Source organism: Lissotriton vulgaris, chromosome 5, assembly GCF_964263255.1.
Source record: "Lissotriton vulgaris chromosome 5, aLisVul1.2, whole genome shotgun sequence".
Classification (NCBI taxonomy): Eukaryota; Metazoa; Chordata; class Amphibia; order Caudata; family Salamandridae; genus Lissotriton; species Lissotriton vulgaris.
In genome coordinates this window covers 776,791,355-776,863,443 of record NC_141693.1, presented here as the reverse complement: position 1 = coordinate 776,863,443, position 72,089 = coordinate 776,791,355, and positions in this window count along the sequence as shown.

Below are 72,089 nucleotides of genomic sequence, written 5' to 3'. Positions count from 1 at the left end.
CACTGTCTAAAACAGCGCAGACCGTGTTTGTGTACCCAAACCCGTCTTTACCGGATACATAATAATGCACCCGTCTAGATGCGTCCCCAGCAACGGTACTCACCGGGAAGCACGGAACAGAAGGCCTCGGAAAAACTCGACCAGACTGGACCGGACTGGACTCGACTCGACTTGATACGTGAATACTTCGGAACTGGTGGGCCTCTTGACACCTCGGACCTTGCTTCTTTCGGCTAGGCTCTGGTCGGGATCCTCCGCACTCCTCACCGCCTCGTCTGGGTGCTGATCGCAGTCTCCGTCACCTCCGTAGGCCTGAGGGAGATACAGGAAATCCTGCGGGTACGCGTAGTTGTCCGTCTTGACTATGGCAGGGGGCAAAGGTTGCAACGCACCAACCGGCGTGTGGGGTGGGGGAGGGGTCCCTGTTCGGGCGCCACTTTAATGTGGTAAATATTTAATTACCGTCCTAATTTCTATGCAGGTAAGTACTTAAAAATAAAATAACTCAATCGGAAAGAAAGACGCAGAGTCCGTGGTGTTAGAGTTCTTAGGGGTTTTATTCCTTAAAAAGGAATGGTTCTTGAACCGGATATCGGGTTCCTGACACCACTGGGGTTCAGGAAGGGATAGAGCATACTTTATTGACAATACATAACTTTTATACTTAAAGCACATAATGGAAATCAATACAGAAGGCGTAACAGCTGAGAGAAACAAGATAAGAGCACACACGTGTTAGCAATACGTAATCAGAAGGCGTGAACTAGGGCGTACTCAGAGGTGTGTGCTAGAAACGTCACAAAAAAAGGTGTCACAAGTGGGTGGGTACATAGCAGAATCTTGCAATGTCAGCGGAAATCTGAGGTCTGGATGCGCGCGCAGCTGCATGACGTGTGATTGACGTGAAGCTGGAGGGTGCAGGGGACTTGACATTTACACTAGAGGAAAGAGACAGAAGTCTGGCATGTCAGATCAACTCGTTCCTATATCATATCTGATATCTGATGTTTGGGAACCATATTATCTAGAAGGAAAAGGTCTCTTGGGCAGAGGCTATCCTACACTGACTATGAATGCATGCATATGTGCCTACATGTCTGTGTGTAAAGCGAAGGGGCCATGGGCCTACCATGGTAACGGGAGCTATGAATTACTTGCATGGAGACAGAAAGGCCGGGCCCTTTGCTCTGCAGCAGAGGGGTTGTTTATCTATTCTGCTGGACTGGAATGTGTTTTCGGGAAGCTGAGTTTGGCTATGCTGATAACGTGAAGGTAAAATACTGTCTTTGGCAGGCAAGCAGGCCGAGCCAGGCCCCGCTCGCCTCGCAGGGAGTAGGACAGAGTTCACGGGGGGGGCATCCCACGTTGCAGTTTCAGGAGGCAGAGATGACTTTGAAAAGAGGCTCGATGACAAAAACAGGGCCTAGCTCGCACAGAGCCAGGAATACATGAAAGTGCACCATACAAAGACGGTGGCAAGGCATACTTAGGAACGGAATATCCGACCCATTCAGGGTGGATCTGAAAGAGGACATGTTAACGTTGAACGCAAATGTATTTGCGTCTTCATAGCTGGCACAGGAGGGAAGTTACATGCACTTTAAGCTCGTACATGGAGACGGTGGGGTACACGTTAGGGAACATTTCTTGACCATAAAATTTATATTTCCTCAACGCGAGGCCGGAGGTGAGGCCTAGCGGAGACCGCCTTTGCAGCGCCCCCTTCCAGCTTCGACGGCCCGTAAGAGGAACAGAGCAGACTCCACCACTGGTTGGGGGTACGTGTGTCTGGCGTTTGGACACAACGGACTTTGGTGCGGACCGCCGGAGCAGCCCCACACGCGATACTGGGCCTAGTCCGAGGCTCCTCCGACGCGAGTTCTTTCCACCTGGCCGCCGGTTTTATCTACGGGACTTGCTGCAGGCTGAGTTTGAGGCCCCGGTGCCTGGAGCAAGGATACCTACGGAGCTTGGAAGGCGACAGTGCGCTCCCTTGGTGTCCTCACCGGCGGCATGGCCGGCAACAGAGGGAACAAGAAAGAGGCCCAGCGAGGCAAGACAGGGGGCAACAATCACCAGGCCACTCGAGCGGCTCCCAAGGGGCAGCAGGGGGGAACCCCCAGTGACTAGATCCTTCCTCGAATCCCTCTTTAACTCGCTCAGGGAGGATTTCCAAACACTAAAGCAGGAAGTCGCAGGGGAAGTCCGGGAGGTGCGGAAAGAGGTCGATGTTCTTGGCGAAAGGGTTGCCACTATGGAAGAAGCGGGTCACTCCCGGGATGAGGAGATTGCACAACTGCAGCAGGAGGTGCTGCACCTACGGGATCCGCAAATGGACCTCCAATCGCATAACGAAGACCTCAAGAACCGGTCCCGTCGCAACAACATACGGGTCCGGGGAATTCCATCCGGAGACGAGGGCGAGGACGTTGCTGGGTATCTCAGAGAACTCTTCAGAGAGATACTGGGAGAGCCGGATGATTTCATCATCAGAATAGACAGGGCTCACAGGGTGGGCCCGGCTCGCAGGGCCTCTGCGCCCCCCCCCCCTGACATCTTGGCTTTCCTGCCGGACTTTCCCCTGAAAGAGCGGATTATTCGTGAAGCACGCCAGCAGCAGTCCCTGCGCTTCCGGGGGCACCAGGTTGCTCTCTACCAAGATCTTTCGATAATAACTCTCTAGAAGCGTAAGGGATTCAAAATCGCCACGGACTTCCTGAGGGATCACAACACGCAGTACTCATGGGGCCATCCCTTCCGCCTAATTTTCCAATGGAAAAGGACTCTGCATCAGCTTCGCTCCCTCCTGGACACCTGCGGGGTACTTGGGATTACCATGACAGACGACGCGGCCCCCACCCCCCGTCGACGGCGTGCTACCAGAGACGGTTGGCAATCGATCCCAGCACGCAGATCTTCTACTTCTTCTGCCCGTCCAGACTCACCCACTATCCGAGCGGACATGGCCAATGCAGTTCAAGAAGTGGCTAGAGACACGGCGCCTACTGAAGTTGCTCTGACGGCCTGAATATACTCCGGGGGGAGCTCGACATAGCCATTTCAGACAATGCAGGTTTGGAGGTTCGGGAGAGGGGGGTTGCAGGGGGTGGGAAGTGGCTGGACGTCCACTTGAGTAACTTTCCGCAGACTTGTCCACTGAGGACCGAACTGGGACAATGGAATCTTTGGAACAGTTGGGGGAACAGGGGGTGGGGGAAGGGGTTGTTGGGGTTGTTCCAGTTGCGGGTCGGGGCTGGGGACAGTTGGGGAGTTGGGATGGAGGGAAGAGGGGAAGGAGGTATGGGGAAGGAAGGGGGTAGGGTGGGTAGTTTGGGGGATGTTCCTGTGGAGTTGGAGGGGATTGGGATGGGGAAGGGATCCGGGAGTTGGGAAGGGGGGAGGGTTGTCCAGTGCACTGTGCAGCTACTAGATATTCTGGCGATATTCATACACCTTAGTTTGCCCCAACGGGGAAGCTGCGTAATCACCTACACTTTTGGCTTCTGGTACCGTTATGGGCGCTCATACACTCCGCTTTATCCGAGCGGGGCCTTCACGCCTTCTTCCACACCTTTCTCCATGCCTCCTGACACTTTTAAGGTTGTGACCCTGAACGTCAGGGGTTTGAGTAATCCGGTCAATCGGCGGGCTGTGCTTTCTCTCCTGGAGAATACACGTGCGGACATATGTCTCCTTTAGGAGACGCACCTGCTGCCACAGGACACACACAGGCTGCGCTCCCATAAGTTCCCGTCACAATTCTTCTCTTCCTGTACCATTAAGACAGCGGGTGTGGCGATACTGGTGGCCAGACACTTTAAAGGGGAAATCCTCCACAAGTTCGCCGAACAGAAAGGCAGACTGTTAGCATACCGGTTTAGGATTGAGGGCCTTACTTTTACGATCGGGTCCCTGCATAGCCCTAATGAACGGCAGGAATGTTTCCTGCAATCGGCGATTGAGGATATTACCGCGTCGCAAGACAGACATATTATTCTCGGGGGAGATTTTAACATGGTTTTTGATTCTGCTATGGACAGGTCGGCGCAGCGCTCCCCGCAGGTCGGGGAGTTCTCTGCCGGCTGTAGGGCACGGCTGTCGGAGGTAGACCTCCTTGATCTTTGGCGACACATGCATCCCACGGACAGGGATTATTCGTATTATTCCCACGCACACAAGACGTATGCGAGGCTAGACCACCTTCTGGTCACGTCTCCGGTGCAAGGGCTGCTCTCGGGGTCGGATATGGGAGTGTTGTCTCTATCGGATCACGCCCCGGTCGATGCTACATTGTGTCTGCCTCCTGCAGCTCATCCCCCCAGAACATGGCGCCTCCGCAACACCCTGCTGCACAGGAAGGTGGTGGTCAGTTGCTCTTTCACGTATTATGCTTCGGCACTTTAATCACGTGACTTACATCACATGACCATCTCTCGTCGATCAAAAAATTATTTCAGGTAACATAATATTTATTTAATTTTGATTCCCCAATATTATCCTTAGTACTGGTTTAATAGCAGATTTATTCAGATTGAATGTAGTATACTATTCGTAAAAACAGACAACACACTTCCTGTTTATCATGTGATCGCGAACGCGTTCGCTTTAAGCAACACCCACACGCTACACGCCATTCACTGCGAGTTAAGCAACGCGACCAGATACCGGAATTCTTCTCTAATACAAGTAAGTAGACTGAGGTATTGCACCAATATGTTTGTAACTTTGTATATAATCTGGCACTCTAGTTGTCAGCGATCACGATTTTGATCCCGTCATTTAACAATCCCTTTATTTCACATAATCTAATCCCCCTGCACGAAAGCACTTTGAATTCACGAATTATATGGATACTCGAATTCTGAATCCTACATCAAACCATTTTGTGTTCAGCAGTTAAATTGATTTAGAATACCGAGCATGCAATGTACTTACAACGTTTTAGCACAAATTGTGATTTATCTTTTCACTTAATACTGTATCATTTACGCTATTGTGTTCACAAACGAACTTTGTTATTTGTTGATGAATATAAATGCTAAGGTCCTGTCTTTTGCTATTCACAGGCACCTGATGAAGGGTCATCTCTCTATTTTGACCCGAAATGCATTGGGCAATATGATATAAGAGAAGATTGTTTAAGGAATTACTTCTTACGAAGGAAAATTACAAGAAACATGATAAAAATAAAACAGTGATTTACAACTGAACGTCAGTCTAATGGATTTAATTAAGTGATTTAACTTTGTTTACACAAGAAGAAAAACCCTAGTGGTTTACTTAAAAGAAGTGCGCAGGCCTCCCTAGAAGAGGTTGTTCCCCTTTCCATATAGTACTGCATTTATTAAGGCACGCCGGGCACCGTGCAACAGACCTAGCGCCTGCCCTGAAAAGGAATATCTTGAATTAATTAGGACAACTTTCGAGTGCAACTGGACAACATACTCTAGTATTTTGAACCCTGCCTAACCTGTCCGATTGCACCACTAAGAATCATGCAACTAGACGACATAGCTCAAATCACAACCAATAAGGCCGAAACATTGGGATTCACTAATGAAGCAGCTAAAGAAATATATAGCTCAATACAGGAGACCAGAGCATTTACACCACAAGCTTCAACAACAACTCAACTTTTACGACAACTTGAATTCATAAGCAAAAAGGAGATAAACCAAAGGCTTCATGCCACTACACTTATCCATTACCATAAAAATCAAAGGATACCAAGGGGATTGAGAATTGCCTTAAAACCGATGTTATGCAAAATAATAAGAAATTTGTGGAAAAATGGTACCAAATTCTCAATAAATGTTCACTAGACCTTATCCTTCTCATTATAGAAGAGCTCGCAACAGTTCTTAAAGAAATTGAAGAAGAATTGGACATAATCAAAAGCGAACTCAATAAACATGAGAATCTGGAATCTATGCTTGAAGATATCAACAAAAAACTGGACAGATATACAAAAGAAGTCAATGACCTGAAAATAAGAAAGTATTGTTGTGATACTATAGACTATAAACTTGAGGAGGTTTACACATGGGCAGAGATTTAAAATCCAAAGAAATGGCAACAACCGCAACAACCGCAACATCCACAAAAACCTACCCCAAGTTCATCACAAGAGAGTGTAGTATCTGAATCTGAAATATCACAAACAAGACAACCCGTAATTACAACAACAAAACCAGTAGAGAGAGGATCACAAAACACACAACCACAGCAACCTTCTTTTTTAGACACAAGCCCAGCAGCCAATGCACCACCTCAACAAGAAAAACAAGGAGAGGAAAGACTAACAGAAGAAGAACAAGCATTGGGACGCACCAGAAGCCAAACAGGCAAATCGAAGATGATCTAGTTATCAACATTTCTAAAAAAACATTTAACTCAAAAACAGATTTCCGTTCTGAATAAAGGAACCACGTTTGTCCCTACCAACAAATCTAATCTACCGGAGACAGAAATATCACTTTTCAAATTTTTCAGATTATTGAAGCTCAGATATTTTTATAAAGACACTCAAACTATGTCCAACATATCATCAGATGAAACTAGCACAGAATTTAGACAGAAAAGCTCATTTTGTGCACCATGTACACATAAGACAATAGAGGCCTTTGAAAGGATTGTACCCTTAGAAGTCCAACAAATTGCCTTCTCCAAACCAAGGAAAACAAATCTGTCTAAACACGAATGGAACACACTGAAAAATCTAAGTCAAGATAGCGATCTGACTTTCCAAAGAGCAGACAAAGGGGGAGCACTGATCGTAATGGACACTGACTTTTACAACAATAAAGTTAATCAACGTGTACAAGATTTATCAACATATATTCCAATAGAAAATGATCCAACTGAGGAATATCAAAAAACTTTACTCACCATCATTAATCATGCATTGGAAATTAAATGGATTAATCAAAAAACTCATGCATTCCTGGTAACCAAATACCCACGACGACCAAAGCTATACATGCATCCCAAAATTCATAAGGACTATAAAAATCCACCATTCAGACCTATCGTCTCAGCTTGCGGATCCATCTCCGAACCCATAGGCAAATACATTGACAGGTTTCTACAACCTATAGTTCAGAAAGGTAGCACATATCGGAAAGACAGCACAACCTTCCTGAATCTTTTGGAAGAAATAACACTTGACCATGGAGCAGAATATTGGTTATGTACGATTGATGTAACTGCTCTCTATACTTCAATCCCTCACCAAGAAGGTCTAGAAGCGTTAGAATGGGGACTGCTCCGAGAAGATCTAGAAGACTCTCAAAAAATGTTCTTACTGGAACTGATGCAATTTGCTTTATTCCATAGCTATTTTCAGTGGCAAGAAAATTTCTTCAATTAATGCAACGGTACATCTATGGGCTTTGGAGGAGCACCATCATATGCATGTATTTACATGTCCAAATTTGAAACAGATCATATCTTACACAACTCTAACTGGACAGAGAATATTGTCATATTCAAACGATACACCGATGACATCTTTGTCTTATAGAAGGGTCCTAAAGAAAAACTAGAAATGAATATCAATACCATCAATAACATTAACCCAAGGATTAAATTCACACACAATATTGACAATCAAACTATGCCATTCCTTGATGTAAGAGTGAATATAATCGACTGGCAACTGGAAACTGAAGTATTCATTCAAATCACAGATAGAAATTCAAGTCTACTTTTCCAAAGCTTCCATCCAGAGACTCTTAAGAAACATCTACCAACATCACAACTCATCAGACTCAAAAGGATAACATCTGACAGTAATAAACTAGATCAAGCATTCTCAATACAAATTCAGAAATATCAACAAAGAGGGTACCCTCAAAGCGTCCTTGAAGAATCAATTAAAAGAGTCACTAAAATTCCAAGAAACAAACTATTGACCACAAGCCTTACCATTCCTGAGAAAAAAAACAGTATGTGTCCTAAAATACTCTACTGATGCATCGAAAATGAAAAGAATCATCACCAAACATTGGGCGTTGATAAGCACAGAACCTATCTTGAAAGATCTATACAGTGAACATGTAACATTTGCCTATCAAAGATCGAAAAATTTGAAAGAGATTCTAACCACATCAAAAAAATCAAAAACTACGTTCAAGGGAATGTCAAAATGTCTAAATTGCGTACACTGCAATAATGTGATAGAGGGTAATACAATATTGCACCCCACAAAGGGTCACAAAATTAATTTATATCACAATAGCACTTGTGATACCAAAAGTACAATTTACGCCATTAAAAGCCCATGCGGAAAATTATATGTTGGGCAGACAGAACGCAAAATAAAAGTGCGAATTACAGAACATAAGAGTAACATTCGGGCACAAAGCAAAAGATCAACAGTGGCTACACACTGGCAGGAAGCAAGACACCAAATCTCACAACTAAAATTCACGGTCTTGGAAGTGGTGAAACAATGCTGCGACATAGATCCAACCAAACTGAGACTTCAAAAATAATTTTTTTGGATTAAAAAACTTCATAGTCTACAGCCATCAGGACTCAATGACAGGATTGAATTTGCGTGTTTTCTATAATTGCATAATGTCTAATAATAGGGTAAATCTCCACCCCGCTCCTGTAGAATGCGGAAATGAACATACCTATCAATACTTTTAGTAATGATGAGGAATAATCTACCTTCTTTGTTATGAATGATGAACATTGCACAAATGGTTAAATGTCATATTCCTAGACATATGATTTCTCATCACATTATCTTTTGTAAAACGCTTCACTTCATACTGACACATTTCTATTCGTTTGTTATTTAAACCTTTATTGTTCAAACATGCCTGACATTAACACTAGTTGGTTGCTCTTTCACGTATTACGCTTCGGCACATTATTAAGGTGACTTACATCACATGACCATCTCTCGTCGATCGAAAAATTATTTCAGGTAACATAATATTTATTTAATTTCGATTCCCCAATATTATCCTTAATTCTGGTTTAATAGCAGATTTATTCAGATTGTAGTATACTATTCGTTAAAACAGACAACACACTTCCTGTTTATCATGTGATCGCGAACGCGTTCGCTTTAAGCAACACCCACACGCTACATGCCATTCACTGCGAGTTAAGCAACGCGGCCAGATACCGGAATTCTTCTCTAATACGAGTAAGTAGACTGAGGCATTGCACAAATATGTTTGTAACTTTGTATATAATCTGGCACTCTAGTTGTCAGCGATCACGATTTTGAACCCGTCATTTAACAATCCTTTTATTTCACATAATCAAATCCCCCTGCACGAAAGCACTTTGAATTCACGAACTATATGGATACTCGAATTCTGAATCCTACATCAAACTATTTTGTGTTCAGCAGTTAAATTGATTTAGAATACCGAGCATGCTATGTACTTACAACGTTTTAGCATAAATTGTGATTTATTGTTTCTCTTAATATTGTATCATTTACGCTATTGTGTTCACAAACGAACTTTGTTATTTGTTGATGAATATAAATGCTAAGGTCCTGTCTTTTGCTATTCACAGGCCCCTGATGAAGGGTCATCTCTCTATTTTGACCCGAAATGCATTGGGCAATATGATATAAGAGAAGATTGTTTAATGAATTACTTCTTACGAAGGAAAATTACAAGAAACATGATAAAAATAAAACAGTGATTTACAACTGAACGTCAGTCTAATGGATGTAATTAAGTGATTTAACTTTGTTTACACAAGAAGAAAAACCCTAGTGGTTTACTTAAAAGAAGTGCGCAGGCCTCCCGAGAAGAGGTTGTTCCCCTTTCCATATAGTACTGCATTTATTAAGGCACGGCGGGCACCGTGCAACAGACCTTGCGCCTGACCTGAAAATGAATATCTTGAATTAATTAGGACAACTTTCGAGTGCAACGGGACAACATACTGTAGTATAGATGGCACAATTTTTCGCAATTTTTCGCAATTTTTGCAAATATAATTTTGGTGGATATAACACAACTTTTAATTGGGGTGAACCATCAAGGCTCCTCTCCTTACAACGCTTATTAGATAAATGATTTTGTTGGCCAATGCTCTTGGTCAAATGAAGTTTAAAATGTGCCATTTGGATCTGTTTCTCAGACATCTTTTAGGAAAGATATATAAGACTATAAACTGTAATTTATTTATTTAAAAAATTTGCCAATGTTATTAGTTCAGTGCCCTTTGGATTGTATTTGAAAATATTCCAAAACATTGAATAACCGCAATTGCCATTAATAGAAAAGTATATGGGGTTTTATTCCGTTTTTTGAGGGATGCAAAGGGGCTTTCAGCCAAACAACAGAAGTGTTTTGGCCTCCTCCAAAAACGATTTGCAAGTGTCCCAGGTCTTCTCAGAACTTCATGTCAAGGGGAATCTATAATTTAGTAACAATTGAAAAGATAGTTGAGGGGGGACGTCCTTTGATACTCACTTTTGAGTGGAGAACTAATCAACAGAAAGGCTTTCAGTCATTCAAGATTCTGTTCAGTAGGGTACCAAACTTGCACCAAGCAGAAAATGCTAGACATTTTACTTAAAAGCGAATGCGTGCCACGTTGCCATATGAGCGCTATCAACTTAAATATAGAAAGATGCACCCTGTTGTTTATTTTTCAAGAAAGCAGGGTGCTTTTGAGTGGAATTATATCGTTTTGAGCAAAGTGAAAGATGCCTGGAGCCATGAGGGAAAGTATTTTAAAAGATTCTGTAAAATCATATGATTTGATTAGTTAGTGTTGGGTCTGGGTTTATCAGTGGATGTTTATTGGTGTACATGGGTATTATTGTTCTTTATATTTAACCTTATGATTACCTTTCGATCCTGTTGCAGTAATGCAAAGGATTATGCATCATGACAGTGTGAAAAGAGTGTCATTAAGACGGCATTAACCCATTGTTCCTTCAATTTGCATGGTTAAAGATTTTGTTGTGGTGGATTGGTATAAGCAACCAATAATTACCAGGTATCTAGTGAAAATGGACTTGGGGAACTGCAGACCTGAATGAATATAAGTAGGGTGTAAGGTGGTCTGTAGAAAAATCTCTTGTTTCTTGCAGTTAAGTATCAGGATATTGGGATTAAATTGAGGACATGACTGTTTGATTAAAAATCATTCTGGAAGTTAGAAGTTGGTAGATCTTGATACATCCCTGTTTGTGTGCTCTACAGGATTTATATATCGACAATTCACTGAAAAAACCATAGGTTCCACAACAGTTATAGTTAGCTGGAAATTTTACTGACATAAAACCATTGAAATTCCAAGTTATAGTTAGTTGGACTCACTATAACTTGCGAGCCTGCAATGCACTGCTGATGACGTCACATATTACATCACTCATGACATGGTCAGTGACATCACTCATGACATCACTGATGACACCATCCAGTGAAAGTGTGTCTTTCTGAATAATAAATATGTTTTATATATGTATATGAAAAAGGTCGATGAAAGAATAAATGTTTAAGTAAGTGTCTAAATGGATGTTTTTTTTCTAAAAAAAAATGATTTGTTAACTGCCTTATTAGTGAATACATATATTAGTGAGTAACTTTTAAATATTGAAATATATGTATCAGTGTTTCACTTTGTGTATAAGTGGCTGCATGGGTTGGTGACTGACTCACTGTTTGTATGTGTTTTGAAGACAGCATATGCGCAGGACTGTATGGGTGGAGGAGTGTGTATATGTGTGTGTTAGTGAGTGAATGACTGTCTCATTAGTGTCTTTATCAGTAACTACATATGTTTTAATCTAGTATATGTGAATATTGATGTATATAAGTGAGTATATGTCAGAGCGAGAGATTGTAAGAGTTCCTGTTTAAATAAGTATGTGTTTCTATAAGTGATTGTTTAAGAGAGTAATTATGTGTAAATTTCCATAGAAGTAAAGTGGTAGTGTGTGTATAGTTCTATATGCAAATAAATGGATGTTCAATAGTTTATTTGCATGTGTGAGTATGTGTGTGAGTAACTTTTGGATGACTGTCGGTGTGTAACAGGATGTATAGGTGTATCACTACATATAATGAGTGAGTATATGTATGAGTGACTATATAGAACTGTTGGTGAATGAGTGGATGTGTATATAGATGGTGGAATTACTGAATTGTTTGTTGTAACTGGTATGGGTATCTCCATTTTTTTGAAAATGTTAATTTCTATTTTTGAATATGTGTTTCAAGGCTTACATTACACTGAAAGGAGGTATGTCACTCTGTCACAAGGATGGTGTCATCAGTGATGTCATGAGTGATGTCACTGACCATGCCATGAGTGATGTAATATGTGACGTAATCAGCAGTGCATTGCAGGCGCGCAAGTTATAGTGAGTCCAACTAACTATAATGTGGAATTTCAATGGTTTTATGTCAGTAAGATTTCCAGCTAACTATAACTGTTGTGAAACCTATGGTTTTTTCAGAGAATTGAATAGGTTTTTTAAATGCTAATTCCTAACTATAACTGGTGTGAAACCTATGTTTTTTTTAGTGAATTTCATAGGTTTTTTAAATGCTAATTCCTTTCTATATCGAGTTTCTAACCTACAATTTTTTTATAAATTTGCTGTTTTGTGTAAGTATTAATTATTATTATTTTTTTTTATAATTTTTTCCTGGGGCGCTCTGGGTGCGCACTCCGGTAAGCTCTCCGGAAAGCGCACCCAGAGCGCTACTTTTGTTCGTGAAAAAAAATATGAATGAAAAATAAATAATAACGCAAGACATTTAGTACCATACATATAAAAGCAGTTTTTTTAAAATAAGGAAATGAAAATGATTTTGCATTTCCGTAAAACTATCAAAACGTCACTTCGGCGCGCCGCGTAAGCGCCCCCGGAAGCGCCTAGGTTCGCGCCGCGTATGCGCCCCGGAAGCGCCTACGTGCGCGCCGCGTATGCGCCTACGTTTGCGCCGCATGTGCGCCCCCGGAAGCGCCTACGTTCGCGCCGCGTATGCGCACCCGGAAGCACTCCGGTGCGCGCAGCATCAGCGCGTCAAGTCATATGACCTTAAAATAACACTTTTCATTGGTTGCTAACAGTTTTTTTTACAAAGAATGAAATCTCCACCCAGTTCCTTCACTTCTTCTTTCACTTTTGTGACTAAAAGACCTACCTTTTTGCTCTAGCATCTTTCTGCGTTAATCATGGCTGCCAGACCATCCAGCAGTGAAGAAGAGCCTGAATTCATCGCTGAAGAGCCTCCTCAGCCAAAGGTGAAGGAGCATTTCATTTGGAAATTTTTTTCAATACCAGCTGACCAGAAGAAGGTGAATGCTCCAAAAGTGGAGTGCAGGATCTGCAAAAAAGTCCTTTCACGGGGTGACTCCAAAAAAAAATATTATTTTCGGAACTTCACAATGATACGCCATGTGGAGAGAAGGCACCCCCAGAATTTTGCTCGGGAAAGTGTCAGGGCTCTGGCACAAGAGATTCCCAGTGATGGGGCCTCTACATCCACCAGAGATACCTACTTCTGGAAGGGGGCGATCGCAGGAGCTGGTTCCTAATATACAACCAGCATTCAACAAAGATGTCCTGAAATGCAGATACTGCGATCAACTCCTTACCTATGTGGAGCAAAGTGTCCTGCTCATGGTTCGAGCATTGGAGAACCATCACTGCCGTTCCCAGCCCTAATTTTTTTTGGTTTTTTTGCTCCTGTTGAGCAGTTTCCATTCCCTGTTTTTGTTTCTGTTCTTAAAAAAAAAAGAAAAAAAAAAGTTATTTTCAGAACTACCTCCAATTCTCATCAAAGAGCTAAATTCTTAAAAAAATTAAAAAGAGTAAGTGAATTGGAGTGCATTGACAATGGAAAGGAAAATTAGTAAGAAAGAACAGAAAGGTATGAGAGGAGAAAGGAAGTGAAGTAGGGGGACTGAAAGAAGGTGAGTGTTAGGAAGGAAAGTAAGGAGAAGAAGAGTGAATATGGGGAATGTGGATATTCAAAGAAAATGTTGAAAAGGAACGGGGGTGTGGAAGGGTAAGAAAAGATGCATTGCTGGAGTTGAAGACTGAAGGCCTCATTTATGAAGCCATGCGTCACTTTAACGCCACCAGAGCGTCACTTTTTGTGACGCATCAGTACAGTAAAAAAATGTACCTTATTCAGTCATATTTACAAAGTGGCGCATCTAGGTAGATGCGTCACTTTGTAAGCCCCTGCGCCACATTATTCCTACGTCAGGTGTAATGTATGCAAAAGGGACGTATTGACGCAAGAAAGGGTCGTAGTGAAATCTATGAGATATCACTGCGTCACTTTTATGACGTTCTTGCTTCCAAATATTACGCCTGTTTCACAGCAGGCGTGCAGGCCCTTTCACATGGGGCCTGGCCCCATGTGAAAGGATGCATTGCTGGAGTTGCTTCATTTTTGAGACACACTCCAGCAATGCATCACTTTTGTGCTTACAGATACGTCTGAAATACTGACGTATCTGTAAGAACTTCCAACATAATACGTCATAAATTTAATATGACGCATGAGTAGAAGACTGAAGGCCTCATTTATGAGGCCATGCGTCACTTTAACGCCACTGGAGCGTCACTTTTTGTGACACACCAGTGCTGTACAAAATGCACCTTATTCAGTCATATTTACAAAGTGACGCATCTAGGTAGATGCGTCACTTTGTAAGCCCCTGCGCCACATTATTCCTACATCAGGTGTAATGTATGCAAAAGGGACGTATTGACACAAGAAAGGGTCGTAGAGGTGACGCAGTGAAATCTATGAGATATCACTGCGTCACTTTTATGACGCTGTTGCGCCCAAATATTACGCCTGTTTCACAGCAGACGTGCAGGCCCTTTCACATGGGGCCTGGCCCCATGTGAAAGGATGCATTGCTGGAGTTGCATCATTTTTGAGACGCACTCCAGCAATGCATCACTTTTGCGCTTACAGATACATCTGAAATACTGACATATCTGTAAGAACTTCCAACATAATACGTCATAAATTTAATATGACGCATGAGTAGAAGACTAAAGGCCTCATTTATGAGGCCATGCGTCAATTTAACACCACCGGTGCGTCACTTTTTGTGACGCACCAGTGCTGTAAATAATGCACCTTATTCAGTCATATTTGCAAAGTGACGCATCTAGGTAGATGTGTCACTTTGTTAGCCCCTGCGCCACATTATACCTACGTCAGGTGTAATGTATGCAAAAGGGACGTATTGACGCAAGAAAGGGTCGTAGAGGTGACGCAGTGAAATCTATGAGATATCACTGCGTCACTTTTATGACGTTGTTGCTTCCAAATATTACGCCTCTTTCACAGCAGGCGTGTTGAGTGCCTTTTCACATGGGACTTGGCCCCATGTGAAAGGATGCATTGCTGGAGTTGCTTCATTTTTGTGACACACTCCAGCAATGCATCACTTTTGCGCTTACAGATTCGTCTGAAATACTGACGTATCTGTAAGAACTTCCAACATAATACGTCATAAATTTTATATGACGCATGAGTGGAAGACTGAAGGCCTCATTTATGAGGCCATGAGTCACTTTAACGCCACTGGAGCATCACTTTTTGTGACGCACCAGTGCTGTAAAAAATGCACCTTATTCAGTCATTTTTACAAAGTGACGCATCTAGGTAGTTGCGTCACTTTGTAAGCCCCTGCGCCACATTATTCCTACGTCAGGTGTAATGTATGCAAAAGGGACGTATTGACGCAAGAAAGGGTCGTAGAGGTGACACAGTGAATAAACTGGGGGCCTCATTTATGAAAAGTGAAGCATCGCTGTGTGAAAACAGCGATGCATCACTTTTCAGTGCGCACTCCTTACGACATTCCTGATGCATCATATTTAATGTATGACGCATCATGTCGCAAGGAGTTACAGATATGTCAGTATTTCTGACATATCTGTAAGCGCAAAAGTGACGCATTGCTGGAGTGTGTCACAAAAGTGATGCAACTCCAGTAATGCGTCCTTTCACATGGGGAAAGCCCCATGTGAAAGGGCTTGCGTCAGTCTTACGCCTGCTGTGAGGCAGGCTCAAGATTTTGACGCAACAGCGTCCTAAAAGTGACGCAGTGAAATCTCATAGATTTCACTGCGTCACTATTATGAGGCTTTTTGTGGGGGAACGCCCCCTTCTGTATACATTATACCTGACGCAGGTATAATGTGGCGCAGGGGTTTAAAAAGTGACACATCTACCTAGATGCGTCACTTTTTAAATATGGCGCAACGAGGCGCATTTTTTACACCGCTGGTGCGTCACAAAAAGTGACGCACCGGCGGTGCAAAACTGTCGCAAGGCCTTCATAAATAAGGCCCTGGATTTTCCCCATGCTTCGCTCCCCAGTCCGCTCCCCGGTGCGCGTACCGGGCGCTCCCCCCGCGCAAATCGAATTTTTTTCTTTTTGCCCCGCGGGACCCTATTTTATCCCCCACATCAAACCTAGGGGGTCAGGGGGGTCTACCCTACCCCCTTATAGTCATTTCCCCCTTTTTTTATGCCACCTCTTGTGTCTCGATCCTACCGAGACACAAGATGGCGGCCGCTCCGGACTGTTTCAAATGTTTACAGACACCCGTGAGCCAATCAGCTTTCCATGCGCAAGTCGCGTAGCACGCCCGGTGCGCTACCCGGTGCTCGTACCGGGGCGCGCCTATAGATATATATATTTTTTTGAACCTAAATTACTCAAATCCACTGGAGCACATATCTTGAGACATAGCAAAGGCACATTGGGCTACCAGTCCCTACAATTTTGCCAAGTTTGGTGTAAATCCATTCAGCCGTTCGGGCTAAAAGTGAGTTTGACCGCCCTATGGAAATTAACATGGGGAGAAAACGCGTTTTGGGACCCCCCTTTTATCTCGGCCCCCGCTTGACGCATCCCCCCCAGACTTTCAGGGAAGGACCGGAGCTCCACAAGGCCATTTTGAGGAAATTTTCAGGCAGATTCGTCAACCGGCGCCAAAGTTATTCCAAATAGAATTATGAGATTTTGCATTGAAAAAAATCCTAACTATAACTACCTACTGGCGACCGCCAGTTGGTAATATATATATATATATATATATATATATATATATATATATATATATATATATATATATATATATATATATAAACAGAACAATCTTCCAGTAAACCACACTCCTGCTGTGGAAACGAAGACACGGACCCAATGGTTTGCAGTCAAGGAGATCTTTAATAAAAACCTCGCTGGTTACGCGTTTCGAGCAACTAGTGCCCTTGGTCACTATATATATATATATATATAAACAATGGGTGTTCAAAGCATAAGTTGCAAAAGCATATGTGTTTCCAAAAAATGTGGGGTAAAAAATGTGTGGTGAAGGCATGCAGAGTATTTCCCTGCGCTGTTCCGTGATAAAACCGTCATGCTTGTATATGTATTAACTTTTTTAATAACTTTCTTATAACTGGATTCTAACTTCTGGCCACATTTCTACGAATCCATCAAAAAAGTTCTTCAAAAAATCACTTTTAAACGGCTCCAGTCATTTAAGTTAAGTTTTGGGGGATTGATTGCATTTCAGATCTGGTTACATACATCCCTGGTAACAGACGTACAGGCATACCTTTTTGTTACCCTCTTTTCTTCAAGTGTTTCTCAAACCCCTCTAAACAGATTTCCACCATTCAAAAAAGGTCTCCACTCGTAGCACCCCCTGGCTATTGACACAAGATGATTTAAAACTATGCCGCATAGTTTGTACTATTGCTGTGACAAAATCCATGACACGCAAGTCTGTCCCAATTTTTGGCTAATATTCCCCATGCTCAGTATAAATCTTCATAGTTAGTCAATCCTTTGCTATTAACAATTGCAAATTGGGTAAGGGGGGATGAAAGTCAGTTGGTGAAAGTAATGTCTAATAGAAATAAACAGAAACCTGTATCGACTTTCTACTAAACACATGTACTAAAGCAATATGACATAGTGTCATTAAACGAAATGTTAAATGTCTAGTAGTTGCATGGGAGCAGATAACATGTTCTGAAAACTCAGTAACACTAATCTTGATAGAAGCAACTGTTGATCTCCCTAAATAGGAGGAAAGGAGATGGGAAGATCTAGGGGAGGCCATTGGACACCCTGATTCTTGCCAATTTTGGTCACTTGTGGCATAAAACAATTTTTAGCGCACACCTCCCCATGCCAATAATATTCCGGCAATAGAATGGCACAAACATTTTAGTGAGCTATACTCCATTGGCAACATCACCTATAGACTCCAGAAGCCCCACGATTTGGGTGCTCCAGCACGTACCATTGTATTCACTAGGGAAGAGATCATGAGTTCCCTAGATGCCATCATACCTGCGAAAGTCCCTGGCCCGGATGGCATTTTAATTTATTTTTATTTATAGAGTTTTATATAGCGCGGACTTGACCCTTGGGTATCAGAGCGCTTCACAGTTGCATATGGAATATTTGTGATACATTTGGATTGGCTATATAAAACATTTTCTGCACAATATTTTCTTATAATTTTCAGCACAACGTCAGCATTACTATATAAATATTCCTGTTACACGACATTCTTTTCCGATTCAGCAAGTAACATTCCTGTACGAGGTATTCTTATCCGTTTCAACAAACAACAGTATTTTGTATACAAGATTCTGAAGTGCTTTCTGTGGGTTTTACCACAAGACTGGTTCATGATCGATGTTTAGTATTCAATGCTAAAGGGTAGTCTAGTCTTATGGAAGGAACTTGCTCATTAGGAAGCTCTTCGCTTCCTTTTTGAATGTTGCTATGTTTGGAATTTTTCTGATGTTTGGAGGGAGTGAATTCCAGATTCTGAGGGCTGCTCCGGAAAAAGCTCTGTCATAGGTTTTCTTCTTTCGAAAGATGGGTGGTTTCAGCAGCAGATCTCTGGTCTGCATCCCCCTGAAAGCTCTATTTTCTGAGCTAGGTACCTTGGTGTTTTGTAGTGGAGCGCTTTATGAGTAGTACATGCCAGGTTGAATTGAATTCTGGCTTCGTAAGGTAACCAGTTTAATGCTTTCAGGTGGGGGGAGATATGGTCATATTTTCTGGAACCAGTAATGAGTCTTGCTGCCGCATTTAGACATGCTTTTAGTGGAGCTGTGGACATTTTTGACAGATCTGCTAGAGTTGGACAACTGTATTCAATCCTTGAGATAACTAAGGACTGGACTGCTTGCTTGAGGTCTGCTGTAGTGATGAGTGGTTTTATTTTTCTAATATAGTTCAGGTCGGGCACTTTTTGTCATCGATTTAATGTGTGCTTTCATGTCTAGGTTCTTATCCAGTGTGATTGCCAGAGATGTTGCGGATTCCACTTGTGTAGGGGTGCAGTTTAGTGCTGTGTTAATTTTAGTCCATTCTTTTGTGGGCCCGATCCCTGGTGATCTCTTTCTTGAAGAAGGGCAAACTGGACAACCTATTTCATGAATTTGGCCAATGATATTGCTGGAGGAGGAAGCATCCCGGACTCGTGGAAGGGGGCTGAAGTGATCCCAATTTTTTAAAAAGGGGACAGGTCCAAGCCCGCCAACTACCGCCCAATGAGTTTGATAGACTGTGCCCAAAAAGTATTCTGCTGATCGCTCCTATCTAAAATCCAGACCTTGATGGATGAGAATAATATCCTCTCTCCATTACAGGCGGGCTTCCAGCGAAAGACCAGCACCAGCGATCAGACGTTTCGCCTCGTCATGATGTATTGGAAGGTGGTTGTGCAGGGCAAATGCAGTTTATACCTCGCCTTCATAGACCTCAAAACAACTTTCGACCGAGTCCCCAGGGATGTACTTTGGCAGGTCCTTATGAACATGTGAATACCTCTGGGAATCCTAGACCTACTGGTTAGGCTACACAATGACAATTTTGCTCGTGCAAGATGGCGAAACCAGGGGCAACTCACTGACCCGATTAAGTACCGGCAGGGGCTACGCCAAGGGTATATTCTGCTCCTACCTTTTTTTCCCTTTATGTTAATCAAATTGCTGACCTGTTAAGTTCGATCCCGGCTGATGTTCCTGCCTTGGCGAACCAGAAAATTGCAACATTGCTGTTTGCCGACGATACCCTTTTGGTATCTAAAACTCCCATGGGCCTCCAAAAGCTTTTGGATCAATTTAAGGCCTGTTGCGATATGAGGGGTTTGGTCATCAACACCGCTAAAACTAAGCTGATGATGTTGAATCCCCACAAAACCTTTAAACGAAATTTGGTCTTGGATAATGTTCCACAGGAGAGGGTTAGCTCCTTTGAGTACCTGGGTATAAAACTGTCTGACAGTATGACATGGAATAATGATTTAGATAAGGCGTCCATGAAATTTTCACAGCTAACCGGGGCCTTGCGACAGGAGATTTGACTATCGTACACCAAGCCTGTAGCTCCAGCTCTCAAACTCTATAGCGCTAAGGTAGGGTGCAATGTTCTTTAAGGGGCAGAATTGTAGGGTGTAGTAGACCCAAGCAAGTTAACAACTGTGGAAAACAAGTTCCTTGGGAGCCTGGTATCTCTTCCCCAAAGCACCCCCCTTCTGCCTTTGAAAATGGACCTGGGAGTTAGGTCAATCAATGTCCAAGCGAGACTGCGCACTTTTGACACAGACTGGTTACTATCCCTGATTTGGTCCTTTATGCTGCTGCTTTTAATTAAGTTTCTGCCCTAGATAGAAATAAAAAAAATCGGGTGGATTAAATATGTGAATACCATCCGGGCAGCAATTGGTCTCTCAAATGAGTTTGTTGGTCCCCAGCCCCTGCATACAAAGGACCAAATAAAACTCCAGTACTGGTCATGGGTAGAGCAGACAAATGATTTGAAAATCCGTCATGGTAGCTTAACTGAGTTTTTTTAGACATTAAATCTGTTAAATGTCTTGAGAGCTACTTTGATATTATCAAGAAGCCTGGAGACAGGAAACTGTATAATCAGTTTAGATATGGCTGTTTACCTATTAATGCTTTTATCACTTCTTGGCAGAACAACACAGCCAGCCTAAGGGCTGTCCCTCTTGCTCAAATCCAAACGAAACCATTGGCCATGTATTCTTTGCATGTCCTGCGTATGCAAATCCAAGAAGGAACTGGTTGGCTCCTGTATGTAGACAGTTGGGGACCCAAAGTCGCTATGAAGCCCTATGTATCTTAAAATAAGATGCAAGACCACTATTTGTCTGTGCAGTCGCTAAATTTTTGGGCTATTAGGCGGAGGCTACTGACTACGCCCTCAAGTGCTATGATCCAACTGTTGAAAATATTATGACCTGAGGGTGTTTCATTTCCCAAGATAATGTCTACAAAATCTGGTTTTAAGTACTTTTAATGAGTTTTATTATTTTTACTCCTAATGTATAAGGCGCAAAGGGCCTGCAATGAACAATATAGAGTTGTTGGGCTTTACAGAATAACAACTGTATTTTAGGAAAATGGATTCCTTAGAATCTGGTGTACGGATTTTTTTGGGTACTAATTCTATTTCAAGCACTATTGATAAGGAACTATCGGCAACATGCATCAACCTATTTAGGAAGTGCAAACGGTGCGAATCGGTAAATTCGGCCGTTTGCGATTCCTAAATAAGTTTTTGGGATGCATCATGCACCATGCATTTTTGGGAAATTCGTGATTTTTAGCGATTTCCAAAAATGCGATAGCTTTTAAGGAATCGCAAATTTGCGATTCCTTAAAAGCAATGCATGATTGTTTTTGAAATTGTTAATTCGCAATTAAGGGGTGCAAATTACCACAAGGGTGAACCTTGTGGTAATTTGCGAAAAAGTATTAAAATGCTCAAATTTGCATTTTAAACACTGTCATGTTACAGACACACATGTCCTTAGGACATGTGTGTGAAACATGCACTTTAAAATACATTCAGGGGTGCAGGAGGGGTCCTTTGGACCCCCCCTGCACCCATGGAATATATTAACATTTTTCGAATCGCTAATTCAAATTCGCAAAATGTCAATGCCTTCCCATTGATTCCTATGGGCCTTTTGGCCCATAGGAATCAATGGGAATTGCGAAATCGCAAATTAGAATTCGCATAATATTTGCGATTCGGTAAAAACTGCGATTTTTACCGAATCGCAAATATTATGCGATTAAAATCATGCATCCCATTTTTCGATTCCTTATTTGCGATTCCCTAAAAATCGCAAATAAGGAATCGCAAAACCTTACGACGATGCATGTGGCTGTAAATGTTTGTCAGTCAGTCAGTCGATAACTTTCTTTCGGTCACAAAGGACCATAAAAGCACATAATTAAATAAATATATAGAATAGCAATAAAAATAATAAATAACATAGAACAGTACAAAGACAATCATATATTTACATTATTGGCAAGGTTAAAACTATGCATTTGGCCATCCCATCATAAAACCAGATTCAAAATTCAATATAGTTATCGATGATAATCATTAATTTTATACAGATATTCCAGCTAACCAGTTATATCAATAGCTGGATACTTTTCTTTTAGCTGGGGAAAAAAAGAAGAAAATTCCTTCAGCACCGGAGGTAATTATTTTAAAAACTCCTACGTTTGTGCCACATCCCGTTTAAAAAACGGGAGATGGCAAAGACAATCGGGGGATGGGTATCATACTTTAAGAGTCTAAAAGCCTGATAGCAATGTCTAAAACCTAAGTTTCTACAGATCAGGATCACCCAATGCAGGGCAAATAAAAAAGACATGAATTTAATTTTCTAGGTTGTGTTTACATGCTGGACACTCAGTATTTGTTTGGCTGTTCCATTTGCTGGTAAACGACATAAGAGGAAGACTCCCCATCCTAAATTGCATATATAATCTCCTAGCCGATGATGGGTAGATCAGGTCTAGAAACTCTTATTTTTTTTACTTTTACTGTAAGAAACTCAATTGTCAAAAGATCGACTGTCGAACTCACATGAAGAGATGATAAATTATAGTGCCTGTAATGTCGAACCAGGTCTGCCCTACCTATTTCTGGGTATGCTACATCTGGAGTTTCCCAAAGCTCGGGCCTGCCTATCCTACCGCTAATTGCCTTAATGTGTATAAGCCATAGTGTTTTCTTGCTACTCATGGTTACCCAAACCTCCCTAAATTCATTTCTATGGGAAGCTAATTCAGGGACTGTCCATAATCTTCCCCAATACATGAGTGGCCTTAGTGCCACTTCCTCCTCAATGGGAAGTAGCCCTAGGTCCATACGGAGGGGCACTAGCGGAGTACTATATTTTTGTATCTTTTATGGTATTATAAAACCGAAATAAAGATTTTATGAATGAATGATCTCCTTCTCATTTATTGCATAGTTCAGCACAAAACGTTATGTCAAGTAATTATTCTTTCTTATGCTGTTATGTGAATAGTAGATATAGGTTGCCTGCTTCATGTTTAATTATCTATATCTGGTATCATCACATTCTAATAAAAGTATAATAGCCCAACAAGTGTACCACATTCATCTTTCCCCTCTGGTCACTCTTCAAAGCACCTATAGCCTTGCATTGTAAACCTATACATTACACTCTTTGGCATTAATGCTGAATCACAGACGCTTGTGTCACTTTATAAATGACCCTCAATGATCAGCAGTGCATAAATTGACAATCTGCTCCTTTCTTTTTGCTCTTTGTGGTTTGGCGACAATTTCAGGCAGTCGCGTGTTAGGCTGCAGAGAACCTTGGTGGTCTGTTCCCTTTCCTGTCCACATGATTCAACCCGCTGAATGCTTTTTATGTCAGTCTTATCAGGTTTTTGCCAGTTAGTTGTGCTTAAGAACAGAGGCTGAGTTGCAAGGGGTGGAGGGAGGAGTGAATGAGTGACAGTTTCACAGTACAAAATGTGCAAACCTTCAGTCCAAGAAGTGACTTTTTGCATACTGTGGAGAGATGGGAGAGAACCTGGCACATACAGTCCATGTAGCAGCGGGTAACGTTTCCATCATTTGACTGGAGCCAGAAAATCTGCACTACCTCGTCTTTGCCCGTTGAGCTAAATTGGAAAAACTCCTGCTTTAATCTACGCAGTGCTGACTGATTTGCACCGGGATCTATTTTTTTTTAATAACCAAGTCATTCCCTTTTCATTATATCATTTTTCAAAACTCTACTCAATTGTGCAGAATTCCATTGATGTTACCACCTGCCTTTTCCTTCCTCCCTTAAATTCTATTCAAAAAGACATTCTCGCTCTGGCCCGGCTGGCGCTTGACCGTGCGTTAAATGATTGGGTGACCATAATGATCAATTTGAAATCAGCGCACAGTTGATGCTTGTCTTCTGTTACTGAAGATTTTTTAGAAGACTTTTGTGAGATCTACAGAATAGCCAGAGCCAACAACGTAATTTGCCAAGATTTGTAAATTTTCCCAACTTTGATAATGAACTGTGACATATTACATTTCCTAAAATAGCATTAGGTAGAATAGGGATGAGGAAAATTGTTGTTTACTGTGTTTGTAGGCAGACACGCTTAAGATCTCTAGGAGTGACACTGTTGTTGGGAAATGACACTGCATTTCATGCAAAGCAGAATTTCTCCGTTTTTCTCCTTCTTTTACTGGGTGATTGCCTGTATTTTTCGACTGCTTTTCTAACTAGATGCAGGCTCACCGTCGGCGGATGGTAATATCCGAGCTCTCGTCGGCAGTAGGTTCTGGGTTAGTGGACACAACTGTTGGGAGAGTTAGTGAAGCTTACAGCTGGAGAGGAAGGGGCCCTCGCCCTGGGTAGGAGGGCGGGAGGGAGCGAAAGTGTTGAGGTGGAAACAAGCAGATTCGCCGCTGGTTTCACGACATGAGCGTCGACGAGGAAAAGCTCTCACTTGCAGAAAATAAATTCTATTCCTTCTCGATTGCACCATGAATCGTAGAAGCATGCACGGTCCTGTGTCCGCTGCACGTTGTGTAAGAATGCCACAATGCCTCTGTGCACGCTGGTGTGTACAAATATGCGTGTACAATAGATACAGGCTGACATGAGCTTCGGGAGCGATTTGTTTTTCTTACACACTTTCTGTTCAAATGCTGAGCGTGGTGGAAAAGTAAGAAAATGTCATATACCAAGGGCCAAATTCACGAGTATGAAAGGGGGAATATTGGAATGAGGAAAGAAGGTAGGTTTGCACAATTCTGCCCAAAACACCAACATCGAAACAATTCTTCATACTAACATTCGGTTCAAAGTTGTTAAGATTTTTCCTCCGAGCTCTTAATTTTGCCTCTTAACATCGCCGCAATTTTCAGGCTATTTCACAGTTGTTAAGTGGTTATATTTCTTGCCACCGTGGAACGCGTCGCGCTGTTTTCTCTATTCGGGTGAAGTTGCTCTTCGGTGCATTTCACATTATTCTCAAAAATCAGGGATAGTTTATTTTGCAACTTCGATTGTTGCAGAGTAAAACACCAAGCAACTGTAACGAAGTAAGAGTGTGTGTCCGGCCTTCAAAGCACCGTCTAAAGGCTTAATTCTTCATCCGATTTTGAGAAATATCCACTTAAAATTCAGTAAAAATACAAAAAAAATCAATTTTCTTTTCAATTCAGCAATGTATCATTACTTAAACGCAGAGAAATGTGTTTCGCCATTTCCGTCCCTTACAGTGAACAGTGATATAAACCGCTTAACATTTAAAGAAATTCGGAAAATAAAAATGGCAAAAAGTTAAATTAGTATATATCCCCCAGTTTAAAAAAAATACAAAATGTATTACAAATCTAGCAGTCATATCTTTTTTGAGAATGTTTGGATATCACGTTTAGGACAGTATGTTATGTGTACAGTGTAATCAGATCCGTGAATCCTACACAATGCTCTGTTACCCTTTTCTGTTCTTTTTGGAATCAAATCTTTTCTTAGAAGCTTAAGAAGTGAGGATTTGACTCGTGGACAGTGCTGACCTGCTTTTCACTCTACATCTGTATTTTCCCTTTATGCAAGCTTGCATTTTTACCCTCTTACCACCCGGGAGTCGGTGGGAAGGGTGTGTGTGTGTGTTTTAACAAAGACCTTTATGGGCAGCAGCAATCCCCTCACAATATCTATCTATCTATCTATACGTCTAGTCAGTGAAAATAAATATGGCTCAATAACGCATTATTTAGAGGAACTGCATAAATAAAAACAATTCACGAATTTATTAGTACAGTGCAAAGGTCACATTTGAGTTTATTACCACAGAAATACAACATTGACATAAGAAAAACACATTTTATGACCTCACAGCTTGGCTGTAAAACTTACTTTACACATGCAAACAACTCCACTTAGAGACACTTACCCCTCCTATGTGATTTAACCAAACTGCTCAAGTTCAAAACCATGGATCCTGGTTTTAAATAAATAATTTAAAAAAGGTACACATGACAAAATATTATGATTTAAAACATGAATGCAGCTGTGCAGAGTACAATAGACTATTATCATTGTTAAGGGAAAGAAGGGGCATTGTGACTCACTCGAGGCTTCACCTCTTGTGAGTTATGACCCCTCTCAACACTCAACAGTGGTAATAAAAAGCATATTACAGTTGGCACATCTGTGTGTGTACTATACAGAATATCAATACACACACAGGTGCATGTGTGTTTATGTAAATCTTTTTCTGAGTTCCTTGCACCTCTCCTTTGCTCTTTGTTTTAACCAGTGCATTCTTTTTTTGTTACTCAACCCCAACTTTTACATTTATTGAAAAAGAAAATAGGCTACCTTTCCTTTTGACGTACAATGCTGGAAGAAAATCATCTGTACTCAATCAATCAAAACTCCTTTATCCGATCTTATAAAAGATCATAAAAGTACAGAGGTAAAAAAATGAAAATGACTTTTTAAAATATACATGCAAAATTCAATTGGCAATATGCTATTCTATACACCACAAAATCGTGATCTTAAAAATATCTTACCGGTAATTGATTTGTATTCTTATTAGTGGCTTTACTACGCTGGTTATCATTGCACAAATAAAACATGTATTTATTATTAACATTTGATTTCAACTCTGGGTGCATGCATCCGGTCTTTGCTAGGCCTGCTTGGCTTCTTTCGCATTTTTGTTAGCATTGTATCTTTAAAAATGAATGACGTTGGCACAGATGTACAACCAGGGTTAAGTTAAAGTAACATTCAGCCAGGTTAAAGTCCTAGGCAACAACATTCAAGAAAATAATTGCAAGCTGCTTTATATTTATAGCTTGAAAGATGTCCAGAAGTGTTGGCTTCTATCAGTTTTCTGCCTACCATACTTAATAATATGAATCTCCAGTTTGTTGTGAATAACTTAATGCTGAAGTTAGCTTGTTTTTCAGCGCCCCCTAATTTAACTCATCTGAGGTAGATATTGATGAAGTGATTTTTCTCACAATAAGAAAGTTGGGTAACTCGAGATTATTGAATGACAGCTCAGGGTTCCTGGTCTCACACGGACCTTGTCCAGCAGGCCATAATGACCGAAAAGCTTGTCAAGTGGAGGACAGTTCCAAGGCAGTGAGTGCGCACAATACAAGTCAAAAATTATGATGAAATTGAAATCCAAATGCAAAATCACCTAAATGATTAAGTGCCCGAACAACGAAATAAGTGTTAAAAAAGAATACACCAAGTATTGATTATTGTCTTTGCCTAGAGTATGGACCCTGGAAAAATGTTTCATGTTTGCGTGAAGACACAAAATGACTGAGAATCTTCTTTAGATTTTATCTGTGCAATTCTTTTATGGATATTTTTATCAAAATTAAGTTTAATTTGATTGATTGACGGGGAACCATTTCCCATCTCTAATATTGTTTATTCTATCTAAATATGATTAAGTGTGAGAATGCATTAGTGCAAACAGCTGCGGTTGGTAGTGGGTGTACCTGCCGGGCGGTGACGTGGGGAGGGGGAGTGGCAGGGTGGAGGAGTAATCTCCGGATTATGGAGCTTTACAAGTAAGTAAACATATAAATAAATAAAATGAATTTCGTTGCGTGCACTGCATCCCCAAATGCGATGAAGTGACCACCACTTACCACACTGTGCCTTGTGCAGCATCTCTTCTTGAGACGTTCCTGTTGCTAGAATGTTCTCTATAATGCTCTCTGTTGCTTCTTTGTGCTGGGTTGTGCTATATCAAATACCTAAAGTCAAATTTTAAACACATATCAGGGGCGGCTCTAGGCTCATGGCGGCCCTGGGCAGTGAGCGTAGGTAGAGGGCCCCGGAAGAGGGCGTCCGGGCGGGGCAGAGCACGGAGGCCAGTGAAGAGGAGGGGGCGGGGGGTGGTCAGGGTGTTTGGAAGTGGAACAGAGCCGGAGGCCGCCAAATCCCTGCCAGGAGCCGCCACGCAAATGTGTATCCATCCTCAGAGGATTAGTATATTAACCGCATCGCTGCGGCGGTTATTTTTCCACTGTGCGGCTTTTTTCAAAAAGCTGCGTTAGATGACGAGCTCAGCTCGTCATCCGCACATGACCACCGTGGCTGATGACGAGCTGAGCTCGTCATCAGCAGCGAAGGGGTTAAGGATATATATTGGCGTGGTGGCCCCTGGGGTTTGGTGGCCCTGTGCAGGTGCACAGCTTGCACATGCCTAAGCCCGCCCCTGCACATATTGGCAAAGCCAACAGGTCTGGACTTGCCAAGCTGATCCGATGGTTACTGCTTTTTATGTTATTTTGCATTCATATGCTTAAAAAATTAATAGGAAAACAAGAAACACTTCCTAAATGTGACCATAATATGCAAGGAATAACAATTTTAAATTGCTAGATTTTAAAAAGAATTGACCATTGTATATAAAGTAGGCTGACCAATTATTCTATGCTGTAGGCTGGTGGTGGGAAGAAGTCATATTTGAATGACAGTTCAACAGACCAATGAATGAAGAGGCTGACCCAAAACCCTTCTATTATGTACATATTTCTATTCATGAATGTCTTTATATTCATCAGGCTTGTGAGACGTTGAGATGGTCTCTAGTGCAGACCTAAAAAGAAAGCTGCAAAAGTAGTGTGATATGAGTTTGCTCCAGTTTTAACAAAGATTATACATGCACCAGGGTTTTTTTGTAAAAAAATACACACATCAAGTGATTTACGAGGAATAGCTTGGTGGTATTCTTTTTTGCAAAGATTTCGCAATCAGATGAGCTCCAGTCCAAATGACAGGCAGTTTTGCAGTTAGAGAAAACATGACACTATTTGCTTTGTCGCCACTGAGGTAAATTCAAACAAGGTGTAAAAAGCATTTACGTTCTGGCAGTGTAAGGGTTGCTAAATATGTCTTTAAATGTTCAAAACAAGTGCACATTATAAAGATAACTGACAGCTCTTCCAGGCACCAACGTTTTAGCCTGCCCTGGACAGTTTGACCTTCGACCTCTGTGCTTTTGTAGTGTGTGTGCTTTACCTTTCTGTTTTTTGAGCCTTTAATCCCCACTGGAAGATCTCAGCGCTTTAATAAGAGATCATCCTTGTACTAAAATCACACTCCATTTCTAGAACTGGGAAGGACAAAAAGCTGTGAGGGCACTGCACTGCCAGGGTTCTAATCTGTGTACATATACAACAAACACAGGCAAGTTTGCAGCGAACTCATTAGCTCAAGGCATTATCTCGCCAAGTTAGTAGAATGTTGTCGTCTTTAAGGAACAGTTTAACAATACATTAACTTTATAACTGAAAGTGCGAATAGTTTTGCATGGCCATGTGTAAGTGACACACAGTCTCATCACTCAAAAAACAGTTAAATAAATTGGATATTATAATGTCTGATGGTGCTCTTATCAGTAAGACAAATTTACCTAACATTTAGAGGCAGTTGTCAGATTAATCTGAAAATGTGTGACAAATATCATATGTAATTGGTGTACATCTACAGGACTCGGTAGGGCTCTCTTAATTGCTATCTTAAAATTGTTGTACGACAAAGGACCATAGTGAAGAGACACTACCACATATCTGGTAGAGAGTTTCCATTCCTTAGAATTCGTTTCAGGTTTTTCTGACTGCAATGAGGGACTCTTCACCTCTCATGGCCATGGGTGTGCCAGAGTTTTGACTCGAGAATTGCGTGCACTGTTCGACTACTTTACATGAATCATTCATAGAAGCTACACCATGAAGTTGTGTGAATCTGACATCACTGGGTGTAGCATAGTCCTGAAAGAGCATCATAAACCCAATTATCTTCGCTGTAGGTAGAAAGTGGAGGTGCTTTGACACCTGCGATACAGGCCAGTCAAAGTACCAGCTGTTTACACTACAGGCCAGTCAAAGTACCAGCTGTTTACACTACAGGCCAGTCAAAGTCCCAGCTGTTTACACTACAGGCCAGTCAAAGTACCAGCTGTTTAGTCTTCCTTGTACTGGCTGCATGAGGCACGCATGAAAATACTTTTACACTGTTGGTTGGGTTTGCCTTGGTGATGAGCACAGTGTCTTCGCATCAGCACCTGCACGATTATCTGCTGCAAAGAAATCACGGTCCTGGGTACCTTACCAACCCTAAAGTGTTGGAATATTAAATGAGATTTTTTTAAGAGCAGCCTGAAAAACAAATCTCTTCTTAGTGAATAAAGGGGCATATTCTCGAGGACCGGTGTTAAAATTATCGCCGTTTTATCGGCAGGAAACTGCCGATAAAACAGCGATAATGGGCTTCATAATATGCCCTTGTTAATTCCCATAGAAGCCCATATTAACACCAGAACATGGGCTTCTCTGGGAATTAACAAGGGCGTATTATCAAGCCCATTATCGCCATTTTATCGGCAGTTTCCTGCCGATCAAAATTGGATAATTTTAACACCGGTCCTTGATAATATGCCCCATAATTCTAAATATGTGCTGTAATATATATATATATATATATATATATATATATATATATATATATATATATATATATATATATATATATACATATATATATAATCCGAGGGAGGGAAGAGCCTGCACCCTTAGAGAACATAATTGAGGGAGACTTGTTGCAGCCACCTGATGCCTTGTAGGGCTGGCAATAAATCATCTAAGACGGCTGTGCCTAGCTACCAGCCATTCTTTTGCTTGAGTTCTCTTCTGTATGGCCTACTGAGACACATCTCTTAAACCTCTATTATAGCTTATTAAGGTATATGAACCAAACCCTGGGGTCTTTTAAGGGGAGTTGGTCAAAATGCCCTTTGATGTTCTGAGGTGGGTAGAAAGTGGACTGCCACCCATTATCAGTGCCTAGGGGCAGCTCAACTTGTAGAAGATACTATGCAGGTGTACTAACTAGTCTGAGGGAGGTCAATCTTCAAACCTTTGGCCCTTTGTCAAGTTTTCATGTTGATTTGCATGTGTTGAAATTGCTGATTCAAAATAATATTTTCTCTTGCATATGATACACATTTCACGTATCTATGTTACATTAGTATGTAGACGTATATATTTCAATTTATGTTGCCCCTTTTCAATCATTCTAAGCTCGAATCACAACACTCTTTTGTTAGCAGTTGTCTTTCTCTTAACAAGGCTGTGACTTACCTTTCTCAGTAGTTTGTCATGAAAGAACAACATGAGAACTGGACTCAATACATGGATGGATGGATGGATGGATGGATTTTACAGAGACAAAGATAACAGTTTGAAAAATATAGACAACGTGATGACAGGGAGTGAAATATCATTAGATCAAGGATCAGGATGGTGCAAAACTCTTCAGAGAACATGTATTAAGTCCCGGGGTATTTTGACACCACTTTTTTTTCTCATATTCCAGTCTAAACACATAGTAGGAAATTATTTTGCAGCATTTATTTAGGAAATATAATCAGTAAATAATATATATTTAAGATATCAATACAGTTAGCCCAATGTCCAAGAGAGTGGGATTTAATTATCCTGCATTGTGCCATTCACGACAAAATTAACCTCTTTCTTTGTTCAGCAATATAGTTCTTTCACACAGCTCTGTTCTTCAGACACCAAATTTCTTTACGTCACTATAACCTATGTATCATTACAGGTAGTATATATAAGAATCTGTGCCGGTACCTATCTGCCTGTCAACACCATTCGCAATGATAGGACTGCTTAGTTACAAAATGTTATATAACTTAGGATGGCACATCCAAAGTATACAATTGAATTTGGGGTATGTATGCTAGCAGAATGTTCAGATATAGTGCCACCTGTAAAGAACACCACATAACATCTTGAGCATAGGACATCATTTAAATACTTGAGACATATCCTACAGAGGATTCCCTTTCGGCATATGGTAGTCTTCTATAACTGACTAGCCTCCTTAGGACATCTCGAGAAGGGCACTGAGCAGCGGCGTTGTTTTTCTTTGGAAGACAACTTATTGACATCTAGTAATGGTAATTGGTCCTGTACCCTTACTTCAGTCTTTTAAATATCTGCAATTATAGTCTACACCTTTCTTCTAGGCATAAAATAACTGTGTGGCACTCCAATATTTAATTTCCAGTTATTGATGTTGTTGATATTTCACACACTTTTCACCTGTAAAATATACCTGTTGGGTGTCTGTGTTACCGTACACTAGATAAAGAAAGAAACATCTATTCTGGAGCTAACATTTTTATATCGATGTAATAAGCCTAGTAATGATTACATTAATTGTCACATCAAATGTGATGTGCTAAGCATTGTCAATGAGGATGTAATATGCAGTACCATGAGATTTTTGTTTTACTGTGACCATTGCATTGGGAGCTATGATTGTGCAGTTCAGCAGAGCCAGCACATTTCTGTGTTTTTTATAGTTTTGATCATAACCATGCTATTGTCACTTCAGTTCTTTCCACTTTGTTATCTTTGTGTTGTGTTTTTCAATATTTGAAAGCTACTGATCTGAGTGCCTTAACAGTTACATTCTTAAATATTTTATCATCGAATTTTTAAATGGTTTTAATGATAAATATTTGAAGGTTCATCTATCAACTTTTCCAGCATCAGCTGCTACAGCATTCGGCTATAGATATAGGGAAAATGTACTTTCTTCTCGAAATTCTTAGCCTAATTCCATGCCCCTAGAGTTTGTTGTTTCACACAGATAATAGGCTAAAAGTATCACTTTTAGACATCTCTTATGTGCTCAAAACCCCTTAGCAAGAAATCTTTTCCTGTGCCCAACTGACACTGTGTACGTTTCATACATGTATACCTTTATAAAAATATATGCTAGTACCATTGTTAACAGTAGAAAGGGGCAATGACTCCCGAGAGCCTCAAATGGGCCATGGTGCCCACCCTCTTCCGCAGCAATGGTGAGAAACCTCAATTATTAATTAACCAAACTAAGTTTGCAGGGGGTTAAATGTGTGCAGTAAGGTAAAATCACAAAGACAATGACGAGGACTCATGACCATAAGTCATTTGTTTCCATGTGTAAAGCATTTGAAATATGCGATCTATGAGGCGGTAAAATGATATCTATTGTCAAGTTTGCTCTTCTGTGAAAATCAACTACAAACTGACCTTTGCAGTTTAGTATTAAATGTGAGAACCCCTGTTTATTACTACAGATCTTCTAAATAATTTGCCATTGGGCCACATTTATGTTCAATGTCATGGCATTTAGATATGCACTTACATGAAAGCACAATATGGCATATTTTTAAATATGTGTATATTTATTAAGCAGTTTTCCGAACACACAAACTCAGCAAATATGTAATGTAGGCCAACCTATAGTTTTCTCCTTGTGCCCAGAAGAGAAAGAAATAATATTTTTATGACTCAAATTAAAATACTCTCCCTACAAAGAAAGAGGGTGAAAAAATAAAGCCATACTTTCTTCGTAGTTGTGTTTTTATATGCAGCTTTTAATTCATGGCAGCCTCTTCTCATAGAATGTATGCATCAATTTTAATTATACAGTACTTCTCCTCACTTGTAAGAGACCTCCCATCCTCAAAGTCTTAATTTCAAACATTAACTCTTATCTGCGTCCTCTCCTCCTCTTCAACCTCTAAATTATGTCCTGGCGGATCTCCTTCTATCAGGTATCCTTCATGATGAACTGACCCAAGACTCCCTTTAAGACGCTGGATATATTATACGTAAATGTGGATATATTTTGCTTCCTCAGAAGAAATGAGCAAAATAAAATTAGATCAGAGCCATAAATTCCTGTGCCGTCTCATTTTAGGATCATAAATTTGGAAGGAGACGCTCCGATTTCATTGCGCTTTCAACTAAATGAGATAATTAATGTTGAAAAAACACACAAAAACCCCCTGAAATTCCCACTCGCTCCACCTCCCCCGGCCATTCCCTTGTATTGTGGTTTCCGACAAGAAGGTTCAAGGCAACCGCCCATGCCGCGGTTATCTCGGGCGAAGGGGAATGAATGGAAGTTGCAAAACAGAATGGGAGAATGCACAAAAGCACTTTCTTTTAGATAAAAAAAAGGCGTAGGCGAGGCGGAAACATCCAAAAGACACAAGAGTCGCACAGAAACAAAACTCTCAGACATCCAATAATAAAAGTGCTAAATTAAATATATATGTAGATATATAAAAATAAATATTGATGCAAATACAGATTTCAGTCTACTTGTATTTGATTTCACATGACTGTCTGCATTTGTGTGGCTATGGGGATCAATGTTGTTTTGGGCATTATTATGGCTTGTTCAATTTTCTATTATTATGGAGTGTAATTTTGCATGTGTGTTATCTCGTTATTATGTCATAGGCCACTACGATGTTTACTTCCTGCTAAATTGTGATACTATTCATGTAATTTCAGGTTCTCTTTTGTTGAGATGACATGTTTTGGTACCTTATATAATTGTTGACATGCCATTCAATACTGCTATATGACGTTGTTAGTTTATGACACATGACCCTACGTTGCTTTTCTAATAACGTGTCATTTTAGTTTGTCCGCGTTATACTGCTGTAATATGGCATGTGCTATTATGTCTTGTGTTCTTATATCCCGTTATATTATACACTTTTGCGGTACACTTTTCCGTGGCGGGCTTTCTTCCACTTGAACGACCACGCAGCACACCCATTCATAAACGAGTGCGAAAATCTCACAGTGCATGATATAGCTGCAGAGTCGTCTTTTATGTTTTGATGACCCAAGGAACATCTTTTAGCGCATTGGCGCCCTCATATACTTCAGAGGCAGTGACCCAGCGTCCCAAACATACTCACCAAAGAGGAACCAGACCGTGAAAGCTTTCTTTATCTGTGGCATGGCCCCAGGCTGCCATGTTTGCTGCGCGCGACGCCAGCCACCGTTACGTGTGTTTGTGCGCGCGCGCCCTCTCTTGATGAGAGGGTCGAGTCGGCCAGGTGGGCTCGCGGCCTAGCTCTTATCAGACCTGAGCGGCCCAAGATTCGGAAAGGTGAGACGCAGGGAGGGGGCGGCAGGACCAGTGCAGGGGGCCACCGTGAGGGTAGGGAAAGGTCCAAGGAGACACGTCTGACCCGCAGGTTAGAGGGAGGGCTGTGTCGAAATGAAAGTGGGTCCTTCTTTTCCAGCGAGTGCTGTCAGCACTTTTTAATGTCAAACTTTGTGAATGATTGTCAGACTGGCGGGTAGGGTTCTGCCTCAACTTTCCCAGGGCTCTCGGTGATGATGAATTCATTGCTTTATAATTAACGTGGAATTCTGAGCGTGGGTGGGCTATTGCGTTACAAGGAGCCTTGGCCTTCAAGGAGAACGGCTTTTCAACCATTTTCCACCCACACCTGACTGTTTCCAAATCTTTCATAAAGGGATAATGTGTGTGTTTGAATTCGTGGTCTGGTGGTGCACGTGTTTGCGTGCATGTGTATGTGGATGAGTGCTACTGGAAATAAGAGAGTGACTCAGTGGTGAATTTAGTAATTCTTCGAGTGAGGTTGGGATTTGCGCATATGCTTGCTGCAGTTCAGGAGCACAATGCAAAGTGCATGTACAGAAATGTTAAACTTGACATTGGATTCCACCAAGCTCATTAAAGCATAGTTCATAATGTAGGTTTTCCCAAAAACTAGTCACTACCAGCAGCTGCTTAGAGAAGCAGGCATTCACATATGAAGTGGGGAAGATTGCCCATACCCTATCACGGTACATCAACAGCATATGGACTGAGCTGACCAATGGTTGGAAATACAACTTGATTTATGATGACCAGCCACATTTAAACTAACAGACATCCATATTCACCTTTTTTTGGGCATGCGCATGTTTGAGACCTGATCTAGCCCCTGAAATGGCTTCAGGAGACTAGGATATTCAAATCACTATAGAAGTTTATTGGTGCACAGTGTCCAGCCTGTAGGCCTGCCAACGTCCGACTGTCAACCGCAGGGACCCTTGTGAATTAGACTTTACCAAACTTGGGAGTTCACAGAGCAGCCTGCAGCCACAACATATCCTCCCCCTCAGCAACAGAAAAATAATGTGGTGTATTATAATAAAATTAATAGAAGAAGATAACGTAAAATCAAACAAATAAGAGTTAATGAGATACATGTCGATATAATAAAATATACAACCAGCGGGGTGTGGCCTGAGGCGTCAAGATGGCGGTCACACTTTGAGAGTGCTCCGGACTCCCTCCATCATCTGCCTTGCATCCGCCCGCTACTAGCTGTCATCGGCCCTCCATACTGTCTGTGGAGGTCCCATGTCCCTTTGCTGTCCCCCGGTCCCATTCCCGAGCGGATTTGAGCCTTGTTGCCCTAGTTGGGCCTCCTACACCCCAGGGCTGTGCTCTGCAACATGGCGGCCCCCTCGGTGGCCCATTCCTGAACCTGCACCCTGGACCTTGGCAATCCATTCCCTGGGCCCCTTGCCTGCCAATCCGGGGAAAGGCTGTGCTTATCTGATCTCCATTGCTGTCTGGGGCCGGGTCGCGCCTTGGGTCCCTGCTGAGAGAGAGCGTGGCCGTGCTGAGAGGCCTGCCTTCCTCGCGGGAGAGACCGCCGGTGGACTGTGGGATGGGCGTGCCCTGAATACGTCAAAGTTCCTGCCGGTCTGCCCGCTTCTGCCTAGTGCCCTCCGGGGTGGGCTCGGAGGGTTCCTGGAGGTTGAGGCACAGTGTCCGGGGTGCTGCCAGGCTCGGCTGCCATTGTCGGGCAGCGGCGTGGAGTGGCGGGGCGAGCCGGGGCATACCTCATTTCCCCCTGTGGGTCCTGCCCCTTCGGACCTCCTCGGTGGTGAAGGCGTGAAGTTTGCCTGGGCCGCCGGAGACCTCCGTTCTGACATACTGTGCTTTGACCTGCTGGGTCTGTCGGGGACCGAGGTGGGTCCCGCACCTCTGAGGGGCTCTCTGTAGCGGCTGTGCACCCTCCTGGCATCGATTAATCTGCGCTGTCTGGCCCCCTTTGCCCACCTGGATCGGCTGCCTTTGTCGAGCAGCGGTGAGGCGAGCCAGGGCCTTCCTGCCTCCTGTGGTTCGGACCCCCCTCTGGCCCCTATACATGTGACGGAGTTGGGGGCTCGGTTGGCCTCCCTAGGCCTGGGCATTTGGCTACCAGGGCCGCTGACGCTCATCCAGGACTCAGGACGTCTGCGCTCGGGGCTGCGTGCCTCCCGCCTGCACTTGCCTGCGCCCTCCTGCCTGCTTGAATCACTGTGGCGCTTCGGCCTGATCTCAGCCCCCGGAGAGAGGGTGGAATCCTGTTGGCCCTTGAGGGCGGGCCTCCGGTGAGTGCGGTGAGAGCCTGTCCTGGCTGGGGGCTGCGGGGTGGTGCCGGGGGTGCTGTTGCTGCTGTGGCCCTCCTCTTTAATTGCTCTGTTTGGCGTATACAGCCCTCCCTGTAGATGTCATCGGGCGGAGGCGCCCCTCATGGACACTTGCCTGGGACATCCTGGTCTCAGCTACCATTATCGGGTAGCGGCGTAGGCAGTTTTGGCTCTATATACTATCTGGAGGGGCCGCCGAGGGAGAGCTGGTCACCATGGGGTCGGACCCCCTGTCCTCCTCCCTAGGGCGGCCTCTGCTGGCGGGGGATACCTGTCTACTGCGGGCTCTTCTCTGGCCGTCACCGGTGGGAGGTTGGGGGCACGCTGCCGGGCCCTCTGCCACTGTGTTGCTCGCCTGAGCCCTTCTGCGCCCTAGCGGACCCTCTTTGCCATCGCTGGCCCCACCACCGACTTCATCCGGCCGTCTGCTGGGGGCTGCTTCTCACCTGTTGTTGCACAAACTGGTGGCTCACGTCCCCGGGCCCCTCCCTTGTTGTCAGCCACTGGACGCTCCTCATGGGGCATAGCGGGGGCCTCACCCTTCCCTGACCAGCGCTCCTCCTGGGAACGGTAGGGGCGCCTCCTCCTACTGGCCCTGACGCCGGACCATATCCGGGTGGGGGTCCTCGATGTGTCCTGCTCTTTCTCCAGAAGTTCGCGAAGAACTGTGGGGGCAGGCCTGATTGCCTGGGCCCGAGCATTGATGGTCTGGGTGTCAGGGACTCCTCCTCCCGCTCTGGGGGGTCACTGAACGCCCTCTCGCCCACGTAGCAGCCAGACTCCACCCTCAGTGGCGCTGGGCAGAAATCGCACCCCCCCCAGATACCCACCCCGCTAACCCAAACGAAAATGGACCAAGACACTACAAGCGAGCGGAACCTGGGCGGGGGGGGGCGTCTGGCAATTCTATCCCTGCTGGGGGTGATTTTTCCACTATCCTTCAAGCTATTGGCACAGAGAATAAAGTTTAAATCTTTGATTTTGACTTTCAAAATTCTTAAACTTTCTTCCCCTCAGATTCTCCAGCAACTTATCTCTCCCTACGTTCCAGCTCGCACTCTGAGGTCCTCTGTCCTCCATCTTGCCACAGTTCCTCGTTTTAAGAGATCTAGGATTCCGAGTCCTTGCCGCCAAGTTATGGAATTCCTTGCCTGTTCATATTCGTGCCATCGAGGGGCTCCTCACTTTTAGGAAGGCTGTTAAGACCTTCCTCTTCCCCTTAGCACCTTAACTCTGCTGTTGTTGTGTTGTGTTTTCTCTTTTTTGTCCGTTTTTTTTGTTCTGTTCTCACGCCAGGACGCCACTTTGCTGGGGCATCTGAGCGCGTAATAAATCCGGATAACATAACATAACATAACATATTGGGCCATCGCAGGCCTCGGTCAAGGCCAGGATAGGAGAGGTGAGGGTGGACGTGGCCCTTATTCGCCAGGACCTGCGTAACGCCACAGCCCGAATTTCTGAGGCGGAATCACGTCTCTCCACGACGGAGGATAACATAGGCCAACTCAAGACCCAGATGGCCAGCCTCGTGACTCAGACCTCAGAACCCCACCATCGGGCCGAAGACAATGAAAACAGGTCGAGGAGGAATGACCTGCGCTTTGTGGGATTTTCCGAGGGCACTTTTTTTTCTTTTAATACTTGACTTTATTTATTTATTCATTTTTTGCCGGATAATTTTTCTAGGTTTTGTTATACAATTTAACTTTCCTGTTTTCAGATTAGCTATATTGGCACTCTTTTATTTATTTATTTATTTATTTTATTTTTATAAAGACCTTTATTGTACACGTCCATAATAACACAGTGGACGGCCTACAACCCTATGGGCCGGCTGCTTTAGTGACTCAGCATGCTCAGCATCAGGTGGTTAACACAGCCATTTATCCGACAACTGTACGGTCCAGCGGCGCATTAAATTAAAGTGTACATAATGCAATCATATCCGCTCTCGGATATCTCTTCGGTCTAAGAGTTTTTCATGTTTTGTTGTACTTGTCATAAATACACATAATCCTCAAATCAACGTGCACAGCAACCATCCACACGACAAAAGGTCCATAAGTTGTATATACATATCCTGTTCAGGGAACGTATGCCACAAATATTGCATTCGGTAAAAAGTCTCCCCATACATCCTCTCTCGGGCAAAAACAGCTCACCATCAGTCCCAGTCCCCCTCCCCTTCCTCGCCGGAGCTGGCGTCGTCGTCTTCCGGTAAAGGATCACACAAATCACCTCTTTATGTATTCCATGCTGACCAGACCTTGTTCCATTTGCGCGGACAGGCTCTATTTACATACACCGCCCTCTCTGTGACCATTAGTAGGTCTAGATTCCTGCTCAACTGTGCTAATGTGGGCAGGTCTGGCGGATGTATGTTGTTACAACGCATGCTTTTAGCACGCATGCTGTAACAACGCGGTTTTTATACCGCATTCTTTTACAACGCATAACAGAAAGGGGTGTTGGATAGTGAATATTTTAATTTACTATTCCAACACCAGTCCCCGTTGACACTAGGGAAGGTGTTGGAAAGTAAATTAAAAGTATTCCCGATCCTTGAGCGCCCCCCAGAGTCATGCGTTGTAATAGATTGCGATTTAAAAACTGCGTTGTAATAGCACTGCGTGCTAAAAGTTGCCTCGTAAACGACGTTCCCCGGTCTGGCGCACCCCATTTTGGCGCTATATCTCGTTTAGCCACCATAATTGCCAACGTGCCCCATATCAGACCATACCTAGACAGGTCATTAGGCTCCCAAACATTTAAGAGGCATTTACGTAGTTCAGGCGTCAGGGATACCCCCAGTGCCTGCGACAATGTGCGCATCACCAGTAAGCAGCAATCAGGGGGCAGTCCCAGCGGGTATGAAATAACGTGCCCTCCTCTCCGCAACCTCGAAGACAGTAGGGGTGCGTTGCTTGCTGTAGCTTATGTAGCGTGCTTCTCGTGTAGTAAATGCAGTGTAGGATTTTCAATTGTACCAGCCTGAGTTTTGACGAAATGCCGACTTCTCTCGGGGATGCCAGTGCCTCATTCCACTCAGTTTCATCCATGTCTCCCAGTTCTCCCACCCATCGTTCGTGCAGTTTTAGTGTAGGGTCAGCCTGATTGTTCAGTAGTTTTTTGTAGGTAAGAGAAGTGGCACTACACTTCATATAATCCGTGAGTAGTCTGTCCTCTAACGGTGAAGACTCCGGGACTTCAATGTCTGGTGGTATCGCCTGCAACAGTGCATGCATTATCTGCACATATTGATAGGTTTCATTAGGTCCTAAGTCATATTGTTGCTGAAGACGAGCAAACGGCACGACCGTCCCTTTGTCCCATAAGTGTCCAACCGTAGATATGCCGATGTTATCCTACTGTGTAAATCCCTTACTGCGTCTCAGGTGCCCTAGTGCCTTAGTGTCCCAGAGTGGGTAAGCTTAGTAATGATACCTTTCCACCCCAGTTTCGCCTGCACCGCGTGCCACAAGAGAGCCGTGTGTTTCGTGGGGCCCACCAACCGTGTCGCCTGCCCTCTGTTGTAGAGTACCGATAGCATACTGTCCGTGCCCAGTTGAGCTCTATCCACCCTGGACGCTGGATCTTCTCGGGATGCATGAACCCAGTAGTTAATGATTTTGAGTTGGGCGGCCCATTATTACAATTGAAGATTTGGTAGCGCTATCCCCCCCTCAAACCAACTTTTGTTCAGCTTTACATGTGCAATGCACGCTGGTTTGTTACTCCACAGCAGGTTGGACACCAGCGTCGTGACTTGTCTGAAGTATTTCGGCAGGACCAGGTAAGGCGAATTTTCCAGGGCATAGAGGAACCGCGGGAGAGCCATCATTTTATAGAGTGCCACTCTCCCGAGGAGCGTCAATGGCAACGCGGCCCAGTGTTTGACGTCGGCGCGAAGGCGGGTCAGGGGCGGGGTCAGGTTTTTATCAAGGAATTCTGATTGGGTAGCCGTTATATGAATACCAAGGTATTTGAAGGAGGACGTGTTCAGTTGCAGTGGGCAATTGACGTCGAGCTGAAGCCCGGGTCCCTTTAATAGGTAAATGACTGATTTCAACCAATTAAGAGTGTACCCTGAGAATCCCCGTAGTCGTCGAATAGTGCAAGCAGGGCTGGCACACTTCGGTCCGGGTCTGTCAAATATACCAACATGTCGTCAGCATATAGGGAGACGCGGTCCTCCCATCCTCCCATCCTTCTTTCCAGCTGATGCCCTTCAGTAACGGTGTAGTTCTAAGCAGCGCTGCCAGGGGCTCCAAGACCATGACAAACAATAAGGGGAAGAGGGGGCAGCCCTGTCTGGTCCCCCTTGCTAGTGCGAACGTACGCGAAATGTGACCGTTGGCTGTTACGTGCGCCACCGGGTTAACATACAGAAGCCGCACCCAGGCTGTGAATGCAAGACCAAAACCCATACGCGCCAGGACCGCAAAAAGGTGGCCCCATTCTACCATGTCGAACGCCATCCTGGCGTCCAGGGAAAGGATCACCGCCGGTTCTGTCAATGACTCGGCTCTCGCCATCACACCATTCACCTGCCGAAGATTGAGTGCCGTGCTTCTGTGTGGCATGAAGCCAGACTGATCAGGGTGTATTAGCGATGGGAGATGGGCCACTAGCCTCGTGGCCAGTAATTTCGCAAGAATTTTGACTTCTGCGTTAAGGAGAGAGATTGGGTGATATGATGCATAATTCGATGGCGATTTGCCGGGTTTTGGAATTGCTACTATTGTGGCCGTCCGCTGATCCAGCGGAAGTTCCATCTTCTCCCGACTCTCCGTGTACATGGCCAGTAGAGGGGGGCCTAATGTACCTGACATTATTTTATACCATTCTATGCGGATCCCATTCGGGGCCGCCGCCTTCCCCGATCGTATTGCTTGGATTGCGAGTTGAATTTCTGCACTAGTGAGGTCAGCTTCCAAATCCTGGACTGCCTCATGTGTGAGCATTGGGATCTCTATATGTTGTAGGGCGTGCAAGGCTGCAGCCTCTGTGATTTCCCGTTCCGGGATGTATACCGCCTCGAAATGGTCCGCTAGTGTATTAACAATCTCCTCTGGGTGTGTCTGCAGACTGCCCGCACCAGTGCCTATCTGTTGAATGCCTCTATCGCACCCCCCTCTTGCCCAGCCATGCTAGCATTTTCCCCGTTTTGTCCCCCACCTCGTAAATCTTGCTGGCCGTAGCTGACATATTGTTAATTACTTGCAGCCGGATATGCTCCGTATGTCTCCGTTGGCTTATCTGCAGAGTGTGGGCTGTATCTGTTGTATCTGTTGTGGGGTCTGTCGCATGTGTCTCAGTGGCAGCATGTACGGCCCGTTCAAGCTCTTCAAGTTTGAGTTTCTGCGCTTTCTTGTGCCCCGTTATGGAGGCCATCGCTTGGCCGCGGAGTACTGTTTTGTAAGCTTCCCACTGGGTAGAGGGGGAGCGCGCTGAGTCAGTGTTTTCCGTAAAATGATACTTGGTCGCTGTCTTCAGAGCCTTCTTAATGTCCGGGATTTAAAAAAAATTAGGGTATATGGGGTATATCCTCTTGCGAGTCTTTGCCCGACTGAGTAATGTCAACATCACCGGAGAATGATCTGAGATCCCCCTGGGTAGTATCGTTATGGTGTCCACATGTCGTATACCGTCCCCCAGTCCCAAGAAACAATCTATCCGTGATAGGCTGTTTTGCACAACTGAATGGTAGGTGTACTGTCTCTCGGTCGGGTGCTTGTGGCGCCAGAGATCTATCAGACCCATGGCCTCCTGGAACCCATGGAAGCCAGTGCGGCCGGGCGTAGGCCCTCTCACAGGGAATTTATCTAGTGTAGGTGTCTCCCGCTGGGAGGTCGAGCAAAAATTCTACCAACGCCGGTAATGCCACTGCTTGGAGTGCCAGCTGGATATAAACAGAGACAATGCTCAGCGGTCGACCCTCCCACTGCCCGTGTATAGCCGCGAATCTGCCCTGGTCGTCAGTTTTGTGGTGTAGGAAAATGAAGGGCGAAGTTCTTTTCAACAGTATATCCATCCCCCTGGAGCCGGAGGTGAATTCTGAATGTGCCACCATCCTGTAGCCCCTGCGGTCCAGCGCCTGACAAGCCCCTCCTGTGAGGTGCGTCTCCTGCATTAAAACAAAGCGTGGGCCCTGGCGCCTGAGTGCCCGCAGCACTAGACCTCTCTTCATCTTATCTCCCAAGCCCCGCACATTCCAGGTCAGAATCTTCAGAGGTGGGACTGTTGTAATGTGCTGTGTGCCGCTACCTGCGGTTTCTTGGGAATGTTGTGACATAGCTAGGCAATTTAAGCGGGGACCCCTGCATCATCCCTAGTAGCCTTGTGAATCTATCGTCCCAGTGTGCGGTGCATGTGGTTCCTTCATCGTGTCGTGTCGCGCCGTGCAAAAAGCAAACCATAACTAGTAAACAAACAATTGAACACCCCCCTCCCCCTTACCTCCCTCCCTGCTCCACGGACAAAACACCGCCCGCTTCCCCTACTTCGCAGAGTGCTTAACCACATCCCGAACCATCTTACTTGCTTGTGGGGGTAGAGAGTCTCGTCTCAGCATCAGCAATACCCACCCTACTCAGCTTCTCCCAGCCATAAGTCCAAGGTCATGCAGTGAATCGTCATGAGTCCGGTTGATGTACACCATTTTCCGACCCTGCCCCCGATGCCCTGTCTTGAGGTGGCGATCCTTCCGTCCGAGCGTCCGTGCGCGACCCATTATTCTGGACTCGATGTCCTCTGTTGGATCGGCGAGGCACCTCCACTTGTCTCCAGCAGTCGAGCCAGTCCTGAGCGATCACAGGCGTGTCGAAGAACCAAGTTTTTCCGTCGGCAACAACCCGCAATTTCGCCGGATACAACATTGAGTAGGGCAGTTCCTTTGCCCTCAGGGCCTTTTTGACTTCGAAGAAGGTTTTACGATGTCGTGCTACCTCTGCCGTGTAGTCCGGAAAAAAGGCTAGTGTTGAGTTCTGAAACCTGATGGGTGGTGAGACTCTCGCCGTCTGCAGTATCGCATCCCTGTCCCGAAAGTTGAACAACCGGGCCAGGACCGGTCGCGGCGCAGCCCCCCGGCTTCGGGGCTCCACCAGGAACTCTGTGCGCTCTTTCTATCGAGAAGAATTGAGACAGGCCTTTGGGCTGCAGTTTGATCTTGATGAGGTCTTCGATGTAGAGGTCCATCGCCCTTTTGCCCTCCGTTTCATGAATACCCAGAATACGTACTTTGTTCCGTTGTGAGCGCCCCTCCTGATCATCCAACTTTGCTTGCAGTTGCTTGCCTCCATTCGTTCCATTGCGATTTGTAAGTCTGAGGTATCTTCCACTAGCGACTTCGTGACCACTTCTACCTGGGCCAGTCGCTCCGACATTTTGTGGAGATCGGCACGTAACAAGTTGACATCAGTGGAGATGGACCCCACCGTCGCCTGCACATTGGAAAGGGCTTTCATGATGTCTTCCGGCGTTACTTTTTTGAACCCCATCCGCATCTTGACTCTTTCCCGTGGATGTTCGCCCTCTGAGTGCGGCTGGTTATGCTTTTCGTAGGCGTACTTGTCTAATTTGGCCTGCGCCGACATGTTCTTGGGCCCTCTACCTGCCATGATGTGTAACGACTCCCGGTCGTGGTGGGGGGGGGTTGCGTTACGTCAGTTACTGTGTCCGTTGCCTATTCGCAAACTCCGGCCATGGCGATGAGCTCCGTGCAGGGCAATGCACAGTGGGGACGTCACTCCCGGACGCGTGCGCTTCGCGGAAAGCCCGGTGCCCCCGGGTTGTGGCTGTTAATCACGGGCAAGAGCTATGTACCGGTTATGCTCGCAGAGAGGGGCCCTCGTTATGACGCGGGTAGTCCTGCAACCCAGTAATCTCCACTTAATAGCACGCCAGCTTCTCTGTGCTTCCGGCTGTGCACCGCTTGGCAGCGCTTCACCCCCCCTCACTGGTATCTCAGGGTCTCCGAGCTTCCGTGTGCGGCAATGTCTCCTTACGGTATGCTGGTATACTAGGAATGCCTACCACCTGTTCAGTGTGTGCCGGGCCTGAAGTGTGCCCCTCTCAGGTCTCAGGGGCCGTAGCTCCGCTGTTGTATGCACCGGCGTTGGTCGTTTATATACCGCTCACCCCTTTGCCATGCAGCCAAAAAGGAAAAGAAACTCAGTACTAGACAGGGCGTTGTCGTGGGCTCTCAGCCAGCGGTCGCGGCTCCATCCTCAGTCGCCCAGACAGTCCAGCAGGTCACGCAAATGTCCAGGGTCGGCCTGGGCGGCGGCGGGCAGCCCCCTAGCCCAGCTGCCATGCACAGATTTTTGTTGCTGCCTCTCAGGCTATCACTGTGGTGCCAATGCCCTCTCGAGTCTGTCAATGGGGCCGCTCTCCCCTTTCTGTCCACTGATGTAGGTGTGCCGCTATCCCTTCCTGCCGGCGCCGCCCAGTTCAGTCCACTGCCGTCGCTTTTTGCGCCCTCTGCCGCCTCTTGATCGCCGGTGGTGGCCGGGCCCTCGACGCAGGCACGGCCGCCGGCTACGCGAGATGCGGTGCCTTTATCGCAGTGTTACCTGCGGTGATGCTCCCCCGCCGAGGATGTGCCTCCACGTCTCCTTGCTCCTCCAGGCCCTGCTACTCTCGCCTCATTACGGGGAAGGGCTCCGGGTCTGCCAGAGGCCGCTCCGTCGCTCCGTCGCTTCGTTCGGGGAGTGATCTGTGATCCGGCTTCACCCTCTGTGTCTCAGGTCAGGCGATGGCGGGATCCCCTCGCCGGGCGCCGCTTGTGTGGCGCTTTGCAGTCAGCAGTGTTTTTGTACCTTTCTTGAGGTCCGGTCAATGGTGGCCTCCCGCAGCCGCCCAGTCCCCACTTCTGCCGGGCTGCTCCACTGCTCGAGGCCGGTGCTGCTTCTAGGCCGGCAGGCCTCACTCCAGCCATCCACGGCCGGGCCGGTTCTCGGTGTCGGATTCTTTCCGGAGTTGGGGCAAACGTTGCAGATAGCCCCAGCCGATCTGCCCCTTCGGGTGGATGTATCACGGATTACTTAATCGGATCATGGAAAAGAGCCTCGATGCCTTAAGAGCTCCTTTGCTATGCAGCCGCCATGCTTGGCTGCTAGCCACGCCCCCCTCCGAGGGCACTTTTATAGAGACCTGGGTACGATCCTGGATGCCCGCAGAGACCCTCTCCCTATGGTTCGCAATCAAACGCGCCCATCGATCTCTGGCCTCCCGTCCTCCGCCCTGGGCTCCTGCCCGGCCCATCATCCTGCGAGTCCTCAATTTCCGGGACAGGGATGCCATCCTTAGGGCGGCGAGGTCACATGGCCCTCTAATGTTCCAAAACAGAAAGATCATGGTCTTCCCGGACTACAGCAGGGAGGTGCAGGCCCAACGTTGCATATATGATGATGTTAAGCAGAAGCTCTGTAACCTGGGACTTCGCTACGGCCTTCTATTTCCGGCCTGTCTCCTAGTTGTTTTTCAGGACAAAACCTTTTTCTTCTACAGCTTCCAGGCTGCCTGGACCTGGCTTACAGAGGAACGTCCTCTCCGGAACCAGCCTACTTCCCCCCGACCCGACGAGAACCGATGCAGCCTCTATCGACCAAGCCCAAGCCCCAGAGACGCCGCACCAGGTCCCGGAAGAAGGGTGATCGCCGTGATCCGGCTTCCCGCTCGCAAAATGCAGTGTCCCAACCACCCCCTCCCCAGGCTTTTTCACAGGGGTCTGCAGCTTCTGGCTCCACCGGCTCCCTGATTGACGTCAGTCGCATCCCTGACCCCTCGGAGACAGTGCGCCCTACCTTGTCCGATTCTGACCTGTCTCGGAGCCCCGCGCTCCATGGCCCAGGGGACGATGTTTAGGTTTGATCTTAGGGCCCTCAGACATGAGAAACGTACACCGTTCTTCACAATGCTCTAACATTGGGGGCCGCTATCTATTCTGCGAGCGCAGAGGGGTCCACATCTGCAGGGACCGTGTTCTGATGACTTTCAACCTTGCTATCTAGAATTCTCAACCTTCTACTGATGTTTCTTTGTTCCTTTTGCAGCTGATGACGATTTTCACATCCACCTACATGGGGGGGGGGCCATCTTTGCCAAGTTCATGTTCCGCTAACCGTTTTAGTTTAGCACTCAGATTCCTTATGTTGGTGTTCCCGTTGTTGTTTCCTTTTCAGGGCGACAGATGCTTAATTTTCAGAAGTGTAGGGTGGGGGAAGTTTGGGGTATAGGAGGGAGGTAGACTGTTGTCTCCCGAGTTTTCATTGTTTTTGGTCGCCTACGGGCCGCTGTTTATTGTTTCTCTTGGCAGCTCTGCAAGCACACTACACCGCTGAGGACATGGGCCTTGTTACACTATACGGGTCACACCCCGTGCCCCGGTCATGGGTCGTTATCTGCCCTGGGCCCCGGGTATCCCCCACACTATCCGCTGCACACAATACCCGCCCCAATGCTATCTACCTTAAGTAGACCCCTTCATATCCTGTCCTGGAATGTCAATGGCCTACTAGATCGCATTATGCGAACTGCTCTTCTTTGCATCTCCCAAAGCCACGCACTCGACATTCTTTTCCTACAGGAGACGCATCTTCTGGTTACTCGCTGCACCTTCTTAGCCTGCTATGGGTTCGATAGAGTCTGGCACTCTGGTTCTCACGGGGCTCCCGGGGGCTGGCCATACTTGCTTACATAATCGTCCCAACGGCCCCCAGCGCCTGGAGACCCTTACGGGTGATTGTTTGCGCTTTACATATGTGGCTTATTATTATACTGATTCTTAAGGGTCTTCCATTTTCCTTGACATGGGCCGAGACGGACACACAAAGCCGCTATGTGGTCCTGACTGGCAGGATCGAAGGGCATCTTATTAATCTCCTGTGTGTATATGTTCCCCCTGCCACACTGCCCTCTACTCTTCGGCACCTCACAAGCCTTTTTTTCCACCTTTCCTCTTGGTCTGACGGTCATCTGGCGTTCTGCACCCGCTGCGCGACACATCAGGCGCTCCCTCTGCTTCCCGTCTAACCTCTGCTAAGGGTCTTTCTGATTGGTCCTCTGCCCTGGGTCTCTGCGACGCTTGGAGGGTGTGGAATCCCCGTCAGGAACAGTACACTTACACCGCAGTGGCCCATCACACCCACTCCTGTATCGATCTGTTCCTAATGCCGGCCTCCGACTGTCAGTTGGTGTCCGGGGCCACTCTTTTGCCCAGGGGTATCTCAGACCACTCCCCTGTCTCACACCATCTTGGGATTCATCCAGACGGCGTTCGTCCGACCTGGCATATGAACGCCTGGTTTCTGCAGGACAAGGAGTTTGTTGACTCCCTTGAGCAGGAGCTGAGGCAATACTTTTTGATCAACACGGGGTTGGTCTCATCGCCGGGTACGTTGTGGGAAGCAGGCAAGGCTACTATACGAGAAGTGGCTAGGGGTTTGGTTCACGCAGAACCCGCGGCCCATGCCGGCCGCCTTGCACAACTGGAGGCCCACACGTCACAGTTGGAGGCTGCCCAGGCCGATAGGGACAGTGCTGACTCCACCTGACAACTTGCTCTGCTCCGTGAGGAAATCTGAGTCAGATAGGGCACTTCTCTCCTGCGGCCGTCTGTTGCACTGCGATTGGGGAAATCTTTCCTTCGTGAAACTTTTCCTTAATAATCATTTCTTTGTTGCCTGGTTATAAACTTTAATCCAAAATCTTAACTCGTGTATCTTCCTTAATTACATCACTGCGGAGACATCATGTTTGTGCATTGAATTATTTATTCATCATTTTCAACTACCACACGTTGCCATTCTAGGCTTTTACGAGGGCATGTTAGGACAAACATTTTTCAACAGCGTTAAAATGACATCAAAGTGCCCCCAATGCATTTCGAATTGTAAAATTCTTCGTCAGGGGTTTAACTGAAAATGAAATAAAGAAACAGTTAAGCTAGCTACTCGACATTATTCGTAACTAGAACTAATGACTTTAACTCTCCCCTCAACCGTACTAAACTAAAACCATCGAGTGCAAGGCTACTATACGAGAAGTGGCTAGGGGTTTGGTTCACGCAAAACCTGCGGCCCATGCCGGCCGCCTTGCACAGCTGGAGGCCCACGCGTCACAGCTGGAGGCTGCCCAGGCCAATAGCGACAGTGCTGACTCCACCTGACAACTTGCTCTGCTCCGTGAGGAAATCTGTCACATCTCCTTGGACTCCGCTAAAATGCTATGGCGTTCCTCAGTGACGCGCGTGTATTGCTGGGGTGCTAAAAATGGCAAACCACTCCACAACCTAGTCTTGTAACCCAAAGCTGACCGCGTCATCCCGGAGGTTCGGGATGCGGCGGATTGTCATCAGTTCACCTCGAGGGCCATCGCCCAAGCCTTTGTAGGTTATTTATTTATTTATTTATTTGGGTTTCTTGTAGAGCGCTAACAATCATCCCAAAGGGATATCACGGCGCTAAGTTTGCTAAGGTACGGGTGCAGTGGGCATCGTTGCTTGATTTAGTCGAAGTGGGGGAAAATGAAAGTTTTTAGTTTTTTCCTAAATGCCAGGTGGCATTCTGTGAGTCGGAGGGCCACAGGCAGTTCGTTCCACTTCCTTGCTGCGGCGTGGGAAAAGGCTTGTTCGCCCATCCTGGCTCTTTTAACCCGGGGGACGCTAGCTAGCGCCGAAAGTTGAGAGCGGAGGTTTCTAGTGGGAGTGTAGAAGTGAATCCTGTTTCTCAGTATGAGCGGTCCTGTCTGGTGCAGTGCTCTATGAGTGATGCATAACATTTTGAAAGTTGCTCTTTGCTTCATTGGCAGCCAGTGCAGATCACGCAGACAGTTTGAGGCCGAGTCGTATTTCCTTTTCATGCAGATGGCCTTGGCCGCTGCGTTCTGCACCAATTGAAGTTTGGTGAATAAGTACTCCGCCATGCCAACGAACAAGGAGTTTCCATAGTCCAGCCTACTCATCAAGAGAGACTGAACTAGGATCCTGCACTCTATTGGAACCCATGGGAAGACTCTTTTGAGCATTTTCAGGGTTGCAAAGCCTTTGCCGCATATAGTGGCTACATGAGTTTTCATGGAGAGGGAGGTGTCAATAGTTATTCCAAGGTTCTTCGCTGTTGATGTCGGGGTTATTATGCCAATCTATACACAGCCAGGCCTCCCGTGGCCTCCTTGGCTGCAATGTTGTTAGAGACCGGGACCCAGCTTCTCCGCCTTCCCTAGGAAGTATCCGAGACCCTGGATCTCCCCCTCTCTCCGGAAGAGATACACGAGGCCATTTTGCTCCTGCATTCAGACAGGACGCCTGGGTTGAATATCTACCCCCAAGAATATTATGCAACCTATCGTGATCTGTTGGTCCCACAACTAGTGGCGCTGTTACAACACGTGGTGGACACGGGGTCCTTTCCCCCGAAATGGTAGTGGCCACCATTGTGGTCCTCCCAAAGACTTAGCCGCCCTCCCTTGCCTCCGTGGACTACCGCCCCATTTCCCTCATCAACACCGAGGTGAAAATCTTTGCCACTGTCTTGGCTCAGCGGATCCGCCCCACTTACATGTCTTAGTCCACCCAGACCAGTGTGGGTATATGCCCCCCCGGGGCACTCAGGACTGTATACACCACCTCCACCTCGCCCTCGCACATTTCCACCATCTCACCCCATATCTGGCCTTACTCCGCATTGATTTTGAGAAAGCGTTTGACACGGTGGACTGGAGATATTTGGAAGACGTGTTGGAGGTGATGGGGTTTGGCCTTCCATTCCTCCCCTCCCCTCATCCATGTCCTATATTCCAGTCCTACAGTGAGGGTCCTCATTAACGGGGTGCTTTCGGAGACATTCCCCATCAATCAATCAATCAGTGACACTTATAGAGCGCGCTACATACCCGTAGGGTCTCAAGGCGCTTGGGGGGGGTTGTGCCGCTACTGCTCGAACAGCCAGGTCTTCAGCTTCTTCCTGAAGGAGAGGTGGTCTTGGGTCAGGCGCAGGTCGGTCGGGAGGGAGTTCCAGGTCTTGGCGGCCAGGTAGGAGAAGGACCTTCCTCCTGTAGTCGCTCTTCGGATGCGGGGGACGGCGGCGAGGGCGTGGTTGGCTGATCGGAGGTGGCGTTTGGGAGCGTAGAAGTTGATCCGGCTGTTGAGGTAGCTCGGGCCTTGGTCGTGTAGGGCTTTGTGTGCGTGGGTGAGGAGGCGGAAGGTGATTCTTTTGTTGACGGGGAGCCAGTGAAGGTCTCTCAGATGTCCGGTGATGTGGCTGGTTCGTGGGATGTCGAGGATGAGTCTGGCTGAGGCGTTCTGGATCCGCTGGAGTCTCTTCTGGAGCTTGGCGGTGGTACCGGCGTAGAGGGCGTTGCCGTAGTCCAGTCCGCTGGTGACGAGGGCCTGGGTGACGGTCTTCCTGGTCTCGGCGGGGATCCACCGGAAGATCTTCCGTAGCATGCGTAGGATGTTGAAGCACGCAGAGGAGACGTTGTTGACTTGCCTGGTCATGGAGAGGGAGGAGTCCAGGATGAAGCCCAGGTTGCGTGCATGGTCTGTCGGTTTGGGTGCGGTGCCCAGGGCGGGAGGCCACCAGGAGTCGTCCCAGGCGGAGGGGGAAGAGCCCAGGATGAGGACCTCCGTCTTGTCAGAGTTCAGTTTCAGGCGGCTGGTCGTCATACACTCGGCTACCTCTTTCATCCCTTCGTGCAGGTTGGCTCTGGCGGAGGCGGGGTCGTTGGTCAGGGAGAGGATCAGCTGGGTGTCGTCGGCGTAGGAGATTATGCTGAGGTTGTGTTGGCGTACGATGGCCGCGAGGGGGCTCATGTAGACGTTGAAGAGGGTGGGGCTCAGAGATGATCCTTGAGGGACGCCACAGATGACTTCGGAGGCCTCTGACTTGTACGGTGGTAGGCGGACTCTCTGTGTTCTTCCGTCGAGGAAGGAGATGATCCGTTCCAGCGCTTTGTCCTGGATTCCGATGTTGCTGAGGCGCTGTACTAGGGTGCGGTGGCAGACCGTGTCGAATGCCGCGGAGAGGTCTAGGAGGATGAGGGCCGCTGTTTCTCCATTGTCCATCAGGGCTCGGATGTCATCGGTGGCGGCGATGAAGGCGGTCTCGGTGCTGTGATTGGCTCGGAAGCCGGACTGTGAGGGGTCGAGGGATCCGTTCGTCTTGAGGAAGGCGGCCATCTGCTTGTTGACGGTCTTCTCGATGACTTTGGCTGGAAACGGGAGGAGCGAGATGGGGCGGTAGTTCTTGAGTTCGGTGGGGTCCGCTGTTGGTTTCTTGAGCAGGGCGCTGAGTTCGGCGTGTTTCCAGCTCTCAGGGAAGGTGGCGGTGTCGAATGATGTGTTGATGATGTCTCGCAGGTGGGGTGCGATGACAGCGTCGGCCTTGTTGAAGACGTGGTGAGGGCAGGGGTCGGTCGGTGATCCGGAGTGGATGGAGTTCATTGTGCGGATGGTGTCTTCGGTGCTGATCGGGGTCCAGGCGTGGAGGGTGGTGGTGGGGGGTGATTGTTCGGTCATGGTGTGCGTTGGTTGGTTGTTGAAGCTGTTGTGTATGTCCGCGATCTTGTTGTGGAAGTATGAAGCGAGGGAGTTGCAGAGGTCTTGCGATGGGGTGATGTCGTTGTTTCCTGCGCTGGGGTTGGAAAGCTCTTTCACGATGTTGAAGAGTTCCTTGCAGTTGTGTGCGTTGTTGTCCAACCGTTCCTTGAATGCTGTTTTCTTGGCGGCGCGGATCAGCTGGTGGTGCTTCCGGGTGGCAAGCTTGAAGGAGGTCCTGTTGTCCGGTGTGGGTTCCCTTCTCCAGACTTTCTCGAGGGCTCGGCAGTTCTTCTTGGAGCTCTTGAGTTCGTCGGTGAACCACGGGGCTTTCTTGCTTCCGGGTCTGCTGGGCGGGGTCCTCAGTGGGGCGAGCTCGTCCGCGCAGATGCTGATCCACTTCGTGAGGTTGTCGGCGGCCTGGCTGGGGTTCGCTGAGCTGGCAGGAGGGTGCTGGCTCAGGGAGGTGGCGAGCTGGTCTGCTGTGATCTTGTTCCAGCTTCTGCGGGCGGCCTGTTTCTGGTGGTGGTGGGTCGTCGTTCTCTTGAAGGTGAAGTGGACGCAGCTGTGGTCCGTCCATTGAAGCTCTGTGGCGTGGCTGAAGTCGATGTCTGTGCTGGAAGAGAAGACTGCGTCGAGTGTGTGTCCGGCGAGGTGGGTGGGGGTGGACACCAGTTGCTTGAGTCCCAGGTTGGCGAGGTTGTCCAGCAGGGTGGTGGTGTTGCGGTCGTTGTTGTTCTCCAGGTGGAAGTTGAGGTCCCCCAGGAGGATGTAGTCAGCGGAGGGGAGGGCATGCGGGCTGACGAAGTCGGCGATGTCCTCGCTGAATTGTGTGCGTGGTCCAGGGGGTCGGTAGATCAGGGTGCCTCTGAGGGTGGTGTTCGGGTTGGTGTGGATCTGGAAATGCAGGTGTTCGGCGGTGGTCAGGGTGTTGTCGGTGCTGGTCGTGAGACGGATGGTGTTCTTGTGGATGATGGCGATGCCTCCTCCCATCTGGTTGGCGTTGCGGTCCCTCCGGACGATCTTGTAGCCCTCGCCAGGGCCGTGTGGATCGCCCTGCTTCCAGAACTCGAGTGGGCCTATATATTACGCCCCTGGTCACCAAGACTAAGGCGGACCTTAGGAGGTGGCAGTCTCTCCCTCTCAACCCCCTTGGCAGGATTGCCCTCTTTAAAATGATAGTTCTCTCCCCCTTTCTGTACATCCTACAAAATGTTGCCTTTCACCTTCCGGGGAGCTTGTTTCGCGAGATTGATGGTATCCTTACCCGGTTTTTGTGAGGAGGCGGGAGACCTCGAATGTCCTTGGCACACTGCCCCATACCTCCCTATGATGGGGGCATGGGAGTCACCAATCTCCACCTTTACTACCTGGCCACGAGACTCATCGTGTTTCACGATTGTTTCGTGGGCGGCTGGTCCGACCCGGTGTACCGGGTGGAACTTCGATCAATGTATTTTCCGCAACTCCAGATCTACTTGTGTGGGGCCCCCATACCACAGGCCCTCCCCCGTCACCAGGACGACTCTCTTGACTTGGCGCATGGCGTTGCGCCACACGAAATGAGATCAGAAACTCACCAGACAGACGCGCTTGTGGTGTGGCGCATGGCTGCGGGAGACCTCGTCCCTTCAGGACTTTCACCAGTGGGATAGCATTGGGATCTCGCTCCTTCGTGATGTCTGGGTTGGGGACCACGTCAGAACCTTCGCAGATTTGCAGCAGCACTTCTCCCTCCACTCCTCTCAATTTTATAAGTATTTACAACTTAGACATGCCCTTCATATGTACATTCCGTCTCCCACCTCCCTCCCTGAAATTAGTCCTCTAGAGGCACAGGTGATGATGGAGAACTTAGGCAGAGGGGTGGTCGTCCCAGATCTATCGATCCTTAGTGAATAACGGCCCGCATCCTTAGATCCGCTGCGTGCCCGCTGGGAGGGGTGGCTGGGTCCTCTAGAGGATGCGGACTGGAGGGATGCCCTCATGGCCCCCAACACACTTTCCAGCTCTACTATTTACATACGGCATACCTCACCCCGCGTGTCTTTACAGCGCCGGTTTGTGGCCCTCCCCGACCTGCACGCGATGCAGTCATGCCCCTGCAGACTCCTACCACATGGTTTGGCAGTGTTCTGTCGTGGGGGCATTCTGGGCGGTAGTGGAGCTGGAACTCACACTGACCCTGGGGTGGACGATCCCTCATGACCCGTTGCGCTTGATCCTGGGTGTGTTTGATGGCCTGGATGGTTCCCAGGCTGATAAACGCCTCCTTGGAACAGCAGTGTCAGTGGCAAAGTGAGATATTCTGCACTCTGGTCTCAGGCCAAATCTCCTAGTATACGGAAATGGAAGCGTAGGGTTGACTGGTGCGGGACTCAATAGGCGTCCCTCTATGAAGCCCGGGATGTCCCGATCCCTTCACAAAGATTTGGGGTAAATGGTTCAATCAACTATCCTAAAGGGGTTGTAAGTTCTATGCTTACTGTCTACCATAGATGTCATTATACCCAGAAAGTTGATTTCCTAGGTACTGTCTCCTCTCGTGTGGCTGTATATAATCTCTATACCATGCTTGTTTTTGCTGTCATTGTAAATTTGTGGTGTGTTTTACGTTGTCCACTCTTCGACTTTATTCTCCATGTCTTTCTTTATTTTCTCCAGGTCACTTCAAAGACACTTGATTTCTGTATCCCTTCGGTAGGCGCTCATCGGCAAATTGAAATGACTGCTCATGAAATGTACATCTTCAAACCATTAAAGAAGTTTATTTGGGCACAGCGTCCATCCTGACAAACATGGAACCCACTGCTTTCAGTCACAGAAAGTACCCGCGCAGTGTTTTAGATAAATTAACCTTCTGCAAAGCCTTTGATAGTGGCAAAATGTCTTTCTTTTCCTTTTTGTGAACATGTTAAGTTTATCTGTGCAAAGCATCAAATACATCCCCCTTTTGCAGTCTCAAGTAAAAATTAACTATTCAGATTATAAATCTATTGTAGGAGATAACAAATGTAATTCGTGTACAGCTGATATCTCACCCAGTGGATACACTAAGGACCCCATCCCTATGAAAGGCCTGATCAAAACCCTCATATCTTTTAAAGACCGCTCAACGGTGGGCAAAGTTTACATTGTGGAAGAAGGGTCAAACCTACTCAGCTGGCAACATCAAAGGGAATTGGGCATCAAACTTGACCCCAAAATTCCTGAACAGGTTTTATCCATAAAACAGTCAGGTACTAGCGAACACATTATTAATGAATTTCTAGAAGTTGTTTCTGATAAGTTAGGCATGCTAAAATCCTTTCAACATAAAATCCATTTAAAATCCAATGCCAAACTGGTGGTACACAAAACTTGAGCTATACCTCATTTTATGTGGGAACCTTTAAGAAAAGAACTGGTGTGGTTAGAAGATGTGGTATTATACAACCTATTGATTACTCCGACTGGGTAGCACCCATTATCATCGCAAAACAAACCACATTGAAGACATTAGGTTATGTATTGACCTGTGTGATCTTAATGATAACATTTGGGTGGAGAGATATCCATTGCCACGCATCCATGAGATGTTAAGCACAATGGATGAAGCCAAATGTTTCAGTGTTCTAGACCTCTCCATGGCTTATCACCCGGTCGAGTCGCACCCAGACTCCAGATGACTTACTGCTTTTACCACACCTATGGGCACATTTATGTTCTGCTGCATGCCGTTTGGCCTTGCCTCTGCAGCAGCAGTCTTCCAAAAGATTATGCAGTAAGTTTTAGATGGGGTACCAAAGACCCTATGCTTTCAAGATGATGTCTTGATTTACAGGGCTACTAACGAGAAACATGAAAAGACTTTGAGGGAAGTTCTTTCTAAGTTCAAGAATGCAGGTTTAACCTTAAAAACAGAGAAGTGCCAACTAGGTGTAGATACAGTAGAATATTTGGGACATTCCATTTCCAAACAGGGTTTTAACCCCAAATACTGGAACCTATAGGTCGTGACGGTGGGGGTCTCGGTGGTTGGCAAGGTGGAACAGGGAAGAACTCAAATCGTTCCTAGGCTTAGCAGAATATATACCCAGGCAGGTCGCTCCCCACGCCGCGTAGCCCTACCAGTCTGAGCCTGTGCTTCCACCTAGCTTCTGCCGAGATCGAGACCCACCCGGTAGGTCCCGATCTGCTCTGTACCTCTTTACTTTTTGGATCTTGTGCCCGCTAACATTGTGTATTCTCTAGCATTCTCTAGCATTCTTGGTTTTGTGCCCCGTCACTCACTGTTTTGTACCCTGTGACCATCTATACTGTCTTATTCCCCCCTTAAATCACTGCCCCTGGCGCTCTGTCCCTCGCTGTTCTTCTTATATTGTGCCCGTTAATACTGATTAAACTTCTCCCCTTAATCACTGACATTTGCCTTGTGCCCCGGCCCACGCCTGCCTTCTCCCACGCCCGCTCATCCCCTGCTCCCTCACCAGCCCCGCTTCCCACCGCTGCGTCCCCTGCGGCCCCTTCCCCCGCTACCATACACCCATCTCCCCCACCCAGCTGTTCCTCCCTCCCACCTCACCTCACCTTCTTATGGCGGCCGCGTGCAGCGGGTGCGCCGCTGGCGTGCCGAAGATGCCCCAAAGGCAAGCCCGTCTGCACCCGTCTGCGCCTGGACCGCGCCCAGTGCCAGAACCCCTGGACCCCGAAGACACCACAACATCCGACTGCACTACGATGCCAGCACCCTCCATGCACTCAATCCCGGACGAGAACATAGCTGCTACCGGGCCACCCTGAAGCGCACCCACGGGCCCTTCATGTTAGGGATCGTCAATGGCGACGCAGACATTGATAAGTGTTCAGAATCGGTCTTCCCTTAAAATCATGTTCTTTTGAGACGCTCCCTATCCCATGTAAAGTGACGTGCCTCGATCCAAGCTTACTGTTTCTGTAACGTCCACGCCCCCTTCTTGCTTCCTAGTTGTTTTTCGTGTGGCATCCTCGCTTCAGAGACTCCGCTCGCTTTCCTGAGAGTTACGATAGTGCGGCGCTTCTGCTTGCAGACCTTTTTCCTGGTATTTGGCCGCATCTCTTGCCTTGTTTGACTTTCTGCCCCGAATCTCTTTATTTTTGACATGAAGCTCCGTGACCTTTTCTTTGCCCTGTAACCGAAATAATTTCAGCCTGCGTATCTTCACACGTGTGCGAGGCTGTTCCGCTTTCTTTACCAAGACGGGCATATCTCCCCACAGCCCGCTTCGAGTGTGTGACTGTTCCGCTCTGTAGCTTCCTCCAGAGCCGGACGCACTCCTCTTGAGTGTGTGTCTGCTCCGCTCTCTTAGTCCCCAGAAAGCCGGCCGGAACACCTCAAATCCAACTCCCTGTTTTCTTATTTGTTTTGTCTTGCCAGTCTCTCTTTAGGACTTATTCTGGCAGTCTCTTTGGAGGTGTTTTCCCTCTATGCTTTCCCCTGGGTGTGTTTGTTGAGTGAGTGTACCCTCTCTTGTAAGTCCCTCATTTCTGTGACCTGATTTGAAGACCTCAGCCTGAATTTCTTCTTTACGGACAACATTTATTTTAGGCTGGGAAGGACTACACATGGGGTAAGTGAAGCATGCAAACTGAACACATGTCAATGTTAAATTAAGATTAGTATGTTTTGAATATCGCATATTATTGTTACTACATCCACTGTTTTCTTACAGTACTGGTTGCACCTGACAGACCTCCCTCGTCCTTGCTGTTACCCACGTATGGGGAGAGTGGATACTCCTTGGGTTTTACCCCATACTTTTAGAGAACAGCTACAAGAGTGTGTTTTACTATTGCATTCTGGGTGCTGTTTTTTGGAAGTTGGGGGTATTTGTCTTCGCTCCTGTGGAATTTATCTTACGACTGGCCGAGACCCGACACTTCACCTTCCGGAACTGCAGCTTCACCAGTATCCGGCCCGCGAAACCACCAACCAACGAACCCTACTACCTGAGGTGCATTCTCCTCAACACTCACTCCGCCCGCAAACACGGGTCGAAATCTGGGACCTCCTCGACTCAACCGCCCCAGACGTAACCTTCCTGACAGAGACCTGGCTGAACCCCCCCACAGCACCCGACATCGCCATAGCCATCCCGGAAGGCTACAAGATCACCCGCAAAGACCGCACCAATGGAACAGGAGGGGGAATTGCGATCGTCCACAAGAACACCCTCATCGTCTCAACCAACACCGACGACACCCTCAGCACCGCCGAACACCTGCACTTTCAGATCCACACCGACCCCAACACCACCCTCAGAGGAACCCTCATCTACAGACCCCCTGGACCCAGACCACAGTTCAGCGACTCCATCGCCGACCTCATCAGCATCCACGCCCTCGCCTCCACAGACTAGATCCTCCTCGGGGACCTGAACTTCCACTTCAAGAACAACAACGACGTCAACTCCACCACCCTGATCGCCAACCTCGCCAACCTCGGACTCAGACAGCTTGTGACAACACCCACCCACGCCGCCGGTCACACGCTAGACCCCATCTTCTCCGCAAGCCCCCACATCACCTTCAACGACACCACCGAACCCCACTGGACCGACCACCGCTGCGTCCATTTCACCTTCAGGAAGCACAGCGTTGACCCAACAGATGCCTCGTTGCTGCTGGGGTGAAGTCACCGAAGAACAGCTAGCTACCACTCTCGCCCAGAGCCCAACACCCGACTCACCGAACCCGCCACCGCCACCCTCAACCTCCGACAGTGGATCGACGACTGCGCCAACATTCTCACCCCGCTCAAGACTCCCTCCAATAGCCACACCAGCAAGAAAGCCACCTGGTTCACCGAAGACCGCCAGGCCTCCTAGCATACTTGCCGGAAACTGGAGAAGAACTGGCTCCGCGAACAATCAGCAGACAACTACACGGCCCTCAAGAACGCCACCCGCAAACACCATCAATTCATCAGAACTGCCAAGAGAACCGCATTCAAGGACCGTCTGGATAACAACACACACAATAGCAAAGAGCTCTTCAGCATCGTGAAGGAACTCTCCAACCCCAGCTCCAACACCAACGACATCCCCCCTTCGCAGGACCTGTGCGACTCACTGGCCACCTACTTCCGCCGCAAGATCGCAGATATCCACGACAGCTTCAACGCCACGACCACCCCGCCAACCACCGAGACCCCCACCGTCACGACCTACAGCAGCCTGATCTCATGGTCCAACGTCGACGACGACAACACCATCAAAATCATGAACTCTGTCCACTCCGGATCCCCGCCCAACCCATGCCCTCACCACGTCTTCAACAAAGCCAGCAAAATCATCGCCCCCCCATCTCCGGAAAATCATCAACATCTCCTTCGAGACAGCAACCTTCCCAGAGAGCTGGAAGCACGCCGAGATCAACGCCCTACTCAAGAAGCCCAAGGCGGACCCCAAGGACCTCAAGAACTTCCGCCCCATCTCCCTGCTCCCGCTCCCGGCGAAGGTAACCGAGAAAATCATCAACAAGCAACTGACCCACTACCTCGAGGACAACAACATCCTGGACCCATCCTAGTCCGGCTTCTGCAGCAACCACAACACCGAAACCGCCCTCATCACCTCCACCGACGACATCAAGACCCTGCTCGACAACGGAGAAACAGCAGCCCTCATACTCCTGGACCTGTCAGCCGCCTTCGACGCAGTCTGCCACCGCACTCTATGAACACGCCTACAGGACGCCGGGATCCAAGAGAAGGCCCCGGACTGGACCACATCCTTCCGCTCCGGCAGAACTCAGAGCGTCCGCCTCCCACCCTTCCGCTCCACCGAGATTATCTGCGGCGTACCCCAGGGCTCTTCCCTCAGCCCAACGCTGTTAAACATCTACATGGCACCGCTCGCCCACGTCGCCTGACAGCACGACCTCAACATCATCTCCTACGCCGACGACACGACACTCAGCTGATCATCTTCCTCATAGAAGACCCCAACACTGCCAAAACCAACTTCCATGAAGGAATGAAGGCCGTCGCCGAATGGATGAGGAACAGCCGACTGAAGCTGAACTCGGACAAGACGGAGGTCCTCATCCTCGGCTCCACCCCTTCAGCCTGGGATGACTCCTGGTGGCCTACACCACTGGGATCAGCCCCGACACCCGCTGACCACGCTTGCAACCTGGGGGGGCATCCTTGACTCCACCCTCTCCATGACTAAGCAGGTTAACGCTGTCTCTTCATCCTGCTTCGAAACCCTATGAATGCTCTGCATGATCTTCAAGTGGATCCCCACCGAAACAAGAAGAAAAGTCACCCAGGCCTTGTCTCCAGCAGGCTGGACTACGGAAACGCCCTCTACGCAGGAACATCAAACAAACTCCTGAGACAACTGCAACGCATCCAGAACGCCTTGGCATGACTGATCCTCGACATCCCCCGCCGCAGGCACATCACACCCCACTGGCTCCCCATCAAGAAGAGGATGACCTTCAAGCTCCTCATCCACGCACACAAGGCCCTCCACAACGCCGGCCCAGCGTACCTCAACAGACGACTCAGCTTCTACGCCCCTATCAGCAAGCTCCGCTCCACCGGCCTTGCCCTTGCCACAGTCCCGCGTATCCGAAGAACGACTGCCGGTGGCAGTTCCTTCTCCCACCTTGCCACCATGACCTGGAACACCCTTCCCACTAACTTACGGCTGACCCAAGACCTACTGGCCTTCAGAAGACTTCTAAAGACCTGGCTCTTCGATCAGTAGCAGCACCCCCTCCCCTCAGCGCCTTGAGACCCTCATGGGTATGTACTAGCTCACTTAACAAATGCCATGATTGATTGATTGATTGAATGTATGGCAAAGTATGTACCACACTAATTAAAAGCCACACACACTGCCTGTGGTTAAATGAACATCAAGTCTCATTCATGAAAGTCAAAGATGCTATTCTCTCAGCTCCATACTTGTGCAATTTTGAACTTAATCGTAAAACCATACTTACTACTGATGCAAGCAACAAGGGTTTAGGAGCCACTCTTTCCCAAATAATTGACAGCAAAGAAAAAATTGTTGCCTTGTACCCTCACAAAATCTGAAATGAACTACTCTGTAGTTGAAAGGGAAGCCCTAGCTTGTTTTTGGGCCATCAAGCATTTCAAGTTTTTTTTATAGGGCATACAATTCTGCAAAAGCACAGATCATAAACCTCTAATATTTATGTTCCACCCCAAAGGCACATCTTGCCTTACTCCCCTCATAGCGAGGTGGGTTTTAGGTTTGGAGAGCTTCTGCTTCAAGTTAGAATATGTCCCTGGCAACTTAAATTGTGCAGCAGATTTCCTTTCCAAAGCTCCACAGGACAAGGAGGAACAATTTAAGACCATTGAATATCCTATTCTACAAGTCATCCCTTCTACCATCATATCTCAAGAATGCTTAGAGTGTATGAGCAGGGACACCACTATGAGTTAACTTACAGCATATAACTTACAGGGTTGGCCCAATTCCATTGGTTCCATTAGTGACGATGTCAGAAAATGTTGTGAAGTCCGTCATGAACTTAGCATTAACCAAAATCTCCTACTTAGAAATTACAAAATAATACCGCCGTAACCATTACGAAGGGGTCACATTGGTAAAAGCTTAACTAAAGGCAGACTCCGCGAACGTTATTCGTTCCCCAACATGGATTCCATGGTGAAAAACAAAGTCAGAAACTGCTGTATTTGTGCTAACAGCGACAAATCCAAAATAACTTGCAAAACACCCATTTCTCCATTATCAGTTCCAGACAAGCCATGGGAGAAGATTGCCTTAGACATAATTGGTCCTATAAATCTAAACGGGGTGTTAGGATGCTTTGCCTTCGTCTTAATAGACTACCAGTCTCATTGGAACGTGATGAGAATGGTGAATCAAATCACCACTGATTCCCTCATTCAGGGGCATATTATCAACAGATGGCAATTAATATCGCAAAGCGCGCATAGAGCATTTCCATTCAACGCCGGCTATTGCTGGATGTTATTGCCCGGTTAGCCCGTTATTAACAACGCTAATCTCTGAGGCGATAATTAATCCAGTGATAGTGCCGAAATGAGGGTATATTGCTGGAAATCCAACGATAACACTGAAGCAATGGGAATTCCTTGTTGATAGGCCATGGTGGACTTAGCCTGACGATCCACCTCCCTTTATACATATAGCTAAGTCTGAAATTTAGCAGACGTTAGCTTACGGCAATAACTGAGGTTAGCACAGCTTTTAATATCGCTATGGGTGTCCTGGGCCAGCTTGTTAATACTGCAAAGTACAGTTAGCGATCTTTTTCATGTTGTTTTATAAAGAAATGGCTACTTTGCATCTCATTAGCCTCGCAAGGCGAGCCGTGGGGAATACGGCTGCTAACATTCACTAATGCATGTTAGCGCCGCCTTGTTAATGGGGCAATAATATTATCTCCGCTTTTTTGGCTTTCAAAGCCAAAAAAGCAGAGATATGGCCCTTGATAAGGCCCCTCAGTTTCTTAAAGACACTTTTATTACGGAAGGTATTCCATCCACCAGTTCAATTCACTTCATCTGTCATAACGGAGTACCTTAAGAACTTACATTTCATTCATTTTAAGACTCTCTTTACTGTCCTAGAGCAAATGGCCTAGTAAAGAGAATGAACAGAATAATCACGGAATGCATACAATTAGCATGTGCAAACATGATTCCTGCGGAACGGGCCATTCAAGAAATGCTATGGGCATACCACACCACTCCAAACCAAGTCACGGGCATTTCCCCTTTCACAGCCCTTAAAGGGAGAAAACCCTGCACGAAATTCTTTCCCAACCGGTTGGGAGGTGGTGTTGATGTACAACCCGACGTACAGGTCACCAGAGGCAAGATCACTGCACACCAAGCCACATACAATTCTTATTACAAATCCAAACATGGCACAAAAATCCTGCAGTGGGTCGTAGGAGATTTGGTGTGCATCAGGAGTCCTAGGAAAGGAAATCTTGACTCCAAATTTTCCAAACCCATGTGGATTGTAGCTGTCAAGTAAAATATAGCCAGCATTAATAATGGCCAGACATGGAGCATGGATATATTGTATAAACCTCTTCCTATTGCCATTGAGGCGGCCAACAGTAATTCTGCCACAGCTTTTCCATACACATTCCCTACACACAACTCTTCTGGAAGTCAGAGAATCCACAGGGCACCCATATGGCACCAAGGCTACAACATGACTGGGTAATCTGTTTTTGCACCTCTTGTTCCCTAATGTGCTCTTATTAACATGTTGCTCTTCTTCCTTATTTCCATTTTTTTGTTTTTTGCTTAATTGTTTGGGAAGGAAGATGTGTTATATTCAGAATTTGTTATTTCCTAATTTATTTCATGCATAGGTTTGTATTATGGTATTTCCTGCATCCTCTCTTTTCCCCTTCCCTCCTTTGTTTATTGGTATCTCCCTACTGTCTCTGGGAGGCTGCCTTAGAATGTTGGCGATTTGGCAGTTGCTGAATTCCTGGTGGAGAGAGGAGACCGAGAATAAAGGCATTCTTAAGTAACTCACGTTTTGAATGTTCTTCATTACTTCACATGTAATGCCATATGTTGGGACAGAAAAGTCCCTTGCATGGTGAGGGTGTGTAACGCTGCCTGAGTGCCCCAGCTGGAATGGTGTCTGAATCCCTGTTGCTGATTTTTGTGCCAGGGGTGAACACTGATCATGTATGTGCACCAGGACATATGCCTGTCTCCTGGATTGCGTTCTTGTTGGATGGGAGGAGCACTCAAGTCAAAATTAGCTTTATTCGATTGCTATTACATAGAATCATAAAAGCAAATAAAAAATCTCAAATGATTATAAAATACATTGTGAAGTTCAAGATAAAAACAATTTAAAATGTAAAATAACGATCCAATACTACATAAAAATTCTCTACTTAGATTACCATGGATTTCCTTTGCCAGAGAACCTTCATTAGATACATTAAAATCCTCCATACCTTATGTACATTATCCAGGAATTGCAACTTGATGAACGCCGGGCGACACTGCTGAATCCCCATGGATTTTAAAATTAGAATTATCCAAATTTTCCTTAATTCCATATAAAATGTACAAAATAAAACTACGTGTATCGTCGATTCTTCAGAGAGATTATCACAGGAGCATACTTGTAATTCCCGGGCCCAATTATTCATCTTGGGGACACTAACAAGTCTATGAAAAATCCCCAGCCTGAATCTAGTCAAAATAAACCTATTGTATACCCCGCGGTAAGAACTTTAAATACGGTTGGACACAGAAGGTAGTTAAAACTAGCTGGTTATGCTGGAAAGACGGCTTAACAATCTCATCCGACATTCTCAATGAATCCAGCAACATGAGAGCCTCTTTTTTCAACTGTTTCCTCAAGATCGTCTGGATGGTGCCCGGATCAGTAAAATACTCTAAGTGACCCAAATCATGCATATTTAATTTAGTGAATCTTTAGGGCCCCCTCCAGGTTCATGCTGTCCAATAGAATGTTCTTGTTTAACTTTGTCTTTTCTTTGGACCAGATTCTGTGCCATAAAAGAATAGGCTCTATTTTTAAAGATCAGAAATAAATGGTAACCCCAACTCCGCATGACAAACATATGAGGAGGTGCTAATCGGTACACTTAAAGTGTATCTTAAAATGGAATTTTCAACCACTTGCAATGGAAGTGTGTTCGTAAAGCCCCAACGCCTTGCCCCATACATGGCAGTGATGATACATTTTGCCATGTAGATCTGAATAAGCTCTACTGATGGGCTCCTACCCAGCTTTCTAGCAAAGCTTGCAAGGGCAGAAGTTGTTCTTAAAAAAAGCTAATTTTTTTGTTAAAACAGTTTGGGCCCATAGGCCGTTGTGATTAAAAAGTATACCAAGATAAGAAAAACTCTTGGCAACCCCCAGCTTCTGGCCTTCCACAAACATGTCCCTGCACCTCTGATTATCACGGCCTCACCTCATAATGTAGGTCTTTGAGATATTAACTCTGAGACCTAGATTGCTCATGAACGTGGAGGCTCTGTCTAGCACCCTCTGCAATCCTAATTGTGTATGTGACATCAATACCGGGGAGGAGCACTCAAATACTACCCATAGTGGTGAAAGCTTCTGCTTTTGCCAGGAGTTAAGCAGCACGAGCACGGTGGTAGCAGCATACCATGTAGCAATCAGTAGAAGTGCAGTGTATAGGTTTTGCCTATAGTGCGCATGCCCCATCAGTGAAAGCTATGGTCCTTAAAAGTTAAAATTCTTAAAGAGGGCTTAGAGAATTCTCATTACTTACTTTTACTTACCATTGGTTGGCTCTGTCACTGTTGTTTCCTTGCCTACCATTGATCAGCTGCTCCTCCTGGCATTTGTCCTCCTGGGCTTCGTAGGCTTTGAGGTCTTCAGTCCCTGCTGTGGAGCATGGTCCAAGTTCTGCTTCCTGTAGCTAGTGTCCTTCCACTGGCCAACATATATTTTTTTACTTACCGGCATGCACTCAGAGTGAATGCTCTTTAGTACCTCATCTTCATCCACGACCTCTTCCAACTCTCCGTAGAGTAGCCCTCACTGCCCTCTCCAGTGACAGCTTCCCCACCCCCTTAGTAATGTCTCTCTGCCCCATGTCACCTCCAGCTAGCTGTTTTCACCCAAACCCCCCTGCCCCCTTCTGCTCAAAAAGTAACTTATACACACCACCCCCACCCTCCATTGCTTTTCACCCACCCCTGCCCTTCTATTCTTTTTCTACTTTTCTATGTACGGAAATGTGTATCTATAGGTTGTATGTCTGAATAAGTCAGACAAAAATATCAGCTGACATAAATTCCATGTCCTAAATATTGTTTACAAAAATATTGATTGTACATTTTCGATTAGTAACTCAATGGGGTATTATTTTTGTCAGATGATATTTAGCCCAGGGTATTCTGGTACTGTACAGTATAGATGGAATGTTGACTAGCTTTATACTGCAACAATTAATGAAGGCATGCACGTCTTTACTTTGGACTATGTCAAATTCACTAATCCAAGATATTCCCATAGTGATTGTTGGCATAACATGTAGCTTTCTGTAAGGAAGTTGTGGGCTTTAATATATGGTGTCAATGATAGCAAACATGGAATGAGTGACTGAACTGTGTACGTTGTCTCAATTGTACTGGGTGTAAATCTATGTTGTACATTATGCATATAGGAGTTTTGCTCGCTTATCTTCATGTGCATGCTGGGTGATATGTACTTGTAATGTGTAGGATTATATCTGCCTTATAATTAGTGTCTTTGTTAATGATTTAAATTATGTATAATTCTTATGCTTTAAAATATTTTTTTCCAATAGGTACATAAAAGGGTACACATTTGTACTGGCTGCATGAATTAATGTAGTTGTGTGTTTTGAACAGTACTCGTTGCTTCTTCATAGTTGTACAAGTCACGAGTCTGCATGTACATACTTATGTCTGAAATAGCTATATTACTGGAAAATGTGGTGTTTGGTTAGTTTGCTGGTGTGTCCATTGCTTTCCCTACATAGCTGCACAAGGTGAGTGTCTGCGTTTAAAGCTGTGTCTGTGGAGCAGATGTATCTGCATGGCATGAACTTTAAAATGCTAATGTAGAGCTGAATCCCCGACTAGTGGGGTTCCTGACACTTGGCGGAAGAACATCCAGAGGTTTCTAAGAATTAAAACAAGGAAATGAGTCTTCTTAACAACGTGCGAATTCTATCAGCCTATTTGTTGGATTACTTGTTTTTATTGGTTGTTTTTGCTGTTACTTGGCCCGCATTAGGTCTGCATCTCTGGTTCTATCTGGATAACATGTAGGTGTGCATTCTGCGGGGAATGAGATTTTGGTATCAATTTATAATCAATTTAATAATTTATCTCATTCGTAATTTTTGGACCGCTAGTATCTGTCATTGAGTAAAAGACCACCCCCACACAGGTTTAGTTCAACCCCATTAAATGACGCCACTCTGAAGAACCACTTACAACTGATAAAGTTTAAAAGTTTTATATAAAAGTCAAAATTGAATGCAAATTACAATCCTCTCAGGATAAATCTCAAAGTATACAAAGAATACAAAATCAATTCCAAAATCAGCAATTTAAAGCTTCGATGTAAAGTGGTTCCTTTGCGTCATCTACAGAAAGAGAAAATAATCAAGTTAAATCTGTCCCTACTCTATACTAGGTGACTTCCCTATTTCGCAAGTTTCTTCCCTAAAAAGGTGTCAGCAGTTTGACTTCCAAAGAAGTTCAAACTCTCTTAGCCTCTAAAGGTAACTTAAGTTTAAGAAGCAGTACCCTCTCTGCCTACCCATCCGCTCTTCTAAGGGTCCTCGGCCTACTGCTCCCTTGCGCTCTGATCTCTCTCAGCGCATCTGCTCAAGGCATCTACCCTTGCCTTTGCTCTGAGCAATTCGCCTCGCTGTTCCTAATCTCCAATTGCTACCTTCTCCCCGGGGTGCTGTCCCTAAAATACACAATCACAGTGTGGGTGGAACGCCCCTTGACGCCCACCACGGACTTTCCCCGATGATGTCAGTTTCTGGCTCTTTCCATTGCTTCATCTCTTCGCATCGTTCGTTAGGTTGACCCTTCTCCTTAGATGTCATCTTCATCTTCTTGTTGGCGACTTTAGTTTGACACTTTCAGATCAAAAGTCAAATGAACTTAAACAAGACTTTAACTTACAACTATTTCTTTGACCTTACTAGATCCTGTGAATGGTCATTCAAAACAAAGCTCAAATTCCAATCGCCTCCTCTCATGTTTAGGCAATAAACTTCGTTCGACATTTGTCACCTTAAATCTAACAAATGCTAGACTCTTCGGCTCGCACCTTCAAGTGAAGACTATTCACGACTCCTGTGAGCCTACTAAATTACATACATTGGACTATGCTCCTGCGAACCCTTGGTCATTCAGGTTATAACCACAAATGACCTAAACTCTTCTAACATTCCTACAAACTTCTTCTACACAGTATAACCTTTAACATACATTTATATATGAACGCTTTTAGCAAATACTTTTCTTCTAAACGAATACAATTTTACATAGAATATAAAGTTCATACAGAATATAGTCTCATACATAGAATATAAAGTTATATTCTCATTGCTTGTCGTTATGCGTACGCTCTCCGCACATTTCTCCATGTTACATTTCTCGCCGTTTCTGCATTTAAAGTTACACACGTAAATGAATTCTACTCTGCACGTTCTACTGTTCGTAGGCATTTCTACATTAGCCCACTACGTATACGGGCCTTCTAGATCTAATACATCCTAGAATGAATACAGTTATACATTTCCTATACCATGTTGTCACTTTCCGTTGACTTTTATACTATAAGCGTCAACTTCACGTTACGATATACATTTCATTCCTACATTACACGATATGCTTGTAAATATGGCCTATACATAATTTTTATTCAAATTTGCGCTCTCTCAGTCCCCCCTTTGATGACTTTTAGGAGTCATCACTAAAAGCAATTTGAATAACACCCTTTAAACCGAACTAGTCACATCATTTCCTCTTTTCATCATTTCAAGTGCTCTCAAGCTTTTATACTGTTGATCTTGTAAAGCAGCTAATCTCCTTTCCTGCTCTCTCATAGATCTTTGTAACCGGTTCGTCCTATACCATTTATATAGTTTCACAAATCCTAACAATGTAATTATGCAAATTAATACTATTAATACAGGTTTTAATATGTACCACACTATACTTTTGCCAAGGTTAGCAAACCAACTTCCAACCTTTCCTACTCCATTACCTACTTTTTCCCAAACATTTATTTTTGCCATGTCTTCGATTTCTTGATGAATCTGTGTAATATTTCTTATGACCTTCTCAAGTGGTTTTGAATTATCAGGAATATAAGTACAACATTCCTGAACCTTCAAAGCCTTGCAAACTCCGCCTTCTTTTGCTAATATCACATCAAGAGCAAGTCGATTCTGAAGAACCATTGCTCTGATCGATTGCATCTCACCTTCTATTAGCATTAATGACCTTGCAGTACTTGCAGATAATCTATCTACGACTGTAGCTAGTCTCCTGATCTTAACATCGTTAAGTACTAAACCCAACATAGGAAACATCGCTCCAAATACGTCTCCTACTACTTCTGCATCTCCTATTTCTCTTTTCATTCTTATCGAAGCCTTTCTTTCTATTATCGCTAAATCCTTTGCATGATATATTTTGGGGAAGACAATTGCCAAGTAACACGAACCATACCAATTGTCAGGCAGTTTTACATAGGCACTTCTCCCACATACAAAATATACATTAGGAATAGCCTGCATCCCTTTCATGAAATCTTTCGTATAATACTCTAACTTAAAAGCATGCTCACAATTTACTTCACCTACGAATTCACTCTCATAATATGTCTTGCTTCGAGTTAAACATAACTTTCCTCTCTGCGTTCTATCCAATGCTATTGGACCATTGCTTCCTTTCCTTTTATGTGCCTTCTCTTCTTCGGTCCAATCAGTTTTCCACTGTCCTGACATTTTTAGAATCTTTTGCCTTCTGTATCGGTCATCTACTTGTGCTATAAACTTTTTCTCAGTCTCTGACACTTTGCAAGTTAGATTATTTCTGCGTGCATATGAAGTATCTAGTGTATCCCAAGGAAGGAAGAATTTGGCTAGTCTATCCTCCTTTTTGTAATAGTCCCACTTATTCATTTGCTTATAATTCAGAACTTCAGGCAGTACCGAATCATAATTTGAAAAGTAGTACTCAAACCCTTCTCTACCATAAAATATACTAAGCAGTAAACTACATGTTATCCCATAAGTCAATGGGAGATGATGATATCGGATGCCCTCATCTACAGAAGCCGGCAATTGCATACAAACGTAGCAATCTTTGGCCTCCATGGCATCGATATATTCGTATAATAGTTTAGCATATGCGTTTGACCTAAAGTTTCCCTGTGACTCATCTACATGTAATCTACGAACTTCATCTGCTAGTAACGTCTTTTCACTTATAACATTGCTCTCCTCCTTCTTTCCATCAAGAGCAGGTTTCAAAGTCGTTACAAGTTTTACATCTGCTATTTCTTTATCGTTTTCATGTCCTACGATATATGATATCGTCACTACTGTAATTATGAGAATTATCACTATCGCTATAAGCGTACCTATTATACATTTAGCTTTTCTGTTTGGGTTGCCGTTCTCCATGTTGTCAAAACAGCGTGACTCTTTCTTTTGCGAAAAAGTTTATCAGTTCAGTCCTTTGTTTGCTTTGTTTTCTTCTCAGTTCGTAAAGTGCTCTTTTATCAACAAAGTCTCTTTTTCGCCACAATGTCTCTTTATTTTTAACAACAGACAACCCTAACCCTTCTCCGTCCTCTAAATGTATTCCCTAATTTTATTCTTCTTTCCACTCGGCGCTAGGTTATCTTCTTCTTTATAACTTATATACAAAAGTCTTTATGTATCAACAATTATTCTTGCACCTGCAGCTCTTGCAACAAGTTCCAATAATTCAAAACGAATGACTTTGTCTTCTTCCTCTGATATTTGATGACCAAATGTTGGAAATTGTAATCTGTTCAACACTAAATCCTTAATCCGACTCAAGTATGGGGGTATGGGAAGTGTGAAAGTCAGTAACCCCTCAGTGTCGAGTCCAGGCGTCAACATCCATATCTCCACTGCCACAAATGGATCGAGATCGATTACTTTCACACTCTTCACTCTCCCAGATTTCTGTCCCCAAGACATCTGCTAGATAAGTCCACTCTGGGGTGGTGTACCTTCTGCAGGGCACACGTACCCTTCTCGACCTTCGTGGACTCTCAGTTCCTGAGTC